Raw genomic sequence first — 72,089 nt, 5'->3', positions numbered from 1 at the left:
TACAATAATCTCTTCGTTTGTTCTCCGCTATTAGTGACTCTTTGTTGCATGTTGAGGGATAGTTATATGAGCCAATTATGTTATTATTGTTGAGATAACTTGCACTAGTGAAAGTATGAACCCTAGGCCTTGTTTCCTAGCATTGCAATACCGTTTTCGCTCACTTTTATCATTAGTTACCTTGCTGTTTTTATAATTTCAGATTACAAAAACCTATATCTACCATCCATATTGCACTTCTATCACCATCTCTTCACCGAACTAGTGGACCTATACAATTTACCATTGTATTGGGTGAGTTGGGGACACAAGAGACTCTTTGTTATTTGGTTGCAGTGTTGTTTGAGAGAGACCATCTTCATCCTACACCTCCTACGGATTGATAAACCTTAGGTCATCCACTTGAGGGAAATTTCTACTGTCCTACAAACCTCTGCACTTGGAGGCCCAACAACGTCTACAAGGAGAAGATTACGTAGTAGACGTCCAAGCTCTTTTCTAGTGCCGCTGCCGGGGAGGTGAGTGCTTGAAGGTATATCTTTAGATCTTGCAATCGAATCTTTTTGTTTCTTGTTTTATCACTAGTTTAGTCTATAAAAGAAAACTACAAAAAATGGAATTGAGTTTGCCTCATACACTTCACCTTTTTAATATCTTTCGTGAGAATGATGGAAAGGAAAATTATGCTCAAGCACTAGAAGAAGAAGTCTATAAAATGTTTGGCACTAAATCTTTGAATGAGGAGCATGATTGCAATGTCGTTAGTATGAACTCTTTGAATATCCATAGTACTAATGATGATTGCACTAGTCATGATGAAAATGTCTCTTACAAGGATGTCAACTTTTGTGGAGTGCATAGAGTTTGCAAGTACACACCAAATTGGGAAGATAGATTTTGCAAGAGGCATAAGTATTTAGAAACTAAATGGTTGCAAGAAAGGCTAGATGTGAGTGCTAAAAATTTAAAATATCTTCGCCGTACTTGTCAAATTTGCAATGAACGTGGTCATTTAAATCTCCGATGCAAATTGTTTCATGATCGAATTGTGTCCAAAAATTGTGACGACTTGATTTCCATTGCACATCATAATGAACTTAGTTTGCTTTTGGGTTATGAAGAAATGAAACATGCAACTAAGCATATTCCAGAATTTAACCTTAAGAAATTTCTTGATATTGATCTAGAGGAAATCTATATGTATTGTGCGGTGAATTGCATTGAAATCCTTATATTCCCAGTTACATAAAGAAAAGAAAGAAAATAGAAGATGAAGAGAATACTAATGAAAGGGGAGATACTTCCCAATATCCTCCTATTATTTCTTATGATGAATCAGGCAACGAGGAGGAGCTTTCTATTCAACCAATCTCATTAATAAGGAGATCAAAAAAGAGGGTTAAACCCACACATGATGTGAAGAAGAAAAATAAAATACGGAGAAGCAAAGGTAAAAAGGTATCCCTCCCAAATGATGTTTCTCCTATTACTCATTTGTGATGATGATAATTGCTATACTATTGGTGCTATCCATACTATTAATGATGAGAGTGATTATGCTTATGATATGAAAAGGCCCAAGCTTGGGGATGCTATGTTTGACGAGAATGACATATTTGAGAATATATTTGCTGCAATTAATGTTTGTCACAAGCTTGGGGATGCTACGTTTAATGAAGATGATATTTTTAGCCTCCCAAGTTTTGATATGCAAAGTTGTTATGATGATAGCATACCTCCTACTTATGATGGTTATATTGATGAAAGTGGGCTTGGAAGAGTGTCAACTTTAGAAAGTAATGATCCCACTATTTTGGAGGATGTTGAATCTTATAATATTTATGAAAGTGGATTTGGAGAGGTCATGACTTTATTTAGTGATGAATCCACTATCTTGGAAGAGGTTTCAATTGATTATGGTGAGAACAAATTTGCTAATTATGATGATTATTGTGATGAAACTTATGCCATAAAAAGTAGTGATGATTATATTTATAAAACTTGTCATGATTATGATTACCCTTTTTCTGAACATTACTCTTTTAATATGGAAACAATTTATAGTATTCGAGTCTCTTATGATACTCCCACTATTCCGAATAAGAAGAATTTTGCTTATGTGGAGAGTAATAAATTTTCTACGCTTGTAGATCATGAAAATAATGCTTTAGGTGCTGGTTATATTGTTGAATTAATTCATGATACTACTGAAAATTATTATGAGGGAGGAACATATGCTTGTAGGAACTGCAATAATATCAAGTTTCCTCTCTACGTGCTTAAAATCTTGAAGTTATGCTTGTTTTGCCTTCCTATGCTAGTTGATTATTGTTCCCATAAGTTGTTTGCTCACAAAATCCCTATGCATAGGAAGTGGGTTAGGCTTAAATGTGCTAGTCATATGCTTCATGATGCTCCCGTCATGTTTCAATTCTTATCTTTTATGTGAGCATCATTGTCATCATCATGCCTAGCTAGAAAGGCGTTAAAGAAAAGCGCTTGTTGGGAGACAACCCAATATTTACCCCTACTGTTTTTGTGTGTTCACATGATTATGCTACTTTAGTAATCATGTTTTATAGCTTTTGTTTCAATAAAGTGCCAAGTAAGACCTTCAGGATAGCTTACGGTGATAGTTGTGTTGATCCTGCTGAAAATCAGAAACTTTTGGACCCAGTAAATTAGTTTGTATAATTCACATAAATGTGCTTTTGATCTGATTCTTTCTTCTCTCGATTGGTACACAAATTTATCAGGTTTTCCTAATTTGGTAGGATTTTTAGAGTTACATAAGTATACATTTGATACATATTACTACAGACTGTTCTGTTTCTGACAGATTCTGTTTTCTATGTGTTGTTTGCTTATTTTGATGAATCTATGAGTAATATCGGAGGGTATGAACCATAGAGAAGTTGGAATACAGTATATATTACACCAATATGAATTTAGAATGAGTTCATAACAGTACCTAAGTGGTGATTTGTTTTCTTATACTAACGGAGCTTACGAGTTTTCTGTTAAGTTTTGTGTTGTGAAGTTTTCAAGTTTTGGGTAAAGATTCGATGCACTATGGAATAAGGAGTGGAAAGAGCCTAAGCTTGGGGATGCCCAAGGCACCCCAAGGTAATATTCAAGGGCAACCAAGAGCCTAATCTTGGGAATGCCCCGGATGGCATCCCATCTTTCGTCTTCGTCCATCGGTAACTTTACTTGGAGCTATATTTTTATTCACCACATGATATGTGTTTTGCTTGGAGCATCATTTAATTTTGTTTTGTTTTTCTTTATGTTTGAATAAAGTAATTAAGATCTGAAATACTTAAATGAGAGAGAGTATCACATAGCTAAATAATTATTTAACTACTCATTGATCTTCACTTATATCTTTTGGAGTAGTTTGTCATTTACTCGTGTGCTTCACTTATATCCTATGAGTAAATGGTTGAATGAGTTGAATGTCATAAATCTGAAATTATATATGTTTCATATGCTTACCCCATTGGGAGTAATGACTTCACATCTAAGAAGTAGAGGTGGTAAATTTATTGAAGGTTACCAAACATTGTATTGGTCATTTGAACAATTCATGAAAGAATATTGAAGGAAGAGAGATTTCACATATAAATATACTATCTTGGACATCTTCTATGATTGTGATCCCCATTAATTATTTTCAAACCTGAGTAAATTAGTTGAAGTTGGACAAGGAAGACAACATAATGAGTTATGATTGGGTATATTTGTATAGAAGTTATATTGTTATAGATCCTCCAACATGTGGTGCTTGCTATTTAGAATCCTTTGCTAGCCAAAATATCTGTACTGAGCAGGAATACTGCTTGTGCATCCAAATCCCTTGAACCAAGTTTCTTCCATGAGTGTCCACCATATTTCCAAGTAAATTTGCATGTGCCAAACTCTAAACCTTCAAATAATAATCTATTTTGTATGCCCGAATCGCTCATGTAGCGACTAGGAGTTGTCAGTATCTTCCATGCTAGGTGGGTTATTCTCACGATGAGTGGACTCCGCTCATCATGCACGAGAAAAATGGCTGGTAACTGGGATGCCCAGTCCTATGATCAAAAGATCAAAAATCAAATCAAAATAATTGCAAACAAAACTCCCCAAGGATTGTTGTTAGTTGGAGGCACCCGTTGTTTCGGGCAATCCATGGATTGATGGTTGTTGGTGGAGGGGGGGTAAAAACTTTACCATTCTATTTGGGAACCGCCTATAATGTATTTAGTATGGAAGAAACTGGGAACCCTCAGTTGTTATGTTGACAATGAAAGTATACCGCTCAAAATTTTATTTGTCTGTATTTCAAAATCGAGCTCTAGCACCTCTGCAAATCCCTGCTTCCCTCTGCGAAGGGCCTATCTTTTACTTTTATGCAAGAGTCAGTAGTATTCCTTCTCATTCCAACCTACTCTTTAGTTGGCAAGCATTATGTGATGGGGAAAGATCTAAGCATATATGGCCATTCAAATATATTTGATCATGAATTATTATTGTTGACAATTATCTATATGATAAGTAAGTTGGGAGGTGAAACATTAAGCCCCTATCTTTCTTTGTGTTCGATCGATGCTATTTGTTCTAAAAATATGCTTTGAGTGGTAGCAATCATGGAGGACTATATGATAGTTGAGTATGTGGGATTTTCTAAATCAAAGCTCTTACATAGACCCTTCCTGAAAATAAGATGAACTGCAATTGTTTGATGACTGAGAACATAGTTTGCTAGTTTTAAAGAAAGTTTATGATCTATGCTTTAACATTTGAATAGCTTGTTACTTGATCATGAGAAGTTTTATGAGATGAGCTACTGTTATGACATATAATGATGCTAGAAAAGGTGATTGAAATTATCATTGATCAAACTTATGCACCTGCTAGGATTCACACTTCATAAATTATTTCTTTTATCATTTACCTACTCGAGGACAAGCAGGAATTAAGCTTGGGGATGCTGATACGTCTCCAACGTATCTATAATTTATGAAGCATTCATGCTATTATATTACCTGTTTTGGATGTTTATGGGCTTTATTATACACTTTTATATTATTTTTGGGACTAACCTATTAACCGGAGGCCCAGCCCAAATTGTTGTTTTCTTGCCAATTTCTGTGTTTCGAAGATAAGGAATATCAAATGGAGTCCAAACGGAATGAAACCTCCGGGGGAGTTATTTTTGGAACGGAAGAAATCTAGGAGACTTGGAGTGCACGTAAGGGAAGCAACGAGGAAGCCACGAGGCAGGGAGGCGCACCCTACCCCCTGGGCACGCCCCCACCCTCATAGGCCCCTCGTGGCTTCCCTGACCGACTTCTTTCGCCTATATATGTCCATATACCCTAAAAACATCGGGGAGCACAATAGATCGGGAGTTCCGCTGCCGCAAGCCTCTGTAGCCGCCAAAAACCTCTCGGGACCCTATCCCGGCACCCTCCGGAGGGGGGGTTATTGGGGAATGTAGAAGAAATTCAAAATTTTCTATGCATCACCAAGATTAATCTATGGAGATTCTAGCAAAAAGAGAGGGAGAGGATGAGCATCTTCATACCCTTGAAGATCGCTAAGCGGAAGCGTTACAAGAACGCGGTTGATGGAGTCGTACTCGCGGCGATTCAAATCGCGGAAGATCTGATCTAGCGCTGAACGGACGGTGCCTCCGCGTTCAACACACGTACAGCCCGGGGACGTCTCCTCCTTCTTGATCCAGCAAGGGGAGAGGAGAAGTTGAGGGAGAGCTCCGGCAGCACGACGGCGTGGTGGTGGTGGAGCTCATGGTTCTCCAGCAGGGCTTCCCAAAGCACTACGGAGGAGGAGGAGGTGTTGGAGGAGGGAGAGGGCTGCGCCAGGGGAAGGGTGCGGCTGCCCTCTCTCTCCCTCACTATATATAGGGGAAGCAGGGAGGAGGAGGCGCCCTAGGGTTTCCCTAGGGGAGGGGCGGCGGCCAGGGGAAACCCCAGATGGGTTTGGGCGCCCCCACCCCCTAGGAAACTTTCCCCCCCAAGCTGGGAGGGGTGGATGCCCTAGGGGTGGCGCCCCCACCTCTCCAGGTTACGTGAGATGGGGTGGGAGGGGCGCTCAGCCCCTTAGTGGGCTGATGTGCCCCCTCCCCTTGGCCCATAAGGCCCCCAACGCTTGTCGGGGCCTCCGAAACCCCTTTCGGACACGCTGGTCATCACCTGGTACCCTCAGAACAATTTCGGACTCCAATACCCTTCGTCCAATATACCGATCTTCACCTTCGGACCATTCCGGAGCTCCTCGTCATGTCCGGGATCTCATCCGGGACTCTGAATAACCTTCGGTAACCACATACTATTTCCCGTAACAACTCTAGCGTCACCGAACCTTAAGTGTGTAGACCCTACGGGTTCGGGAACCATGCACACATGACCGAGACACCTCTCCGGCCAATAACCAATAGCGGGATCTGGATACCCATATTGGCTCCCATATGTTCCACGATGATCTCATCGGATGAACCACGATGTCGAGGATTCAGTCAATCCCGTATACAGTTCCCTTTGTCTATCGGTATGTTACTTGCCCGAGATTCGATCGTCGGTATCCCAATACCTCGTTCAATCTTGTTGCCGGCAAGTCACTTTACTCATTTCGTAATGCATGATCCCGTGATAACTACTTAGTCACATTGAGCTCATTATGATGATGCATTCTTGAGTGGGCCCAGAGATACCTCTCTGCCATACGGAGTGACAAATCCCAGTCTCAATTCGTGCCAACCCAACAGACACTTTCGGAGATACCTGTAGTGCACCTTTATAGCCACCCGGTTACGTTGTGACGTTTGGTACACCCAAAGCATTCCTACGGTATCCAGGAGTTACACAATCTCATGGTCTAAGGAAATGATACTTGACATTAGAAAAGCTTTAGCAAACGAACTACACGATCTTGTGCTATGCTTAGGATTGGGTCTTGTCCATCACATCATTCTCCTAATGATGTGATCCCGTTATCAATGACATCCAATGTCCATGGTTAGGAAACCATAACCATCTATTGATCAACGAGCTAGTCAACTAGAGGCTCACTAGGGACATGTTGTGGTCTATGTATTCACACATGTATTACGGTTTCCAGTTAATACAATTATAGCATGAACAATAGACAATTATCATGAACAAGGAAATATAATAATAACCATTTTATTATTGCCTCTAGGGCATATTTCCAACAGTCTCCCACTTGCACTAGAGTCAATAATCTAGTTCACATCATTATGTGATTGTAATGAATCCAACACCCATGGTGTTTGATCATATCTCGCTTCTGAGAGAGGTTTATTAGTCAACAGGTCTGAACCTTTCAGATCTGTGTGTGCTTTACAAATCTCTATGTCATCTTGTAGATGCAGCTTCCACGCGCTACTTGGAGATATTCCAAACAACTACTCTATTATACGAATCCGGTTTACTACTCAGAGTCATCCGGATTAGTGTCAAAGTTTGCATCGACGTAACCCTTTACGACGAACTCTTTTACCACCTCCATAATTGAGAAAAATCCTTAGTCCACTAGTTAATAAGGATAACTTTGACCGTTGTCTTGTGATCCATTCCTGGATCACTCTTGTACCCCTTGACTGACTCATGGCAAGTCACACTTCAGGTGCGGTACACAACATAGCATACTGTAGAGCCTACGTCTAAAGCATAGGGAACGACCTTCGTCCTTTGTCTCTCTTCTGCCGTGGTCAGGTCTTGAGTCTTACTCAATACTCACACCTTATGACTTAGCCAAGAACTCCTTCTTTGCCGATCTATTTTGAACTCCTTCAAAATCTTGTCACGGTATGTATTCATTTGAAAGTACTATTAAGCGTTTTTGATCTATCCTTATAGATCTTGATGCTCAATGTTCAAGTAGCTTAATCCAGGTTTTAATTGAAAAACACCTTTCAAATCAGGAATGGAAGAACTTTCAGAGGGGAAAATGCAACCTTTGCTGCTTGGAAATGTAATTTTGTACATGACATAACTCTTCTAGCTCATAGATTGAAAGTAGATATCAGGGCCAAGCTGTCTGCTTGGGTGAACTCTCTGACTTAAATTCAGGTAGGTAGCTCCTTCTATAACCTTTAGACTCTGTGATTTCTATTGCTTGTATAGTTGACACTTTGTCTTTTTAATAAAGGGTTGTGGAGCTTTGCTCCACAGTAAATATTTAAAAAAACACCTTTCAAACAACCCTATATGCTTCCAAGAAATTATACATCATTTCCAATCAACAATATGTCAACAACATATATTCATCAGAAATTCTATAGTGCTCCCACTCACTTCTTTGGAAATACAAGTTTCTCATAAACTTTGTATAAGCCCAAAATCTTTGATCATCTCATCAAAGCGTATATTCCAACTCCGAGATGCTTACTCCGGTCCTTAGAAGGATTGCTGGAGCTTTGCATACTTGTTAGCATCTTATAGGATTGACAAAACCTCCTGGTTGTATCATATACAACCTTTCCTCAAGAAAATTGTCGAGGAAACAATGTTTTGACATCCTATCTGCAAGATTTCATAAATAATGCAGTAACTGCTGATATAATTTCAACAAACTCTTAGCACCGCTACGAGTGAGAAAGTCTCATCGCAGTCAACTCCTTGAACTTGTCGGAAAACATCTTAGCGACAAGTTGAGCTTTCTTAATGGTAACACTTACCATCATTGTCCGTCTTCCTTTTAAAATCCATCTGTACCCAACAGCCTTACGACAATCAAGTAGTTCTTCCAAAGTCTATACTTTGTTTTCATACATGGATCCTTTCTCGGATTTTATGGCCTCGAGCCATTCGTCGGAATCTGAGCCCACCATCGCTTCTCCATAGATCGTAGGTTCATTGTTATCTAGTAACATGACCTCCAAGACAGGATTACGTACCACTCTGGAGTAGTACATATCCTTGTCGACCTACAAGTTTTGGTAGTGACATGATCCGAAGTTTAATGATCAATACCATCAGCTTCCACTTCAATTGGTGTAGGTGCCCCAGGAACAACTTCATGTGCCCTTCTACACACTAGTTGAAGTGACGGTTCAATAACCTTATCAAGTCTCCACCATCCTCCCACTCAATTCTATCGAGAGAAACTTTTCCTTGAGAAAAGGACCAGATTCTAGAAACAATCCCTTTTGCTTCCGGATCTGAGACAGGAGCTATACCCAACTGTTTTTGGGTGTCCTATGAAGATGCATTTATCCGCTTTAGGTTCGAGCTTATCAGCCTGAAACTTTTTCACATAAGCGTCGCAGCCCCAAACTTTTAAGAAATGACAAATTAGGTTTCTCTAAACCATAGTTCATACGGTGTCGTCTCAACGGAATTGCGTGGTTACCTATTTAAAGTGAATGTGGTTGTCTCTAATGCCTAACCCATAAACGATAGTGGTAATTCGATAAGAGAGATCATGGTATGCACCATATCCAATAGGGTGCAGTTATGATGTTCGGACACACCATCACACTATGGTGTTTCAGGCGGTATTAGTTGTGAAACAATTTCCACAATGTCTTAATTGTGTGCCAAACTCGTAACTCAGATATTCATCTCTATGATCATATCATAGACATTTTATCCTCTTGTCACGACGATCTTCAACTTCACTCTAAAATTACTTGAACCTTTCAATAATTCAGATATGTGTTTCATCAAGTAAATATACTAAGAATCTACTCAAATCATCTGTGAAGTAAGAGCATAATGATATTCACTGCGTGCCTCAACACTTATTGGATAGCACACATCAAATGAATTACTTCCAACAAGTTGCTCTCTTGTTCCATCTCACTAAAAACGAGGCCTTTTAGTTATCTTGCCCATGTGGTATGATTTGCATGTCTCAAGTGATTCAAAATCAAGTGAGTCCAAACGATCCATCTGTATGGAGTTTCTTCATGCATATACACCAATAGACATGGTTCGCATGTCTCAATCTTTTCAAAAACGAGTGAGTCCAAAGATCCATCAACATGGAGCTTCTTCATGCATTTTATACCAATATGACTCAAATGGCAGTGCCACAAGTATGTGGTACTATCATTACTATCTTATATATTTTGGCATGAACATATGTATCACTACGATCAAGATTCAATAAACCATTCATTTTAGGTGCAAGACCATTGAAGGTATTATTCAAATAAACAAAGTAACCATTATTCTCCTTAAATGAATAATCGTATTGTGATAAACATAATCCAATCATGTCTATGCTCAACGCAAACACCAAATAACAATTATTTAGATTTAACACCAATCTCGATGGTAGAGGGAGCATGCGATGCTTGATCACATCAACCTTGGAAACACTTCCAACACATATCATCATCTCACCTTTAGCTAGTACCCGTTTATTCCGTAGCCATTTATTTCGAGTTACTAACACTTAGCAACCGAACCGGTATCTATTACCCTGGTGCTACTAGGAGTACTAGTAAAGTACACATTAATATAATGTATACCCAATATACTTCTGTCGACCTTGTCAACCTTCTCATCTACCAAGTATCTAGGGTAGTTCTGCTTCAGTGACCGTTCCTCTCATTTCAGAAGCACTTAGTCTCGGGTTTGGGTTCAACCTTGGGTTTCTTCACTAGAGCAGCAACTGATTTGTCGTTTCATGAAGTATCCTTTATTGCCCTTGCCCTTCTTGAAACTAATGGTTTTACTAACCATCAACAATTGATGCTCCTACTTGACTTCTACATTCGCGGTGTCAAACATCACGAATAGCTCAAGGATCATCATATCTATCCCTGATATGTTATAGTTCATCACGAAGCTCTAGTAGCTTGGTGGCAGTGACTTTTGGAGAACCATCACTATCTCATCTGGAAGGTAACTCCCACTCAATTCAAGCGATTGTAGTACTCAGACAATCTGAGCACATGCTCAACGATTGAGATTTTCTCCCTTAGTTTGCAGGCTTAAGAAACTTGTCGAAGGTCTCACACCTCTTGACGTGGGCACGAGCCTGAAATCCCAATTTCAGCTCTTGGAACATCTCATATGTTCCGCGACGTTTTAAAATGTCTTTGGTGCCTCAATTCTAAACCGTTTAACATTATGCATTGAACTATCACTTACTCATCAAAACATGTATGCCAGATGTTTGCAACATCCACATACGACGCTCGAGGTTCAGCACACCGAGAGGTGCATTAAGGACATAAGCCTTCTGCGCAGCAATGAGGATAATCCTCAGTTTACGGACCCAGTCCGCATAATTGCTACTATCAACTTTCAACTAAAATTTTCTCTAGGAACATATCTTAAACAGTAGAACTAAAGTAAGCTACGACATAATTTTCAAAGACCATTTGACTATGTTCATGATAATTAAGTTCATCTGGTTATTAAATGAACTCCCACTTAGATAGACATCCCTCTAGTCATCTAAGTGATACATGATCCGAGTCAACTAGGCCATGTCCGATCATCACGTGAGACGGACTAGTCATCATCGGTGAACATCTTCATGTTGATCGTATCTACTATATGACTCATGTTCGACCTTTCGGTCTCTTGTGTTCCAAGGCCATGTCTCTACATGCTAGGCTCGTCAAGTCAACCTAAGTGTTTTGCGTCTTGAAATCTGGCTTACACCCGTTGTATGTGAACGTTAGAATCTATCACACCCGATCATCACGTGGTGCTTCGAAACAACGAACTTTTGCAACGGTGCATAGTTAGGGGGAACACTTTCTTGAAATTTTAATGAGGGATCATCTTATTTATGCTACCTTCGTTCTAAGCAAATAAGATGTAGACATGACAAACATCACATGCAAATCATAGAGTGACATGATATGGCCAATATCATCTCACTCCTTTGATCTTCATCTTTGAGGCGCGGCATGATCACCTTCGTTACCGGCATGACACCATGATCTCCATCATCATGATCTCCATCATCGTGTCTTCATGAAGTTGTCTCGCCAACTATTATTTCTACTACTATGGCTAACGGTTAGCAATAAAGTAAAGTAATTACATGGCGTTTTCAATGACACGCAGGTCATACAATAAATTAAGACAACTCCTATGGCTCCTGCTGGTTGTCATACTCATCGACATGCAAGTCGTGATTCCTATTACAAGAACACGACCAATCTCATACATCACATATATCATTCATCACATTCTTTTGGCCATATCACATCACATAGCATACCCTGCAAAAACAAGTTAGACGTCCTCTAATTGTTGTTGCATGTTTTACGTGGCTGCTATGGGTTTCTAGCAAGAACGTTTCTTACCTACGCAAAAGCCACAACGGTGATATGCCAATTGCTATTTACCCTTCATAAGGACCCTTTTCATCGAATCCGATCCGACTAAAGTGGGAGAGACTGTCACCCGCTAGCCACCTTATGCAACAAGTGCATGTCAGTCGGTGGAACCTGTCTCATGTAAGCGTACGTGTAAGGTCGGTCCGGGCCGCTTCATCCCACGATGCCGCCAAATCAAGATAAGACTAGTAACGGTAAGCATATTGAACGAACCAATGCCCACAACTACTTTTGTTCTACTCGTGCATAGAATCTACGCAATAGACCTAGCTCATGATGCCACTATTGGGGAACGTAGCAGAAATTCAAAATTTTCTACGCATCACCAAGATCAATCTATGGATATTCTAGCAACAAGAGAAGGAGAGGATGAGCATCTTCATACCCTTGAAGATCGCTAAGCGGAAGCGTTACAAGAACGCGGTTGATGGAGTCGTACTCGTGGCGATTCAAATCGCGGAAGATCTGATCTAGCGCCAAACGGACGGCGCCTCCGCGTTCAACACACGTACAGCCCGGTGAAGTCTCCTCCTTCTTGATCCAGCAAGGGGAGAGGAGAAGTTGAGGTAGAGCTCCGGGAGCACGACGGCGTGGTGGTGGTGGAGCTCATGGTTCTCCAGCAGGGCTTCGCCAAGCACTACGGAGGAGGAGGAGGTGTTGGAGGAGGGAGAGGGCTGCGCTAGGGGAAGGGTGCGGCTGCTCTCTCTCTCCCTCACTATATATAGGGGCAAGGGGGGAAGAGGAGGTGCCCTAGGGTTTCCCTAGGGGAGGGGCGGCGGCCAGGGGAAACCCTAGATGGGTTTGGGCGCCCCCACCCACTAGGAAACTTGCCCCCCAAGCCGGGAGGGGCGGCTGCCCTAGGGGTGGTGCCCCCACCTCTCCAGGTTACGTGAGATGGGGTGGGAGGGGCGCTCATCCCCTTAGTGGGCTGATGTGCCCCCTCCCCTTGGCCCATAAGGCCCGCCAACGCTTGCCGGGGCCTCCGAAACCCCTTTCGGACACGCTGGTCATCACCTGGTACCCTCGGAACAATTCCGGACTCCAATACCCTTCGTCCAATATACCGATCTTCACCTCCGAACCATTCCGGAGCTCCTCGTCATGTCTGGTACTCATCCGGGACTCCGAATAACCTTCGGTAACCACATACTATTTCCCATAACTACTCTAGTGTCACGGAACCTTAAGTGTGTAGACCCTACGGGTTCGGGAACCATGCAGACATGACCGAGACACCTCTCCGGCCAATAACCAATAGCGGGATCTGGATACCCATATTGGCTCCCACATGTTCCACGATGATCTCATCGGATGAACTACGATGTCGAGGATTCAGTCAATCCCATATACAATTCCCTTTGTCTATCGGTATGTTACTTGCCCGAGATTCGATCGTCGGTATCCCAATACCTCGTTCAATCTCGTTGTCGGCAAGTCACTTTACTCGTTCTGTAATGCATGATCCCGTGACTAAGTACTTAGTCACATTGAGCTCATTATGATGATGCGTTACCGAGTGGGCCCAGAGATACCTCTTCGTCATACGGAGTGACAAATCCCAGTCTCGATTCTTGCCAACCCAACAGACACTTTCGAAGATACCTATAGTGCACCTTTATAGCCACCCAGTTACGTTGTGACGTTTGGTACACCCAAAGCATTCCTACGGTATCCGGGAGTTGCACAATCTCATGGTCTAAGGAAATGATACTTGACATTAGAAAAGCTTTAGCAAACGAACTACACGATCTTGTGCTATGCTTAGGATTGGGTCTTGTCCATCACATCATTCTCCTAATGATGTGATCCCGTTATCAATGACATCCAATGTCCATGGTCAGGAAACCATAACCATCTATTGATCAACGAGCTAGTCAACTAGAGGCTCACTAGGGACATGTTGTGGTCTATGTATTCACACATGTATTACGGTTTCCAGTTAATACAATTATAGCATGAACAATAGACAATTATCATGAACAAGGAAATATAATAATAACCATTTTATTATTGCCTCTAGGGCATATTTCCAACAGGGATCCCTCACTGGTGGCCATCTTCATCATCCTGGCACTCTCCATGATGAGGAGGGAGTAGTTCACCCTCGGGGCTGAGGGTATGTACCAGTAGCTATGTGTTTGATCTCTCTCTCTCTCTCTCTCTCTCTCTCGTGTCCTTGAGGTTGTACGATCTTGTTGTATCGCGAGCTTTGCTATTATAGTTGGATCTTATGATGTTTCTCCCCCTCTACTCTCTTGTGATGAATTGAGTTTTCCCCTTGAAGTTGTATTGTCGGATTGAGGCTTTAAGGATTTGAGAACACTTGATGTGTGTCTTGTCGTGCTTATCTGTGGTGACAATGGGATATTCACGTGATCTACTTGATGTATGTTTTGGTGATCAAGTTGCGGGTTCAATGAACTTATGCATAGGGGTTGGCACAGGTTTTCGTTTTGACTCTCCGGTAGAAACTTTGGGGAACTCTTTGATGTACTTTGTTATGGTTTGAATAGATGAATCTGAGATTGTGTGATGCATATGATATAATCATACCCACGGATACTTGAGGTGACATTGGAGTATCTAGGTGACATTAGGGTTTTGGTCGATTTGTGTCTTAAGGTGTTATTCTAGTATGAACTCTATGATAGATCGAACGGAAAGAATAGCTTCCTGTTATTTTACTAAGGACTCTTGAATAGATCAATCAGAAAGGATAACTTTGAGGTGGTTTCGTACCCTACAATAATCTCTTCGTTTGTTCTCCGCTATTAGTGACTTTGGAGTGACTCTTTGTTGCATGTTGAGGGATATTTATATGATCTAATTATGTTATTATTGTTGAGAGAACTTGCACTAGTGAAAGTATGAACCCTAGGCCTTGTTTCCTAGCATTGCAATACCGTTTTCGCTCACTTTTATCATTAGTTACTTTGCTGTTTTTATAATTTCAGATTACAAAACCTATATCTACCATCCATATTGCACTTGTATCACCATCTCTTCGCCGAACTAGTGCACCTATATAATTTACCATTGTATTGGGTGTGTTGGGGACACAAAAGACTCTTTGTTATTTGGTTGCAAGGTTGTTTGAGAGAGACCATCTTCATCCTACACCTCCTACAGATTGATAAACCTTAGGTCATCCACTTGAGGGAAATTTGCTACTGTCCTACAAACCTCTACACTTGGAGGCCCAACAACGTCTACAAGGAGAAGGTTGCATAGTAGACATCAGTTACATACACTACGCTTTTTGATCGCAGTTCAGACATGCATGTTAATGCATGCGCACCCAGGGAAAGGAACCCTTAACGGAACTATTCTCTCTGGAGGATATTTCTTACTAACCATGTAATCTAACATATCTAGTTGGGTACTTGTCTGTTCAAGCAATTATGACCCCTACGCCTGGTTTCCACGCGTACCCTGGTTTATATTACCGAGCTGGTATTCAGAAACACTCCGGACTGTCAGGTCCAGAGGCTGAAGCAAAAAGGTCCGCCATGACAAATGTTTTACAATCCGGCTAGGGACAAATATGTAAATTAAAGTACAAAGTCATTTAGACTCAAATGCTTCTTCTTCTATGCCATCCAACAGGTTGTCTAGCCTACAATCCTGTTGGGAATATTTTGCGGCTAATCCTACCTGGTCATATACCAGACTAACGGGAATTTCTTTCCCATCTGACCCTACAGGTCCTACCCAGGCCATATGATTCGGATCGAGCTTGGTATATTGTGTTTTCACCATGCCCAAGCCTCTCTCGCTCCTTCTTGACAGGCAGATATCTTCCATAGTCGGAAACGCCGCCGCGCTGCCTTGAAAAGTTGTGCAAGCTCCCCCATACTTCCTGGCAGGGAGGCGGATGGCCATAAGGCCTTGGCGACACTCCGCATGACCTACCGAACTTGTTCGTGCGGTTGCAAAAGCTCTTGTAGCAGATCGCCTGAGGATCCGGGCATCTCCTCTTCGGGACGGCCAGTCAGCATACCTACAGACATAACTCTATTAGTTCCCATCTTTGCCGAACTACATAAATGTTCGTTTGAGAACATACTAAAAATGTCGCGCTTAAGCCTCTTGTTTTCCTTCACGGAGTCAGCCAGCTAGGCCCGAACATCTTTCAATTCTTCACCCAGCTGGGTATTAGCATCTTGGAGATTGTTTTTCTTCTGTATGATCCGTGTAAGTACACGCTCGCCAGTGGCTGCTTGCCTTTGTGCCTCTTGTTCACCCTCTTGTGGTATTCCCAGATTCTATTCCGGATTATCTAAGGATTTTGGTCATCAGATATTGTTAGCATTACTGGTTTATAAACACAATATTGTTTTTTCTCAATTCGGGAATACGTACCAGTCGATGCCTCTTCGGATCTTGACAGCTTGGCCATAGCGGCCGTTAGCTGGTTTCGACACTCTTCCAGCTCTTGAGACAACAGGTTGTTCTTCTCCGAGAGAACCTATTAGTACAATGATCCTTAAATCAGTTGTATCAACTGATATAAGTCTTAGGGGCTACTGATATACATAATTATCAGATTTTTATACTTACCCGTATATCTTTCAAATACTGGTCCGTGGCTCTAGCAAGATGTACGCATCACCCGAGTTGAAGGCACTAAAAGTCTCTTCTCAAAAACCAGGGTCGTGGAGTGCGGCCCGCCGGTGCCGATGATTCATGGCGCTCTCCACTTTAGAATTTGTAACGGACATTCTATCCGAATCCTCTGTATGAGGATAGCCCGGTGTCGCTTCCGTGTTAGCCTCCATCCTCGAGACCGGGTCTGGAATCCGGCTAGTAGATGTACGGTTGACAGGATCCTCGGACATAGTCCGACGGATGTTCTTTCTGCTAAAACACAACGGATAGTGTCATACTTTAAGATGACAACCACGGGGCATGTTTAAAGTCATACCTCCTTGATGACGGCTCCGCCATGTTTCTGTTTGCCTTTCTTTTTGAAGGCCTACCCGGCACGGGCGCCCCTTGTTAGCGAGTCGCCTCGGGTTCGGCTTGGTGCGCCGATCGTCTTCCCTTTAGAGCATAAGAATTGTGCAGTGGGTAAGACGGAATGAGTAAATCTTTCCCAGAAGACAAGTCTCTTGTTTACTTACATGCAATACAGGGGGGAGGACGGGATAGTCAGCAATCATGGCCACCTTTGTGCCATCACAGCTTGCCTGGTGAAACACCCCTTCCATGAGCTCCACGAAAATATCTGGATCCTCTCCGAATACGGGGTCAAGGGCCCGGTTACGGTCCTCTGGCTGTGGTGCCGGGCTATGGAACTCCCTGGTTATTTTTCCGCCATTCCTGTTATAAGTAGACGGAGTAAATATTTATGAAAACAAAGGCTCAGGGAATGAATAGAGTAGAGTAATGGATAGCAGCTTACCCAACTGGGAGGGTTGTACATGGAAAATCCATCATGTGGCTTAATGCAGACGAACTCCTCTCTTTCCCCCTTGTATAAATCGGACAGTATTTCCACCAGAGCGGTGGTGGAGTCCGGACCCTATCGACCGCAGCGGGTAGCGTCGTCTTCTCCATTGAAGTGCCACATGGGATGCCCTCGGTATTGGAGTGGCTGGACCCCCCGCATTATGGAAATCGCCATAACGTCGACTATTGATAATCTGGACTGAGCGAGTATTCTTATATTGCTCATCAATTGAAGGACATCCCTGCTATCTTCCTCTCTGGGCTCCAGTGACACCAGTTAAGGCATTTTCTCAGCGGAGCGTTTGTAAACTCAGGAAGGCCCATTCGGATTGGGTCGGGAAGGGATACGTCCTCAATATAAAACCACTCGGAGGGCCACTCTTCGGGTGCCTTCTTTGGTGTGCCGGATAAGTATCTGGTCCCGGCGATGCGCCATATCTCGGCTCCGCCCACTTTGAATATTAATCCCCTTTGATTATGGGGGACGAGGCAGAATAGCTTCTTCCATAGCTCAAAATGGGCTTCGCAGCCCAGAAATAGCTCACAAAGAGCGACGTAACCTGCGATGTGCACGATGGAGGCAGGTGTGAAGTTGTGCAGTTGGAGGCCGTAGAACTCCAGAAGCCCATGGAGGAATGGATGGATTGGAAATCCGACGCCCCTCAGTAAATAGGAAACAAGGCATACTCACTCCCCACTGGATGGGTTGGGAAAGTTCTCCGCTTTCTCCCCACCATCGAAGGAAGTCAATCCGGCTCGAACGGGGACTAGATATGCAGGAGGTAGAAACCCTTGGGTCTGCAACTTCACTAATCGGCCGTGGGATACAGTGCACTTCTCCCAATCACCCGTCTTGGTGTTGCGAGAGAGGGAGGAAGAGCTGCGGGCGCCGGCGATGTTGGAGTGGTTTTTTCGGGCATGCTTTGATGATTCCTCGCTTCGGGAAGATGGTGTGGATTGGATCTGAAGATCCCTGTCTCTTTAATAGACAATTTATTTACATGGTTAGGGTGGCAAATGTAAAAATGCCTCGACTTCTCGCATTCGCTCGACACGTGGAGGCTGAGACTCTTAAGGTGCAGAAGCCGATGAGCGTACCATTAAATGGGGAACCGGGCACTGCTATTTACAACATGTACTTTGAAGAATTCGGAAAAGGAACCCACCTTGCAATGCCAAAGACAATCTGTGCGCCGGACTCAGCGTCATTGAAGCCTGGTTCGGGGGCTACCGAGGGAGTCTCGGATTAAGGGATCCTCGGATAGACGGACTATATGCATATGCCGGACTGTTGGGCTATGAAGATACGAGATAGAAGACTTCATCTCGCGTCCAGATGGGACTCTCCTTTGCTTGGAAGGCAAGCTTGGCAGTAAGGATATGAAGATTCCTTTCTCTGTAACCAACTCTGTGTAACCATAGCCCCCTCCGGTGTCTATATAAACCGGCGGGTTTAGTCCGTAGGACGAGAACAATCACAATCATAGGCTAGCTTCTAGGGTTTAGCCTCTATGATCTTGTGGTAGATCAACTCTTGTAATACTCATATCATCAAGATCAATCAAGCAGGAAGTAGGGTATTACCTCCATCGAGAGGGCCCGAACCTGGGTAAACATTGTCTTCCCCGCCTCCTGTTACCATTAACCTTAGACGCACAATTCGGGACCCCCTACCCGAGATTCGCCGGTTTTGACACCGACAGTGGCCATCATCTCTGTCCATGATCAAAAGATTTCTCCGCAGACCTTACTGGATGGTTTGAGGATCTGGGATGAGGGCGGTTGGCATTGGCAAATACGCCAACTTTCTGAATCTGAGTTCAGGTGGTGTTCCCTTCAAAACATTGTCTTCGGATGATTGCGTCGTGCACGAGCTTTACTCTGCCTCTCAACCAGCTGGTTGTTTCTGTCAAGGCGGCCACTTGTGGGGTGAAGGTTGTTGATCCTCTGTCCAAGACATGGGTGTTAGTGGATGATGTGCCAGTGGATTTGTGGTCGGCTGAATTCATGATGGCTTTTGGGACTCTCATTGGCAAACCCGTGGAGGTGGACACTGACTCTTTGGGGAAAGTTGGCCCTGTGCGTCTCAATATTTGTGTGTCAATCCTATTTGTGTGCGCGGGTCTGTGGACGTGTTCTCGTCTGCTGAGGGTATTCGTCTGTGGGTTTGGGTTGAAGGTGCTGAAACTTTCCAAGCTCCACCTCCTCCTCCTCCTTCCAATTCAGTTGAGCCTGATGATGATAAGTAGGGAGATAAATCCGTTGGTGGGAAGGACCCAAGTGGTGGATCTGATCCACGCTTCACCTAGTCTGAGTGGGACGGGATGGAACCTGCGATGCAGGATATGTTCAAGGACAATGCCCCTGTTGGTAAAGCTCAGAAAGATGCGGGTTCCAAGCAGGTGGTGGATGAGGCCCCTCTCGAGAACCGTGCTAGTAAGGGTACCCCGATTCTCGCTGTCTGCTCCAACCTTCCTGCTCGTCCACAGTCTCCTTCGTTCTCTGGGATTCAAGATCTCCCTATGTCCCCTCCTCGGTCTGACGGGCCAGCATCTAAGAAGAATAAGAAAACATCGCTCAGAAAATTCTCAGTGAAGAGCAGGGCTTCTTCTGGTTCCAAGCAATCCATGACGGGCTTGGCTCACCGTCTGGATAAAGATTTGGGGGCGTCTTCGGGATCTGGCCAGGATTTGGCGTCGCCTGCTGCTTGCTCTCCGGTGGTGCGGTCGCCAGCATTCACGGCGCGCAAGGGGCATCGTGTTCGTGACTCTGGTGCATCGGCGGTGCTGCGGGCGGAGAAGCATGTGGCGGCCAGGGATCTTCCTGCCTCAGGTACGCCTACCCATTCCCCTCCTCCCCCATCCTCGATTCGTTTGGATGATCATTTGTTACACATCTTATCAGACGTTGGTGTTTCCGTTGATCCTGGGTTGGGTTCTCCGTCTCGTTTTCTTTCCGTCATTCGGGCGAATGAAGTCGCCCAAGCGGCTATTGCCAAGGCCAAGGAGGTTGTGGCCTTTGCTGGCGTTGTTGCTGCCCAGGGGCCGGTAGGGGGTCGTGGAAAGGCAGAAGGTTGTGGTCAGTCGCCTCTCCCCCCTACCCAAGCGAAGAGGGGTCCGGCCAAACATTCAAAATCCTGTTTAGCCCCTTGCAGGTCTAGCCTTCTTATTTCTTATAAATGAAGGCCTTGTTCTAGAACGTTAGAGGCTTCACCGCTAGGGGGCTGCAAGACCAGATTCATGATTTGGTTTGTGGGGACAATATTGACATTTTAGGTCTAGTGGAAACTTTTAAAGAATCCTTCTCTCCTTCTGAATTATCTGCGGTTGCAGGCATGGATATAGGTTCGACTGGCATTTTCTTCCTGCCTCGGGACACTTTGGGGGTATTCTGATCGGGTCTAAACGGGACATGTTCGACTTTATTACGTTTGACCATGGTATTTTTTGGGCGAGTGTGGTGGTGCATCACCGACAGCTAAATTCTTTATGGGAATGCTTAGTGGTTTATGGCCCCGCTGATCATTCTCTTTCGTCTATTTTCCTTGATGAGCTTTATCATAAGATTGAGTCTTGCAATATTCCGTTATTGATTGGTGGTGACTTTAATCTCTTGTGCTCTCCGGCTGACAAAAATAATCTTAATTTCTCCTGGCCCCTTGCCGATGCCTTTAATGATTTCATTAGCAATTGTGTGATCCGTCAACTCCCTAGGGTGGGGGCCCGTTCACCTGGTCCAACCATCAGACTAATCCTGTCCAGTCGGTGTTGGATAGGGTTTTTATCTACGACAGATGGGACTCCCTTTTGCCCCGTGCCTCGTTGAAAGCTAGACCTGCGGTTGGGTCTGATCATGTTCCTCTGGTGGTTGATGCGGGCCTTAACCCCTCTCTGGTTTCTTCCCGTTTTTAATCTGATGCCTCGTGGCTCCTGGTGGAAGGGTTTAGTGATATGATGGCCACTAAGATCTCTACTTTTCTTAATACTCCCTGCCGGTCCTTTGTCCCCATGGATGACTGGCACAAATGCGCTTATGAGTTGCGCAAGTTCTTAAGAGGTTGGTCTCGTAACAGGGCAGCTAAGCAGCGCAAAGAGAAAGATGCCCTTGAATCTCAACTCCGGGCCTTGGACCACTCTGCGAATCGATCTGGGCTCTCTGCTTCTCAATGGTCTGTTCGCTACTCATTGGAGGAGGCCTTGATGCAGTTGCATCAGCAGGCAGAAATCTGTTGGCGCCAGGGTGGCTCCCTCAATTGGACCTTGAAAGGTGATGCAATGATGGCCTATTTTTTGCGATTGCTAATGGCAGAAGACGGAGGTGCTTCATTGATAGCCTAATCATTGACGGTGTCAGGACTTTGGATCAATCCCTCATAATGAACCATATAGTTGGGTTCTTCTCTTCTCTTCTAGGGGCCAAACCTGACTCTGGTCTGTCTTTCTCTGTTGACTTTTGGGACAATGTTAGTAAGATTTCTGCTGCTGAAAATGTGGGCCTTATGACTCCTTTATCTGATGATGAAATTTGGAACGTGATTAGCTCCGGCAACATGAACGCTGCCTCGGGGTCTGATGGGTTTTCTATTCCCTTTTTCAAAAAATTCTGGCCACAGCTGCAGAGGCTCATTTGTAAGATCATCCAAGGGTTTTGTTTGGGGACGATGGACATCTCTCGACTTAACTATGATGTCATTACTATCATTCCTAAAGTCAAAGGGGCAGAATTAATCTCGCAATTTCCTCCTATTGCTCTTATTAATAACTTCGCTAAACTACCTGCTAAAGGGTTCCCCACTCGTCTTTCCCCCATTGCTCACCGTACCATCAGCCCTTTTCAATCCACCTTTATCAAAGGTCAAATCATCTTGGATGGGATGCTTTGTTTATATGAAATTGTGCATGACCTTAAAATTCGTAAGTCTAAGGCCATGATCCTAAAGCTTGATTTTGAGAAGGCCTATGACTCGGTGAGCTGGCCCTTTCTAAGAAAGGTTCTCCTGGCTAAAGGGTTTGATGGATCATGTGTCCACAGAATCATGCAGATGGTCTCGGGGGGCCACACTGCCATTTCTGTCAGTGGCCAAATTAGTAAGTTTTTTGTCAATGGTAGGGGCCTAAGACAAGGTGATCCTGCCTCTCCCATCTTGTTTAATTTCGTTGCAGACGCCTTATCTCGTATTCTTTTCAGAGCAGCTAATCATGGGCATATTTCTCCGGTCATCTCTCATCTTATTCCTGAAGGGGTTACTCATCTACAGTATGCGGACAACACAATCATAATGATCGATTTATATGATTCTTGCCTTGCTAACCTAAAAATTCATCCTCCTATGCTTTGAAGCCATGTCGGGCCTTAAAATCAATTTTGCAAAGAGTGAGGTTATTGTCACTGGTGTGGATGAGAATGAAGCCTTAAGGGTGGCTCATCTTCTTAACTGTAAACTAGGGTCCTTTCCTTTCAAATATTTGGGTGTTCCTAACTCCCCGGATGTTCTCCATACGAAGGACTTTGCCCCGGTGGTTACCAAGGTGGGCAACAGAGTCCTGCCCTAGCGTGGCAGGTACAATACCAACGCAAGCAAAGTAGCTTTGATCAATGCTTCTGCACGCCACCGCCGAGCCCGAGGAGGCCGTCGATCCTGGCGTCGACGTTATACGTGTGGCTGCAGCCGAACCGGAAGCCTATGATGGCCTCCGAGCCGGTCAGTGTCAGGGTGTCGAAAGAGTAGGTCCCTACGATGTAGGACCCGTCCTGGTAGTTGACCGTGTACTGGCACTGATCCGGGGAACACCCGTTCCACATGCCGCCTAGCTGTGCGCAAGCCGTAGCACTGCAGGAGAAGGGCGCGTAGGAGCTGGACGCCATAGGGTCTGTTGAATGTGACATATCTTGTATCTCTAGTCTTATCTTCTCTAGCCTTGTATAGCTAACTCCTAGAGATATGGTAGGATTAGTTACCTTGTCACGCAAGACATCCTGTGTATATAATGTAACCTACTCCATGGAATACAATGAGTTGCACCAAATATCCTCTCTACATGGTGTCAGTTTTACCGCGATCTTCTGTCGCTTTCGCACCCCTAAGCCGCCGCGCCTACCCCTAGTTGCCGCCGCGCCAACTCCTAAACCCTACTGCCGCCGCCGTCGCTACTCCGCCCGTAGCCACTGCCGCCGCCTCCTCCTTCCCACACCTCAAGCCGCCGCCGCCGCCACCTCTCCCGTAGCCGCCGCCGCCGATTCTCTTCTTCCCCCTGCCCCCACTACCCCTCTTCCGAAACCCCAAGGGCCGCCGCCGCTACTCTCTTCCCTCTGTACCCGCCGCCGCCTTCTTCCCCACACCCATCGCAGCCATCGCTCCCTCCTCCTCTCACCACCACCCAAAACCCTAACCACCCGCCGTCTCCATGGCCAAGGCTGACACATCCGACGCCGGTTCCTTTTCCGGTGCCATGTTCACCTCCGATCGCCTCAACGAGATTCACATCAAGGACAATGTACATGTCATCCTCGACCTCGACTCACCGTCCTACAATGCATGGCGTACGTACTTCACGCTGTTGTTCCGCTCTTACCGTCTCATCGAGCATGTTGACGGGAGCGTTGCCATCTGTGACATGAAGGATGACGATGAGTGGCTCGCTGTGGACGCCTGCATCGTCAAGCGGCTCTTCCTCACCATCTTCGGCAGCCTCTTCAACATGGTGAACGCCCGCGATCCGTCCGCATATGCTATGTGGACGCGCATGTGTGATCTCTTCCTCGACAATCAACTGCAGTGCCACATCTTTTTTCAAGGGGAGTTCTTCACTATGCAGCAAAACGATCTTTCGATCGACGAGTACTGCACGTGGCTGAAGGTTCTCGCCGATGAGCTATGCGACATCAGCATGACCATCGATGACTCGGTCCTCCTCACCAACCTCCTCCGCGGCCTCCAACCCGACCTTGGCTAGTCCGCCGCCAACCTCTCCCTCATCACGCCGACGTACGCGAAGGCGGTCACATACCTTCGCATGGAGGAAAAGTGTCTCCGTCACACCACTCGGCAGGCGACCCACGCCGCTCTCCACGTCGGCCTTGCCGCCGGCCACGGCTCTTCCCCAACCCAGTCGGGGCCGCGCGCTCCCGCTCCTGCCCCGCCACCCGCGCATGCGCCCTCCGGCGGCCGCAAGCAGAAGGGTCGCGGGGGACGGGGCCGCAACTCCAACACGACGCCGCGCCCTCCTGCGCCCGCGGCGGCTGCACCTCCCCCGCCTTGGCTCTCGGGGTATAACCCATGGATGGGAGTAGTGCATGCCTACTCCATGCCCGTCCCCCGCCCACCAGCTCCACGCATTCTCGGGCCACGGCCGAGCAACCCTCACGGCGCCGTCTTCACCATCGCGCCGTGGCACGAGCACGACCACGCCTCCTTCGACACGCTCAGCCTGCATGTCCGCGTCGTCATCGAGAAGGTCTCAATGCAGTACTGGTCCCTGGAGGGGGCCGAGGAGATCCTGGGGAAGAAGGTGCGTGTTGACCGCCTCGACAGCAGGACGCTGGAGCGCGGGCACACGAAAACTTTCGCCTGCTGGCTCTGGACTCGCGACGTCGCCCACATCCCCACCAAGCACACCTTGTGGGTGTTGCCGCGCGGCGCGGGGCGAGTGGAAGAGATGCAGGGCTTCTCGCCGCCGGACCGGCGTGTGGCTCCGCCGCCGGGCGCTGTGTCCTACACGATGCTGATCCACGTCGACCGGGTGGAAGATTGGACGCCTCTCTCCCCGCGCTCCTCCCACTCTGGCCAGAGTGGGCTGCTGTCATCTGACTCCGATGGCGACGACCGGCCGTTCCCTATGGTGGTCCCGGGCACTTGGACCATGGAGGTGGAGGATGGCCAGCGTGCTGAGCACCAGCAGCGCCTAGCTCGTGCCCCGGTGGCGGACCTGGGTTGCCGCGGCATGCCGCGGGGCGGCCCTGGCCGCGATCAAGATGGAGCGGATGGCAGCGGTGGCGGCGGGCGCCGCTCCTGGAAGGACACCTTGCTGCGCCGCGGACGCACCCCGGCCCCGCAGACACAGCCTCCTGCCCCTCGCCGGCGGAGCCGCTCCCCCCCTGCGAAACGCCGCTCGAAGGGCCCGAGAGGGCGGCGCCATGATGATAGGAGATCATCGATGGCACCGCAGCGTCGCGACGACTAGAGGCGCTCCACCCCACCACCTCCCCCTCCGCCCCCTCCACCGGCCGGCTCCGGCAACAATGGCAAGGACCCGGTGGAGGATTTCTTCAAGCAGGCAAAGAGGCCACTAGTCGCCTCTGTGGTGGTGGACTGCATGGCGGCTGACGTGCAGGCGGTGGCTGATGCTGCTGTCGTTGCACCGCTGGACTTCAACGACGGCCAGCAGGTAGAAGAGGGGGGGCCGGTGGCACAGCCAGATGCGTTCGGCCCCATGCTGTCTGGCCCTCCGCCGCCCATCGGCCAGTTCAACCGCCACGCCCCTGCTCCGGCGCGCACCATGGAGCTCCAGCTGGGCGTGGTGACAAGCCGCGTCTGTCAGCTGGAGATCACTGAAGCTGAAGCTGATGAAAGCACCGAGCCGCGCCGCCTCTTCCGCAAGACCCAGGCCCCGCTCGTTGCTTCACTGCCGGCACGCAGGCCATCTGCACCTCCAAAGTCCCGTGCTAAGTCGGTGCCTTCCCGCCAGAGCGCATGTCAGGCAGCCCTCGCGTCATCGGTGCCGGTGGTGCAGCGTGCTTCCCTGCGCATTGTCAAGGAGCTGGGGCTGCTGGGACCAAAGCAGAAGATGTCACCAGAGGTGGCTGAGGCACTGATCCGGCGTTTCAATGAGCCCCTGACAGACAACGACATTGCTGTCATTGCCAAGCTCATGCGTCTGGACGTGAGTGCTTTGCGTGTCGCAGCTGCCATGCCTGGACCTGAAGGAGCTGCCGAGGAGGCCGTAGTTTAGTTATGTTAGTTCTTCATATGTATTCTCTCCGGTGGCGACCGGCTTTACGCCGGTGTGAGTTAGGTCTGTCTTTGTCGAGTTGTAGCTTGTGGTTAGTTTGTCACCGGCGTATCTTGGGAGCTATTGGTGGTCGCCGGCGATCCCCTGTTATGTTGGCGGTGTTCTGCTTGGGCCCGAGGCCATTTAGTTTATTTAGTCATCGGAGATCATGTTTGTTTCCCCATGAGTAACATGCTTAGCCCGATCATGTGCTGGAACGTCCGCGGCCTAAACAACCCGGCAAAGCGAGCATCGGTTTGTGAGATGGCCACCACACACAAAGCGGCAATCCTCTGCCTACAAGAAACTAAAATTGAGGTCTGGACACCCAACCTAGTGCGTGAGATAGGAGGTGCCCTGCTGCAAGACTGCATAGCTCTGCCGGCGATCGACACCTGCGGCGGAGCGGCAATTCTCTGGAACAGAGATGTAGTTTCAGTAGACTCCCATGCGATTGGCATCTTTGCGATCATGGCTAAGGTCAAATGGCACGGGCAGCAGGAAGGTTTTTGGCTTTCCTCTGTCTACGGACCTGCTGACGATGCAAGAAAGGAGGCCTTCCTCCTCGAGCTCTCCCGTACTGCACCACCAACCCCAGAGCCATGGCTGATAAATGGGGATTTCAACCTCATCTATGAAGCCCGCGACAAGAACAATCTAAACCTCAACCGACGACTAATGGGTAGATTTAGATCGGCGATCGACCACGCGGGACTGAAGGAAATAAAATGCAAAAACAGACGCTACACTTGGAGCAATGAACGTGATGATCCAACTCTTGTTAGTATAGACAAGTTTTTCCGCAACCAAGCATGGGAGTCACTCTTCCCCTCCTTCTCGCTACTAGCTGCATCCACTGCAACTTCAGACCACTGCCCCCTGATTTTAGCCGACGCCAGTGCCCCGCCACGCCGAGCAAATTATAAATTTGAAAATTTCTGGCCCAAGTTCCCGCGGTTCATGGAGACAGTGGAGAGGGCCTGGAACAGGCCGGTTCAGACCTCCTGTGCATTCCTGCGCCTGCACGCTAAGCTTGCGCGCACGGCTCGGGCACTGAAGACCTGGAGCAAGACTCTCTTCAGCGACGCCAAGCTCCAGTTCCACATCGCGGCAGAGATCGTCCTTCGTTTAGAGGTGGCCCAGGAAACACGTCGACTGACAATGGCTGAAGCTAATCTTCGCAAATCGCTGAAGCTCCGTATGCTAGGACTGGCGGTGATCGACCGTGCAAGGAAACGACAGGCATCGCGCCTAACTTGGCTCTGGTTGGGCGACGCGGGCACAAAATTCTTCCATGCAAAGATGAGATCGCGACGCCGAAGAAACTTCATCCACAGCATCCAGGTGGCTGGTGAGATCGCCACAGCGCACGAAGACAAGCAGAGGATGATTCATCAGCATTTCCAGGCGAGTCTTGGCTCCAAGGCTGCTCGCCCGATCGACATCAACTGGGAATCGCTGAACATGCCGACGATCCAGGGAGGGGGCCTGGATAACCCATTCTCTGAAGAAGAAATCTGGGCGGCAATCAAGGCCTCCCCTGCTGAAAAAGCACCCGGCCCGGACGGCTTCACCGGGACGTTTTTCAGAGCGTGCTGGCCGGTGATCAAAGAGGACATCAAGCAGGTGTTTGAGCAGTTCTACCGCATTGCTGGGAACGATTTCAGCAAGCTAAACACAGCAGCAGTAGCACTCATCCCCAAGAAGGATGGAGCTGAACAAATTCAGGATTACAGACCCATTAGTCTGATCCACTCCATTGCAAAGCTCATAGCAAAGGTGCTCTCCACTAGATTAGCCACAGTCATCCACTCCATCATCTCGCCGGCTCAGTCAGCGTTCCTGCGCTCCAGATGCACTCACGACAGTTTTCTGTACGTGCAAAATGCTGTCCGCTCGCTCCACCGAAAGAAGACGCCGGCGCTCCTGTTCAAACTCGACATTGCGCGCGCTTTTGACAATGTATCCTGGGAGTACTTGCTGCAACTTCTTCAGGTGCTCGGTTTCTCGGTGCGCTGGAGAGATTGGATCGCCGTGCTCCTCTCCACAGCCTCATCCTGCTTCCTCCTCAACGGCACAGTAGGACAACAAATAGCTCACCGCAAGGGACTCCGGCAGGGCGACCCGCTCTCCCCGCTCCTTTTCATCCTTGCTATAGATCCCCTGCATCGGCTGCTGCAGCGCGCCACTGAGCTGGACCTCATCGCCCCTCTGCCTGGTAGGGATCTATCGCTAAGAGTCAGCCTATACGCCGATGATGTCGTCATCTTCGCAAACCCTGACAAAGAGGAGATAGATGCTCTGCTTCAGATTCTTCATGATTTCGGCAATGCAACTGGGTTGCGGGTAAACCTTGCCAAGTCAACAGCGTCTGCTATACGTTGTGATGAGGCCACCCTGGGGGATGTTCTGCAAAACTTCGGTGGCCAAACTGTGGATTTCCCCCTGAAATACCTTGGCCTCCCGATCACTCTCTCCCGTCTACGGCTGGTTCACATTCAGTTCATCCTGGATCGCATCAAGGCCAGGCTTGCGGGATGGAAGGGCAAGCTAATGTCTATAGCTGGACGCCGAGTACTGGTGCGGAGTGTGCTCAGTGCACTGCCCACCTTCGCCCTGACGGTGCTGCGCGCGCCAAAGAAGTTAATGAATGAGGTCGACAGGGTGCGGCGGCGCTTCCTGTGGGCACAAGATGAAGAGCTCAGCGGAGGTAAATGCAAGGTCAGCTGGCCCGTGGTGTGCACTCCGATCGATCATGGAGGTCTCGGAATCCTGGACATGTCACGCTTCAGCAGAGCGCTCAGACTGCGCTGGCTTTGGCTGTCCTGGACATGCCCGAACAGGCCATGGATTGGCATGCAGCTGCCATGCGACGACGGAGACAGGGCCCTCTTCTCGGCCTCGACAACGGTGACTCTCGGCGACGGAGCAACGGCCACCTTTTGGCATTGCTCCTGGACAGGATCGGGCAACCTCAAGACTGCCTTTCCATCACTGTTTAAGCACTCAAGAAGGAAGAACAGATCGGTCAGGGAGGCGCTAAATAACAGCACCTGGCTCCAGGACCTTGCCCATGGAAACACACAGCCTATATGGGAAGAAGCAATCAGATTGCAGAGATGGATTCAGTCCAGGAGCATTCAACTTGATGATCAACAACCTGACACAATCAGATGGAAGCATGAGGCATCAGGCAAATACTCAGCTAGCTCGGCATATAGAGCGCAGTTCCAGGGCCTGATCAAGTCTGAACTCAGAGACATCGTTTGGAACTCTTGGGCACCGGCACGTCTGAAGATGTTCATCTGGCTGCTGCTCAAGAACAGGCTCTGGTGCAATGATCGTTTACAGCGAAGGGGATGGCCAAATGGATATTTTTGCCAGATGTGCTTTAGAAACCTTGAGACCTCGCATCACCTCTTCTGGCACTGCCCGATATCTAGAGCGGTCTGGACAAAGGCTGCGGAGGGTCGTGGTTGCTTCTCTCTGCACCCATCAACATGGCAAAACCAGAGCAAGCCAATGGAGATCATTAGACTGATGACAAACGGAGAATCAGCACAGCACAAGAAGGCCCTCAAGACGATGCTCATACTGATCCTCTCTGAGCTGTGGAAAGAGAGAAACGATTGCACTTTCAGAATGAAGGTGGCCAAGCCAGATGACATACTAGGAGCTGTCAGAAGAACTTTTGAGCTTTGGCGACAAGCAGGAGCAACCTTTCTGGAGCACCCTTTCTGGGAACCTCCATGAGATAGCTAGTTTTCTTTTGAATGCTGATCACAGGTTTTGTGACCTGTCGACAGCCCTTTTCTCTTTCTTTTCATTATATCCTTGATCTTATGATCACCTCATCTTTTGTATTCCCACATGCTCCCTGCTATCAATCAATACAAGCCAGCCAGCAGCTGGATCTTTCAAAAAAAAATGGTTCAGTTAGACACTGTGCTTCTTCTTGGTGATATCCACTAATTTTTGTTAGGGATATATAAAGTTCTTGATAAGCTGTTGAGAGAATTCATATGCCTCTCAGTCCTATTTCTTATATTATGATACTTTTTTTAACTGACTCAATGTAACTCACACAATATAACTTCAAGCAAATAGGCTCAATGTTCAGCTCCAAGGAATAAGCAGGCCAGCGGACATGCATCCGCTGACATCCTTATTTCTTGTGCAAGCTTGATGGATGTGACAATGCACATCAGAAATGGTTCATTCCGTGTAACCATATGTGATGCAAGTCACCTCACACTCCAGCGGCTCGAGCGTATCACATCGCACACGATCATGTTTTGGCAATTATCGCACACACTTACCAGCTAACCTTGTGTGATGAGGGGTGGTAATAGTCTTGCTCTGTAGTAGTGTGAAGATCTGGAGGACGCAGGCCATGGCCTCCAGTCTGCTGGTCCAAGATCTGTCTCCTTTTTTTCATGTGTCTGCCTTTTTTTATTTTGAAAGCCATGTGTGTTTTAATCTGAAAGTTGTGAGAATTTTTCTGTAATTTGCAAGGAATTTTTTGGAAGTTGTGAGAATTTTCTAAAAGGTTTGCAAAGATTTCTGAATGTTGTGTCCAAATTGATGGAAGTTGTGAGAATTTTCTGAATGTTTCATCATACACATTACAGTCAATTATCCATTTCGTTCAGCATGGTGGCCAAGATGCGGCAGCCCCATGCTCTGTTCCGATGGGCCTCCTCTGCTCGATGGTTGACGCTGGTTGAGGTTCGTACTTCTATGGTTCGCATGTTCTTAGCCGCTGCTTTGGATTAATTTGTCATGCTAATTTCGCATGTTTGCCTTTTCGTTCATGCGCAGTTTGGTACGGTTTCCTGTTGTTGCTTGTGTCGAGCCATGGGTCCGTCTCTCCTTCGCACTGAGGTTAGTCCACTCCTCTTGTGCTTGCCTATAAAATGTTTGATGAAATGCGTGTGTGCTGCTCGATAAAATGCGTGTGTGCTGACGCCTGTTCTACGGTTCAGCGTAATTCTCCTGTCGCTGGCGCTTCTTCTTCTCGTCCGTCCTGCTGCTTACCAAAGTGCTTCTGCTTGCTGCCTCAGGTAAATAGGCCGTTCTGTTGCTTCTATGACCGTCGAGTGTTCATTGCATGCATGTGTGTCGTTGTGCTCTGACCGGTTGTTTTTTGTGTATTTCGCAGGTTGTACGATCTCTTCTGTCACTGTCATTCGACTCATTAAGGTTTCTTCTTTTCTTTCTACTACATGTGTGCGTGTTTTACTTTCAGTATCTTCTATGTCATGCTGTCTGCCTTGGTGATCTTTTAAATATCTGTATTTTGTGCTGATCGTTTAAATGTTCCGGATATGGTTGGGCGTTGTGTGTTGTTCGTTCTCGGTGCTACTTATATTTCGTGTATGCGTGTGAACAGGGTGTGTATGCTTGTTTCCGTTGTTATACCTGTTTTGGAGGCTGTGGGTAGCTCGATGCGCTTTGCCGTCCCTTTCATATCTGTGTGTAGTCGGAGGATGGCTCTGTTCTTGCTGGTGTAGAACTCGAGCTCCCATGGGACAGATCTGGTCCTATGGAGAAGCTTGATGAACAAGCCGAGGTGCAGCTACTTTCAACCCCTCATGCTATATACCCATATATACACATGTCTCCCACTTGATTGGTTTTGTCTCACGCACGAGGCAAGCTCTGGTGGTAAAGCTGAAACTTCATCACCTACTGTTGAAGAAAAGGATGATGACAATGACCAGGCTCAAGTGACCAGAAACAAAAGGTGCTACTTTTTATGTTGTCCATCTACCTACGCAGCCACCTAAGCTACTTCCCGTGCCAACAAGACCAAATAAACACGAAAATAAAAAGAGTTCTTTGGTGTACACTCATGCTACTCTGAATAATTGCTGCAGAATGAAGTGGCAAGCATAGAAGAAATGCAGAGCCAGTTTCCCTCGGATACAGTGTATTACACTGAGTCTGAGGATACACAACAGTCTATTGAGGTTGGTTATTGCAATTAAAAGGTTTTTACTATAGATCTTACTTCTTTAGGCTTGTCTTCTCTTACTGCATGCTCTTAGTTACAAGTTATGTTGGTTAATATTGATCATTTCGTGAATTAGATCAGTTCTTGTTGCTATGACCTGGGCAATGAACAGCAGATGCAGTTTGCCTCATTTCTAATGTTCCCTGTAAACACTGTTGTGAATGGAACATCTTGAATTGATCACTGCTTAATATGCACTGGAATTCCTTTTTTTAGATATAATTTCCTACAATGCATTTGTTGCTTCACGGAATTTCGATGGTTGCCTTCAGTAATGTCAGACTATTTATTGTGGGCGTCTTTCCTATGCCAATTTTCTTTTCTATAGCAGCCTAGCAGGCATGGTTTACCCATAGGTTTCTGTTATTCTTATGTTTTGGGTGTCAAATAAATTGATGTCATTTTAGGCTATGCCTTACATTCTTTTCATACTCTGCAAATTAATAGCATCCATTTAAAACCACAGGCTACTCTACCATCGGTGAAAATCCCCAACAGAATGATGTTGGATGTCCTTTTAGAATCTTTGGGCCTGCCATTGGCAGCACAAGAGGATTGAAAGGTTTTTATATGAATGTTAAATCTGCTTTCCTCAATAATGGTCCAATAAAACAAGTGTACGGGGAACAACTTCTTGGCTACTAGAAAAAAAGGCAAAGAGAAAATTTGCAAGCTCAACGAGGCACTATATATAAGGGCTAGCGACCAAGAGCTTCGAACAAAGTTAGACCAAAGTTAGACCTGTCTCAGTTTCAAGAGATATTCCTTTGAGAAGAAAATCCAAAAGTTCAACCTGCTAGTTGAAGTGTATGTCGACGATCTGGTTATAGCTGAAAATAGCATGTTTGTCTATCCCTAGCCGCATAGTCGGTAACGCTTTGAGCATGGTAAGTCGGTTATGTACTGACTACTGTCAAAGAAAATATATCCAAGAAGGTGCAAATTGCATGCATCATCAAAAAATTCTCCGCTCAGTTTCTTTTTTTATTGGTGGGGATCCGTTCGGTTTTCTGATCGCAGTTACGACAAGTTCTGTCCAGGGCAAACCACCGAGATAATTTGATCCGATTGTTGTTGTGCAGTGGAAGACGCAGTTAGACGTGCATGTGCTAGACAGCACATCAATCAAGCTACCTGCTTGTGTGCTTCCTAGCTTTGCATATATGTGCGTTGTGCTTGGCAGCACATCAATTAAGCTGCGTGCTTGTGTACTTCCAATCTGAGTTTGCATATACTGCCTTGCGCTTGGCTAAGGGTCTAACAAACAATATATGCACAGGTATAAAAACATTTTGGCACAGAATCAAGGTGTGGCGACTGCCACACCTTGCCCACTGGAGTCCTCCGCCAGTGCTCCCCACCCACCCATCATAGTCGGGCAAGCCTACATGACGATAGGGGACGGCGGGGCTAACCATCACACCCGCTATGGCTTGAAGGGGTACTCATCGCGCCTCGGACGGCGGTGTCGGTCCTTCGCGGTTCTCCCAATTCATTGACGACGGGTGTCCCTTTGTGCGTGCTTTCCTTGATGCAGATGAATCTGGGTGGTGGTCGTCGTCGACTTGTGCCAGACTTGGGCAGGGGCCCTCCTTCACCCGATATTGTGAAAGAGTCATCCTCGACGGCTCTTGTGACTAGCTTTGGCCGGCATGGGCCGGGGTTGTGGCCTTGTGCCCTCGCGTGCACCCATAGCTGTCCCAAATCGCCAAATCTGACGATATTGGTTGGGGGGAGGGGGACACCGGTCCCGTCTGGATCTCACTGGTGTGGCCCTCTTAGTTGTCATGGTGGCCTCGGTTGTTCTTCTTGGTGGATGTGAGCGTGACGCCTTGTTTTCAGGTGGGATGTGCGTGGTAGGCGGATTCCAGGTCAAGATGGCAATGGGCCTCGAAACGCGCGCCCCCATGGGTTTTTACCCTATTAGGGGACGGGGATGGGCACCTTTTCATCCCCGTGCGCGGGGCTGTTGTTGGGCACATTATACAACCCGACACGTTTCGTGGGTTTACACCCGTTTCCGTAGTCCCCGAACCTGAAACCTTGCAATACCCGTGAAATTACATTTTTTACCAAGCACTGATCTGGCCCAACCCAATGCGACCGAGCGGAGCCTGAGCGACCCCCAGCGTCGAGGCCAAACCAACCCTTCCCTGGATGGCCAGTATCACTCGCTCTTTCCCCTCGCTCGAGCCCTCAACTCTCTATCTCCCTCAGAATACCTAAACCTAAACCTAGGACCCCAGCCGCCGCCTGACTCGATCCCATCTTGCAAGAGCCGCCGACCATGATCTGCGTCGGCTAGCCTCCTCCCTCCACGTCTTCTCCACCGCCGCCGGTCTGATCTGGAGAAGGGGAACCGCTGCCGGTGACGAACCCCATGGTGGCCTCTTCACGTCTCAAGTCGGGTGAAAGGGCGCCGCCGCCTGTGCCGCCGGCGTAGTCTGCATCCACCAGCCGCCTTCCTCTCTCTACTACAACTACGCGCGGCGATGGTGGAAGGGTAGCAGGTCGTGGCCTTCGTGGAAGAGGAGGCAGAGGGCTTTCAAATCTGATTCTCGAACTTCCATCCAACTTCAATGTCCGCAAGAAGTTAAAAGACAAGGTGAGCAACCCCGATCTCTCACAATCTGAGATGGATGGTGCTAGGGTTTGTGATGGATGATGTTAATTTTCTGTGAATTCGTGGATTAGATTTGCTAGGGTTTGGTTTAGACTGTAGTATAGGGTCTTTTTTCATGAAAGTTTCAGAAGTTAAGTTGAAGCTAGTACACTCCTGTAGGAAAGAAACAAAATAGATTCGGAATCCTTGTACAAACAATATGCAGTGTGTTTTTTCTGGTCATCATATTGCAGGCTACATGTACAAATTGCTACTGTTTTAGTAGACTTGCAAGAAATACATATAGTAGAGTCCAAATTGCTACCGCCACTATGTACACCAAATCTAATAATTCTATTTTTATTCTTTTTGATAGGTTAATTGATTCATTGACGACACCGTCAACCGAAACTGCAATTGTGCATTCAGTTACAAGTAGTGTGCTTGAATTTGAGGATGTGGACGAAGAATTTGATGAATCCGTCGATTATGACGCAATGTTTGTTGAAGAACATGTTGAAATTACGGATGAAGAGGAAGCTGCGGATGAAGGAGATGAAGAGGAAGATGAGGATGAGGATGAGGATGGAGAGGAAGACGGGGATGAGGATGAAGAGGAAGATGGAGCTGAGGAAGGACATGCAGTTGGTTCTAAGAGAAAGCTCACATCAATTGTCTGGGTTGATTTCAAGAAAGTGAAGGTCCGTGGGAGATGGAAGGCACAATGTCTTCATTGTAAGAAGAAACTTGGAGGGGAATCAAAGAATGGGACAAAGCATCTTCATGTTCATTTGGTGGCTTGTACTATTTGAGCCAATCTTCTTTGAGGTTCAGTTCTAGTAGCCATGGAAAAGTTTCGGTGGAGAACTATACTTTTAACCAAGTTTTTGTTAGAAAGATGCTTGCTTCCATGATTGTGCTGCATGAGTACTCCTTATCCATAGTTGATCATACGGGGTTTTAAAGATTTGTTAGTGCATTGCAAACCTTGTTTACTATGGTGACAAGAAACACTATTAGGTATGTCTTATGCATCTATGAATTATTCTACTAATATGTTATGTTTTGTTTAATATATTCAATGTCTGATTTTCACCTCTTTATTCATAGGAGGGATATTTTGGACGCTTACAAAGTTGAAAGGAAGAAGGCTATCGAGTAGATGGCTGCAAATCGATCAAGGGTGGCTATCACTACTGATTTATGGACGGCTGGCAATCAAAAGAAAGGATGCATGGAAATCACGGGCCATTTCATTGATGACTCTTGGAAAATTAGGAGTGTTATCATGAGGTATATGATGTTATTTTATCGATAGTTGTTTTTGTAGTACGTTCTTTGCTGTTGTTTTTATTGATATTTGATGTTGTAGTACATTGTTTGGTGTTGTTTTATCGATATTTGCTGTTGTAGTACATTGTTTGGTGTTGTTTTTATTAATATTTGCTGGTGTAGTACATTGTTGGTGTTGTTTGTATCTATAGTTGTTGTTGTAGTACATTCTTTGGTGTTGTTCTTATTGATATTTGCTGCTGTAGTACATTGTTTGGTGTTGTTTTTAGGGTTAATTATCCTTTTGCCCTCAGTGGTGTCCATGTGCTCAGTTTTGCCCTCAGATGCAAATTGTCCTCAGTTTTGCCCCTAGTCTGAGCACAGCAACTACGACGAGGCCAAACGGCCATATTTGAGTCCATTCCGTCCGCCGGCGTTAGTACTTGTGGGTCCGGAGCTTACACGTGGGACCGCGTGGACGTGGGTCCGGAGCTAACATGTAGGCCCATGCAACTAAATCCCCAAATCATTCTAGCTCACACCCATCCGCCCGGCCGGCTGTCCTGTGCCACCGCCGCCGCCGCCTGCGCCGCGGCCAGCACCTGCCCCGCCACCAGCTGCACGGCCTGCCCCGCCGCTACCTCCCTGTGCCTACGCTCCACGGCTCATTGTGACGCCCACCACCTTCCTGCGACGCCACGAGTGGGGCGCCCGCCACCTGCTCGATTCGTGGCGCGGCCTCCTTCCGTGCGCCCGGCCAGAGCGCTCAAAGGTGGGGGGCTGCTGGAGCTATTTGAACTAGGAGGAAGAACCCTAGGGCGAAATGGTGAGCAGCGGCGACCCCGGAGTATTTGGCGAGGCAGGCATCGGGCCGGAGATCTGCCGCGTCCACGACTGGGTTTCCGAGGGGTAAGTCTCGCCTCTTGTTTAGATTGAGCTTAGTTGTGCATTTGAACACTCGATTCGAGTAGGTTTGCCCAATTAGTGTGCTGATTGCGTCTCTGTTTTTCGCCGGTTAGGATGGAGTTGCGGTTTGCTTTCATGGTGCACATTAGAAGGGACCGATACATGTTCGATGCAAAGGATAAGAAGAAATACCAAGGAGGTTTTGATTATCGGTTGCCAATGGCTAGTAATTGGAGTTTCAGACAATTTGGGGAGGTAATTTGTAGCCAATATCCTTGGGGTTTGCTTGATGAAGTGGTATACAAATACTATGATGGGGAAAAGAATTGGGTGACAGTTAGTAATGATGAAGAGCTAGCTACCATGTTTGTTAGGCATAAAGAGAAAGATAATTTTCATGTGAGGCTGCAAGTTGATGTGCTTGAGCAGGCATTTGGACCTAGGATGGCGGGTGCAACATCTCGGGGAGAATCAAGTCGTCGTAATGGCATCTCTAGCCAGAACAGTTCAGTTGGTGCACGGCGACATGGTGGCTCGACAAGTGTGGGCAACAGCAGTAGGGTCCCCCTTGAAGTGGAGCCTGATGGCTACAATTCTGGGGTTGATGAAGAGAAGTTATATTCTGATGTTATTCAAAATTTATGACGGGCACCTCGGGCTGAAAACCAAGATGAGGCTCACAATGCAGTCCGTGTGGATGATGACGCGATGGGTGAGGACGAAGACCTTGCAGCTGTTGAATGGGACCCTTTGAACCCTCAAATGGAAGAAGGTACAGTTTTTGCATCCATGAATGAGTGTAGAAATGCACTTGTGACATACTGCATCAAGGTAGAACGTACTTTCAAAGTTGACAAGAGCGATCAAGTACGATACAGAGTGCACTGTCCGACTGAGGGTTGTCCATGGAGGCTACTTGCATCTAAAATGCGGAATAGCACTAATGTTCAGGTCAAAGTGAACCCTTTTAAGCACACATGCCAAGAATCAACCCTTAGGAAGGATATAATCAGTAGAGCCAAGTCAAGATGGGTGGCAGAAGAAGTAAAAAAGTGGGTGAAAGAAAACCAGCAAGTGGGTCCAAAGGAATTGCAGAAGAACATCAAAGATAAGTTCAAGATAGATTTACCATACATGAGGTTGTTCAATGGTAAACAACATGCTATGGATTCTATTTATAGTAACTGGCAGGAAAGTTTTCAATTGTTGTATTCATTCAAAGGTGAAGTGGAGAGGACAAGCCCAGGTAGTATTGTAGATATTGATCACCACACCATGGAGTACACATTCAGGGGAGTGACAAAGACCAAGGAATGTTTTAGAAGGGTTTTTGTCTGCTTTGAGGCTTGTTGCCGGGGTTTTTTGGCAGGCTGCAGGCCTTATTTGGCTATTGATGCCACTTTTCTCACAGGGAGGTTTAAAGGACAGTTAGTAGCAGCTTGTGCAGTTGATGCACATAGTTTTGTATTTCCAGTTGCCTATGGTGTGCTGGAGACAGAGTCTGAGGAGAGCTGGACTTGGTTTTTGCATAATCTCCGCTGGGCTATTGCACATCCCAATGGGTTGGTCATTCATACAGATGCCTGCAAAGGTTTAGAAGTGGCCGTGGACAATGTGTTCCCTGGAGTAGAGCATAGGGAATGCATGCGTCACCTTGCTGCAAATTTCATGAAGAAATTCAAAGGAAAGGTGTATACCGACAATTTATGGCCAGCATCTTTGACATGCAGTGTGAAGAAGCACAACTACCACTTGAGGCAGTTATACATGAATCCCAAAGTGAAAGAATACTTGGAAACACACCACTCCAAGTTATGGGCCAGAAGCCAATTTAGTGAAGTGAGCAAAGTTGACTATGTGCATAATAATCTAGCAGAGTCTTTCAACTCAACGATCCGGAAACTAAAGGGTCATTATGTGGTGGATTTGCTTGACAGGATAAGGATAGAATACATGCAGAAATTTTATTATCGTGCAAGAATAGCCGAGGCAAAATTCATGGGCCACATTATCATCCCTGCCGTGATGAATGAACTGAAGCAGAAGACAACAGGCTTGGAAATGAACATGACGCTTTGCTCGGGTACCACAGCAGAGATATCATATTCGGATAAAGAGAAGAGGGAATGGAGATATCCAGTGGATTTAGAAGCTAGAACTTGCAGTTGTAGGCAATGGCAGATAACTGGGTTGCCATGCATTCATGCCTTGTTTTTCATCACTTCTCTCCCAGGTCCAGCAGGGAACATACAGCAGTATGTGCATGATTACTACTCTGTTGCAAGGTTCAAAGCCACATATGCTTATGCCTTGTCTGCTATGGAGGGAAAACAACAATGGGACATGGTGGACCCTGGATTCAAGCTTTGCGCTCCAGTTCTGAAGAGAGCAGCAGGTAGACCAAGGAAGAGTCGAATCAGACCTCGCAGCGAAGGAGCTAGACTTGGAGCGAGGAAGCGTAAGTGCACAAGATGTGGTGGGTCTGGTCATTTCGGTAAGTATTGTGATGACACAGTAGATCCAGCGTTCGAAGAGAGTTTCGATGAAGGCTTCGATAAAAATGTTGGTCAGCAGCCGGTTGCCTCAACAGATGATGAAAATGATGGTCAACAGCCGGTTGCATCAGATGAGGATTTTGACGAGGTTCCAAATGATGATGGTCAACAGCCGCATGATTTTGACGATGATCCAAAATATCCTCCAAATAATGATTCAAGTGAGGCTCCAAATGGTGATCCAAGTGAGGCTCTAAATGGTGATCATGGTGATCCAAGTGAGGCTCCAAATGATGATCCAAGTGAGGCTCCAAATGGTGATCCAAGTGAGGCTCTAAATGGTGATCATGGTGATCCAAGTGAGGCTCCAAATGATGATCCAAGTGAGGCTCCAAATGATGATCCAAGTGAGGCTCCAAATGGTGACCAACCTTCTGTTGTTGTGAGTTCTGCTAGGTATGTAAATCTTGCAAGGGTCAAATACTACTATACATCTATCACTTGACATGATCTCATTACCGTTTATGTTTGGACCCTTTATGTTTTGCACAGCTCTATGGTAGGTTTGAAGAAGACGCGCAAGGTACCGACAACCAAGAGAAGAAGAGAAGAAACAATGAGCACAAGGTGCGCGAGGAGCAAAGTGATGGCAAGAAGCTCAAGGAACAGACAGAAGCCCCAACGCTATCTATGAACAATTATGAAACATTATGAATAAGGAATGATGTTGTATTATGAAACATTTATCACTTGACATGTTGTATTTCTGTTGGATGATGTTGGACCTATGTTAGAAGTATGTTTGACATGATGTTTAAATATCTGTTGGATGATGTTTGAATGAGCACATGGTTTTTCCTTTTTTTTTTGATTTTTTTGAATTTTGTTTTACTCATTTAAATTCTGGTCAAACCTAACTTTGACCAAGATTTAAACAAGTCTAAAAAATCAAAAGGAAAATCTAAGCCTGGATACTTCTTAGTCAATCCAAAATGAAGTTGTGGTGAGGTTGTTGAAATTTTCATGAAAAATGTGCTAAAAAGAGGGGTCCAAAGGTAGGGTAAACGGCCTCATTTCTAAGCAAGGTTTTTTTTGACCTTATCTAAATCAGCCAAATAACTTTCCTACACATATATTCTATATGTACAGACTATGTGCGCTGGTTTTTCCATTTTTTGATTTTTTTTTTAATTTGTTTTGCTCATTTGAATTCTGGTTAAACTTAACTTTGACCAAGATTTAAACAAGTGTAAAACATCAAAATGAAAAACTAAGCCTGGATCCTTCTTAGTCACTCCAAAATGAAGTTGTGGTGAGTTTTTTGAAATTTTCATGTTCATTTCTCCAAAACACTTCTCTTCACTTCATACAAGAGAGTTTGAGATAATCGAGATATCATACAATACACATGAACTTATCAATTAAATGTATGTAAAGCTTGTTTATCAACTTAAATCGTTAGAATATGACATAAGAGGACTATGTGCGCAGGTTTTTCATTTTTCTGATTTTTATATAATTTATTATGCTCATTTGAAATCTGGTCAAACATAGCTTTGACTGCTCCAAACCCCTCCCAAACCCCGCTAACCCTAGCGCTGAATAAGGACAGTTCATCTAACCCTAGCGGCGATCAAGGGCCGTCGATCTAACCCTTCTAGAAGGAATCTGCGGGGAGGAGGGGGGCGATCCGCGAGATGCAATCTGATTGGCTGGGAGATTGTTTTTTTAACAAATATCGGGCGCGCTCGATGGACCGTTGGGCCGTCTCGTTGTCTGGGCCTGAAACCGCGGTAAATAGCCCGTCTCGGCCTTTTCAGGCCTTGCATGCATGGAGGTGGCTACGTGGGTTTGCGCATGCGCGGGAGGCGGCGACGTGCATGCATGCGAGTGAGGCGAGCGAGGTGCGCTAGGCAAGCTAGGCTAGCGAGGCGAGCTAGGTGGTTCAGGGCAGTGGTTCGGGGAAGCGATTCACATGCACTGCCCGGTCAAAGATGCATCGTTTTCGTGCAAAAATTTAAGTGTGCAAAACATAACGGATACACACACGTGTTCGGATTCACACACGCACCATTCTCATTCTTTCTCTCTTCCTCTCCCACCCACAGGCCTATAAATGGGGTGCCTCTCTTCCTCTCCCACCCACAAGCCAGATCCGATCCTCTCCAACTTCAAACACCCAAGCGACCGAGCCCTCCCCAAGCGAGACCAAGTGAAGAAGATGCAGTTCAACGGGCCGACCTTCAGCCGTCCTCCTGTGGTGCCGGAGCTGCGCTACCCACCGGGCGTGCTCGTGGAGAGGGAGCTCCGTGTGTGGGCTATTTCAAGGTGGAGGGGTTCCGTCGAACTCACCCGCGCCTTCCTCAGAGCCGGCTATGCCCACCTCCCACGGGGCTCGCCGAGGATGTTCACCCTCAACGAGGTTCGTGACCGCGGCGGCATCCTCCTACTGCTCACGGTCACCTTCACCAACCCATTTGACGCGCGCGAGCTCCTCGGCCAAGTCTTTTGGTGCGGCTGCGAGGCCATCTTCTTCACCATCTACAACATCTACACCAACTACGAGCGCATCTTCCCCGCTCCAGGCCAGATGCACTCCCTTCCCTACGACGAGGAGGAGGAGGTGTGAAGATGAAGACGGTGTTGAAGGGGCGCGCGCGGCCAAGGTGGAAGAAGGAGGTCAAGATGAAGATGTTCAAGCCCGGAGTCAAGCTCGTCATGTTTGGTTTTTTATTTTGTTGCTTTTCTATGTCGTGTCGTGTCGTGTCATGTTTCGTCATGTGTCCGTGAACTGTCCTGAACTTATCTAAGTTATTGTAATGGTAAGGTGTGTTCCATCTTATTATGTGTGTTAAAAAATATTCGTGCCCAAACTTATCATTTCTTCCCTAAACAATTCATGAAGTTCGAGAACTTGTGGTTTTCGGAGGGGGTGAGAAGCCCTCTGTTTCATTCAAACAAAAAGTCATGAACTAACATGCAAATTTATTCCCTTTAAATCCTAAACCAAGTGCCACTCTAACCCTAAACCAAGTGCCACTCTGACCAAAATCATGTGGTAGTGCAACATACATTTTCAACCTTCCAACCCTCCAAAATTTAAGTGCAAAACAAAAGAAAACCACTCTCACGCGTGTGCAAACATTCACGATCTCACTATTTTTTTAAAAAAAAAATCACAGTCTCACTATGTATACCTTCCTTCCCTACCCATGTCGAAGTCTTGCCATCTGTCCTAGCGGTTACCAGCGCAGCCCTAAACACCACAAAACCACGCGGTCCTGGGTTCGAGTCCCCAGCCGCACCAATTTTTTGTGCATTTTCCACCCTTCATTTTTTTAGACATATTATGTTTTTCTCAATGTAATGCCCTTAAAAAACGTTCATTTATTTTGGCACCTGGCGTAAACCTCTACCAGAGCTGAGGCACATTTTCCATGACATTTTGGTCTTTGATTTAAATCACGGTGTATTTGAATTGGATTAATTAACAGCTCCAAAAAATTTCTAACCTTAATTGTTTGGCTCCGGAATAATTCAATTAGCTTCCACAAAAAGTTTCAGCATTATGATTTACTGCCTAAATTAAATCAGAATAGAAAACAGAAAAATACGCAAGAAAACCCCTGAATGGGCCTAATTGGATGCAGTTGGCCCATTAGTCTAGCCTGCACTTGGCTCTACGCTCTGAATTTGGCCCAAGAGCAACCTTTTTTTGGACAGAAAGGCAGAGCAGAGAGCTGCATTTCATTGATCAAAAGTTTCTGAATTCCTAATTTCTTCTCTTTTTTTCCAACATATTTAAATGTTGGTCACTTCTTCTCTTTTTGTTTCAACATTTAAACAACTTTAACCAACATTTAAACTAGGTGAATTTCTCAAACAATTTCAAGATTACAAATTCCTTCACAATTCATGCCTTTCCATACATTTTCAACATTACAACCAGTGCGATTACCATACCTACAAATGCCCAAAAGTATTTGCAAATGGGTATTGGTAGTGCTTGATCTTCAAGCTTCCTAACCTTCTTCTTCAACATCCTAAGCTCAATAGCTAGCTCTCTGTCAGTGCGTGCTTCGGCATCCATCTCTTCTTCCGAAGCTCGTGGTGTGGCCACTGCCGTTCGTGGCAGCATGCGCAACCATTCTTCATGATCTTCTTGCAGTTCATTCATCAGAGTCTTGGCCAGAGCATCGACCCAAAGAAAGAAGCATGTCACCTACATGAACACCAAACAGATCAACCCATTGCTCAAACATCCCGACGACAAAAATGGTGCAATTGCCCCGATTCTTACCCTATTCTCGCTGCACACGTAGAACGGATGATTCTGGTTCCTCAGGGTCTGAGAAACCCTTCGATCAACGCCCGCCCGGCACCACGGACAGACGAAGACAGGCATGTCCACACGCGCCCGGCTCTGCATCCGCGAGGTGGCGCGGGAGCTTGAGGAAGACATGGAGCTCGGAGCCGAAGGGGATCTCAACACCGACGCGCCCTCCACTGCTAGCTTCCCACCGCCCCGCCCTCCACAGCTAGCTTCCCGCCGCCGTGCTCTCTCTCTCTCGCCGTGGTCACCGCCGTGCTCTCTGTCGCCGTGGTCACCGCCGCTGTCGCCCGCTTATATAGCACACCCGCCAACTGCTCTCTGCTCAACGGCTCTTTGCTGGGTCCCACAAGCCACGCGTGCAACGGTCTGAATAAAATTGGCCGTTTCTGCCGCCTGGTCCCACCTGTAAGGGCCGAGTCAAAAGGTTGACCTGACGGAGACGGCAGAGTTCACGGAACGAGTCGGTGCGCACGGACTAGGGGCAAAACTGAGCACAATTCGCATCTGAGGGCAAAACTGAGCACATGGACACCACTGAGGGCAAAAGGATAATTAACCCTTGTTTTTATCAACATTTGCTGCTATAGTAAATTGTTTGGTGTTGTTTTCATCAATATTTGTTGTTGTATAACATATGTTCATTGCATTTGTAGGTTTATTTATGTGCTAGCTCCTCACACCGCTGAAGGTATAGCTGAAGAACTTCATGAATCATTGATATCTTGGAATCTTGATGAGAAGCTATCAACGGTGAATGTTGACAATTGTTCTTCAAATGACAAGACAATTGACTTGTTGGTGAAGAGGATAGGGACGGACAAACTCATGTTGCAAGGTACCTTGACTCACATGCGTTGTTGTGCCCACATTCTGAATTTAATTGTCAAAGATGGCTTAGATGCTATGCAACCAGCAATTGAAAAGATTAGAGATAGTATAGCTTTTTGGATTGCCTCACCAAAACGAATAGAGAAATTTGAGGAAATTGCTAAGTTTCAAAAGGTCAAAATAACAAGAAGATTAATACCTGATTGTAAGACTAGGTGGAACTCAACTTACACAATGCTTAGTGTGGCTCTACCATATAAGGTCGTTTTTGAGCAATTAAAGAAGGTTGAGTAGCAATAAGAGAGTCTCCCTTCTAAGGAAGAATGGACATTTCTATCGATGTTGTAGAAAGGTTGCGGCTGTTCTTTGAAATCACTGAAATGTTTTCCGGGACTGATTATGTAACTGTCAACATCTATTTTCCCAAGATTTGTGAAATTAAAATGAACTAGTCGTCAACCCGTGCATTCGCACGGGCTAGTTTATAACACACTAAATATATAAGTATTGCAACTATATCCTATGTTGAACATATGCTATCAAAAATTATACTAAATATTGCAAATATTGTTCTTGGTCACTGGTAGGACGAAATAGGTTATGGTTTACCGTTGTAAAAAACATTGTTGTTTTAGTTTTGGATATGGATGTAGTGCTGAAGGTGCAGCTTGGGCCACTATTTTTCATGTAAATATTAGTAATACTTTAGAAACTAAATGTAGTTTGAAGTTCTATCTTGACCTGGCAAATGAAAACAACTTTTGTTAATTATTGAGATAACTAAAGTTTGAATACACACTTTAGGATGTCATTTGGTTGCAGCTAACCGGTATAAGATTTGATATAATTTTTTCTAATGATCTGTGCACGAACAGATGCAAATAACACAATATTTAGTGCATATGATTTTTTTTCACCACTTAGATGTCTTCAATAATATTTTATATCAAAAAATATCTTTATTATTGTAATTTAATTCCATATAAATGAAATAAGTAGACGGATGTTGAAGAAGCTTTTAAGTTCCAGTACTCAATATCAAGTAAAACTGGACATCCTTGGTCACATCGGTAGTACATCTCAGAATCTATCACTCGTGAATTATAAGCATTACAAAGTATAATAGTAAGACCGTCTCAAAAAAAGTATATGATAATAAGAAAATATGACACATAGTTGAGACGCAAAATTCTAGGTTGTTCTACATCTTTACTAATTTTTTATATCATGTAACTTAGGTGAGATAGACTAAGATCGCCACTTCCAATCATGCGTAAGCTGCGACCCTTGACAATTTCTTCCGACCAAGTAACTTGATCTGTTGTTGCTTTGGTTCCCGACAGCAAGTAGATTTTTTTCCTTGCGACCAATGTACTGGTTTGTAAACAAAAATAGAACTTTGTTACTGAATATTGGCGGAATGTGGAAGAATATAAATTCAGGTACTTTTATTTAAATCACCCTATTAATGTGGTAGCACATGAAGTACGTATCACAAGTATATCAGCATCATGGTTACAAAAGCTTTTGTCTAAAACGATAAAGTAGTAGAAGCTAGAGACATGAACTGTTAGTTCCACATAGGAAATAGAAATATATAATATTGGATGAAAGGCAGGAAGCATGCTCCTCTTTCTCAAACAAACTTCTCGTCTGTGTACAAAACAGTAGCATTGGGTGGGAACTGCTACTGCATGGTTAGAAGGCGTTGTACTAAGCATGTTTTCTACTACCGGCGTAAAGAAATATAAGAGCGTTTAGATCACTACTTATATTTATTTGCAGAGGGAGTACTAAGCTAGATATTTATGCATACCACATGCTAAGCTTGTGGTTAGTTGATCCATTGGTTTGCTGTACAAAAAGTAGTGAAAGAAAAGGCATACAGGATGATGGTTTCTAATAGAAATTGTATGGCTAAATATTGTACCATAAGCACGATGAACTTCACAAAAAGAAACCTTACATTGCTCCGAACATATATATAGTAACAGAAAGAAGAAAACGGCACAAGCTCCATGTGGTTTCTACATTCAGTAATAATCAATGACTAAGATAGCAAAGCAACCGTCAGCGAAAATGAGATTAAGATGTATGGACATAGATGATGGCCCTACATGTCGCCTTATACCTGATGTGAACTGTAGTTGCAATAATTTTGCTAGCCAGCTTGTAGATGTTGAAGAAAAATCTTTACAGTAAGGAAACTTCAAACCATACTTCCATGGCATGACAAATGATAGAACTCATTTCTTTATAATGAATGACTTAACTACACAAATTGTACTGTTTAAATAAGAAAATTAATGCAACATCCATGTTATGCTAATTACCACATGTGTCGCCCTGGTACTTAAGCTATTCCTCTGAATTTGCTGAAAATTATCTCACCCTCAAGATCTCTTGTAAAAAAATCAACATTTTTCGTGATTTAAAGTTCATTTTCCATAAGTGTGAAAATACAATGTTTTTCCTGCAAACAAATGAAATCAATAGTCTGTGATTTATTTTTATTAACAACAATTGTTTGCTCGTTTGGAGCAAAGGCATTACTGAACTGATTTTTTTCTACTTCGCTATAGACTAAAAAATGTAAAGAGGATGCATACAGTAGCCAATAATCTTTGTGCAAAAAAAAATACATGGTATTTAAGCTTACTTTCATTGAACCTGATGAATCATATATCTGTCTAAGATAGTTTCTTTTACATGTACAAATGAAATCCACAGTTGTAAAGTAGGTAGTTTTTATTTTCAAATGACAACATATTAGGTCTTGCCTGCATCTCCCTATAGTACTATTTTTAGGCTCATTGCAGAGTACTAATTAACATAAATAGTAAAATGTGGGAAGTACATTAGAATGACATGTGCTTTCTATATTACTACTAAGATATTTTTTGCATACTTGTATCCAATTTAATTGCACCATGGAACACATTAAGCAAATTATCTCTAGAGAAGGGAGGTAATCCTGCAGGACCATAACTTGTATTTTATAATGTGCAGGCACAATCAAATTTCAATGAAGTAGCACTCGCCACTCAGACCTTTCTAGTATTTTATATTTAGGGAAAGCTAATTCAAATATGGAACATCTAACACTCGGTACTGCCTAAACAGAAATACTATATCATTATAAATGAACCTAAAAATACTTATTCCATTCAATATTTACAAAAAAAATAAAAAACTTTATGCAGTTCATGATTATCCTCATAAGAATCTATGCAAATCATTGTAGAATTCAGTCTCTCAAAATATGGCAGTTGCTTATGTATACGAACCTAAGAGGGTGTTTTAATGGCTTGAACATTTGCACGTTTAAGAACTGCCCCGTATATATCGGAATGTTGGTATAGGAATGAGCCACTTAGGTTCTCCTGGTCCTTTAAATCTATATCAAATATCAGAACTGCTTCCGCCATCCGAATACCATGGCTTTCCCTGTTCAGAAATATGAACTAATGATTATCTACCTAAAACAAAATACGATGGCTGAGTCAATAAGATTCTCATCATAGCTTAACATCTATATTTAAAATCTGAACCTTTTGGACTATCAAGGAAAGTGTGGGTATCCATGTTCTTAAGTACCAACTAATCATATGAATCAATGTTCATATACCTCTAAAAGAAAATGAACAAATCGTATATTGGCTTATAATCCCCATGCGTTCTGATTGCAAGAACACATGATAACTCCAGCAAAGTCCACCTCCCCATTCGTCTCTGGAGCTCAACTGCTAGAAAAAGGCACACAAAACTATAAGCATAAATAGATTTTCTCAGCTCTATCCAATGTCAATAAAATGCTTCAGGAAGTTTTCATGCAACTAAACAACACAAAATAGGTCTTCATCCAATGGAGGGAACCAAATAAATTACCTCCAGATAATTTGTCAAGGCAGATGTCATGACCGTAAAGAAGTGGACTCCCAGGGTGAGATCGTTGGCCTGATGCTGTTCAGTCCTCATATGCCACATAAAAAAAATATTTAGCAACAACAGTAAGGAAAGGGAAGCATCGTTCTGCTAGAGCATACTGCTTAGAAGAATCTGAACAAACATCAGTATTGCAAAGTTAATATAAACATACAACATGCATGTGTGTACACATACAGACTATCTGCAAGCGATTTTTTTGCATCATCTTGGAAATTTACTCATACACATAGTTAGCAAAAAAATCAAGTAATAGGATAGGCAACACAAAGTAATTTAGATTTACTTTGAATCTTCATGAACCACTACTTAGAAGCATCTGAACAAATGTCAATTTGCAAAATTGATATAAACATACAACATGCATGTCTGTACACATACATACAGACTATCTGCAAGCAATTTTTTGCATCATCTTGCAGATTGACCAGCTCAAGCCATATAACTGAAGCAACATACAGGACATTGGCATCTCGATCTGATTTCGATCCCCAGAATTCCAGAAACTTGATGTGATGATGGATTACTTTTAGTCGCCCTTCACGACCACCTATGAGTACACACTGCAATGCATCTCGAACACATCCAGGCATGTATGTAAACTGTTTTCTACAGCAGGGCCAGACTATTAAAATCATCTAGAACATTATACCAACTAAAGAGTAATACACACTGCAATGCATCTCGAACACATCCAGGCATGTATGTAAGCTTCTTTCTACAGCAGGGTCAGACTATATTAAATCATCAAGAACGTTGTACCAAGTAAAGAGTAATCATCAAATACCAAGTAAAGAGTATTGCCGAGAATCATGCCGCTTTCTACCCAACTTGCAGCCTATCTCCCCTGCTTGGGTATCTAGGCAGACCAAAATAGTACAACTTCAAATTTAGTGAGCTGCATTGCATCCTTCAACCAAGGAACCGCCATTGCCATCCCATCTACCTAGTGGAAACGGGCCACAAAAATGAACCTTCTTCCTGAAAATCAGAACAGAGAGGAGATATAACGGGAGATACACATGAAGGCCAGAGGAACACGAAGTGGTTAAGATTTGGCGGCGGAGGATGCCGGCCGGTGTGAGCTGAAGTGGAGGTGCCGGCTGTAGGAGTCCAAGTCGAGGCGCCGACCAGTGGGAGAGGAGAGCCCCTTCGCATGTCAGAGGAACGACGCCGCTATGGCTGGCTGGTTGGAGGAGGAGCGGCATTCCTTGCCTCTGCATGCTGGTGCCCTACGCGTGGAACTCCGGATCGGAGAGGATCTATGGGAGAGCTGAAATATTGGGGTGGGGAGAGACCGCGAGTTCGGGGCGGTGGCAAGATCCGACCTTCCAAGGAGGCGAAGAGCAACGGGGAGCCGGCGGCCGGGACTCCGTTGTGGGCTGGCGGCGGCGGCGTATGATGGCTGCTGCAAGGGGATTTTTTTAGAGTCGCTGCAAGTAGATGAGGGAGATAGGACAGATTGAAAAATAAAACAAATCAGTTTTTTCACTTGCCCGTGGCATAGTGGGCAATTTGTGTCAAACTCTGAGGGTAAATTTACATGTCCATTGCTTTGTATTTTGTACGCGGAGTAAACACCTTAATAACTTGGTCCCACCAGATGTACGGTTCTTAATTACTGATTACGTGGTAATTTTTACGGAGTCTCAAATTAATATAGGTATAGATAGATATGAGGCAATGGTCAACTTGTGGTAAGGAGGTGATAGAAGCCATGACATTTAGCAAGGATGAGAAATTTAACAAGTATTGGACTGATATTCAAGGTCTAATGGGAATGGCTACACTTCTTGATCCTCGGTACAAAAATGAAATGTTGCTTGTTTGCTTTGCTATGTTGCATGGTATTAGTCCTTCTAGTCCAGAATGTGAGGGTCATGTTAATGGAATAATTGCCAATATATGCACATTGTTGGACGAGTGCAGTCTTGAGAGTAATGATGATCATGGACAACCATCTTCCTCATTTTCTTCTTTGGAAGCTCCAGCCCTTATGTCACTCTTCAATGAATGTGTTCCTCAAAAAAGGTCAACATCTTTCAGGATGAAATATGAGCTAGATTGTTACTTGGAAGATGAGCTATTTCCATTGTCCAAAGATAAATTTGGCGTGTTAGATTGGTGGAAAGTTAGTGGAACACGCTATCCAGCTTTGAGGCTGCTAGCACGTGATACTTTTGCAACTCCGGTCAGCACGGTTGCCTCGGAATCAGTATTCAGCACAAGTGGTAGAGTTCTAAGTGACCACGTAGTCGTCTTACCCCCAAAATCTTAGAGACCTTGATGTGTTCACAAGATTCCATAAGAAACAAATATAAAGGTGTGTCTTTCTTTACATATCATCATAAAGTTTATCATTATCTTGCTGCAATGTGTTTCATAAGATGTTCATTACTACTTATTTGATTCTCATAGATGCTGACAATGAACAAGGACAAAGCTTTTGGAGTTGTGTTCAATACATTCAAGAGGGGATGCAGGTGAAGTACAAGTACTTGCAAATTTCATATACCAACCTGCATCTCGGGGCCTTTTTCGGCACTCCGCCGGAGGGGGATTCGATCACGGAGGACTTCTACATCAACCTTGCTGTACATCCGATGATGTGTGAGTAGTTTACCATTGACATGCAGGTCCATAGCTAGTAGCTAGATGGCTTCTTCTCTCTCTTTTTGATCTTCAATACAATGTTCTCCTCGATGTTCTTGGAGATCTGTTCGATGTAATCTTCTTTTGCGGTGCGTTTGTTGAGATATGAATTATGGATTTATGATCAGATTATCTATGAATATTATTTGAGTCTTTTCTGAACTCTTTTACGCATGATTAATATGGATTTGTATTTCTCTCCGATCTTGATGAGTGCACGACCTTGATCGTGCCGCTGATTTGGCCTGATCTTTTATGATGCAATAACTTTCTAGATCCACCGATAAAAAATACTCCCAATTACACGAGCAGTTCGTGTAACCTGAAGCAGGGGTGACGACGACCAACGGACAATCCCTCGTCACACGAAGAACCTCCCACGGAAGTAAACGTAACCAACGCGCAACCCGTCAAGAACGACAGACCTCGAACCAAGTGCAATTTTCACGCAGAAAATTCACACAAAATAAATATCACGGACACCCAAAGAGGGCCGCTTAATAGTCGATACACGACATTGTCTAACTCTGAAAAAATAACCTAAACTCCTCCTTATACAGCAACCGTAGCTAGCCTTTTATATAGGCGATGCAAATATTCAGCGAAGAAACTCACAACTAACTTAAGTTGATATGGACTCTCTCTCTCTTATCTCAACTAACGGATTAACTAATTTAATTATCCGGCACCGTTGATTACCTTGAAACCTCCCTGGACCCAAATTCCTCACGTATCTAGTATTGACCAAAATTAGTTCGCCTTGCGTTGTACCCCTTTGACGACGCAGCGTACGTAACAGTTTCAAACTCCAAACTTGCTTGTTTCTTCACGGCTGACCCGAACAAGACTTTCTCTGGTGGAGTCCTAAAATTTGGCATGACTTTTTCATGCGGTGGAGGAACTTGGAGCAGCATCGAACCGATTAAAATGTCGGTCGGCCACTCCATTTGGACATGTGTGGCCTGAATTATATTTTAATGCAGAATAATTGATTTGGCACTAATGACTACATCATTCCCTCCCTCTTGAAACGAAGCCGTCTTCGGGTTCGTGGTAGATTGACGGAACTTTTCCTTTACTGAAAGAATACCATCATCCTCCACTTGAAGAGAAATTGTTTTCGGTTTCATGTTGTTTTGGGGAGCCTTTTCCTTTCGCACCATCAATACCACATCTGAGCGGATTAATTTCTCATCCATCGATTTAAACATCATTTGCTTCCCTTCATGAATAAAAGTGTATGTGTTGGATCTTCCAGCATGCTGCACACTACGATCATACTGCTAAGGTCGTCCTAGTAACAAACCGCAAACCTTCAATGGCATAACGTCGCACTCTACATCATCAATATATTGTCCAACTGAAAACGGCACACGCACCTTATGTGTAATTTTGATCTGTCCACAATTGTTCAACCACTCCAAATGACGTGGTTTGTCGTATCGCCATATGGACAAACCAAGCTTCGCCACCAACGCCCTGTTAATGACATTTGTGCAGCTACCTCCATCAATAATCAATTTGCATGACGCTCCCTTAATTTTGCACTGAGCCTGAAACAAACTCTGGCGTTGTCCTTTGTTCCCCTTATTGTTGCTATCTTGTACCATCTTTAGTTGTATGTTCAACGCACTTGCTCTTGTTGCCTCTCCCTCCTTTATTTTAGTGGAAACCATTGCCGCTGACTTACTAAGCTCCGCATCCAGAGAGCTATTTTTAACTACAATGGCATCACCCTCATAACCTTTCTGATCTACCAGTATAGTCTCTTGTTTCTTTGCACTAATGGAAGAGTGTGCATGGTCTCGCCTCTTGCGATCTGCCAAATATCTCCTAGATGTATATGCTTCAAAAGAAACCCGCCGTCCATTATAGAGAAGCTGAAATTTCCTTCAAGAAAAATTGCCAGATTTATCAATCCGTACCTCCCTCTTTTTTGTCCAAGATTTACGAAGTATCAAGCTACAGACATACATATGACATGGAAGAACATCACACAAAACTGAATCGGTAAATCCACAAAATCCAAAAGGCACCTCTACTTGATGTTTTATTGTCACGAACTTTCCCTGCCATGTGAGCTTATATGGGTCTGGATGCTCTATTAACGCTAGCTTCAATGCATTAACCAAGGTGTGACTCACCAAATTTATTTCCGAAGAACGATCAAACATTGCAGCACAAGTAGTTGGTCCCACCTCCAACCTTGTGTAGATCTGAAACCATGAAAGTGCACGCGATGGATCCTTCTCACTTTGCGGCATCTCACCGTCAAAGTAGTGTTCCGTCCTCATCGCAGTTTTAGAATCTGTACCAAACATTTATAGGGAAAAATTGCACTGTAATAAACCCAGTAATCTGATGCCAACTGATGAGTGCACGACCTCGACCATGCCGCTGATTTGGCCCGATCTTTTACGATGCAATAACTTTTTAGATCCATCGATAAAAAATACTCCTAATTACACGAGCAGTACACGTAACCTGAAGCAGGGGTGACGACGACCAATGGACAATCCCTCGTCACACGAAGAACCTCCCGCGGAAGTAAACGTAACCAGCGTGCAACCCGTCAAGAACGACAGACCTCGAGCCAAGTGCAACTTTCACGCAGAAAATTCACACAAAATAAATACCACGGACATCAAAAAGGGCCGCTTAATAGTCGATACATAACATTGTCTAACTCTGAAAAAATAACCTAAAACTCCCCCTTATACAGCAACCGTAGCTAGCCTTTTATATAGGCGATGCAAATATTCAGCGAAGAAACTCACAACTAACTTAAGTTGACAAGGACTCTCTCTCTCTCTTATCTCAACTAACAAATTAACTAATTTAATTATCCGGCACCGTTGATTACCTTGAAACCTCCCTGGACTCAAATTCCTCATGTACCTAGTATTGACCAAAATAAGTTCGCCTTGCCTTGTACCCTTTTGACGACGCAGCGTACGTAACAGTTTCAAACTCCAAACTTGCTTGTTTCTTCACGGTTGTCCCGATCAAGACTTTCTCTGGTGGAGTCCTAAAATTTGGCATGACATTTTCATGCGGTGGAGGAACTTGGAGCAACATGGAACCGATTAAAATGTCGGTCGGCAACTCCATTTGGACATGTGTGGCTTGAATTATATTTTGATGCAGAATAATTGATTTGGCACTGATGACCACGTCAGATCTATTGATTTGGTTTGGCCAACTAGATTAATTTTTGTGCAATGGGAGAGGTGCTTTGTAATGGGTTCAATCTTGCGGTGTCCTTACCCAGTGACAAAAAGGATGGTGAGGCACATATTTGTATTGGTTCCACTAAGGATAAAAAGGTGGGGTTTATTCATATTGATTGTATATATCCGTCTACATCATGTCATCTTGCTTAAGGTGTTACTCCATTCTTGTTAACTTAATACACTAGATGCATGCTGGATAGCGGTCGATGTATGGAGTGATAGTAGTAGATGCACGCAGGAGTCGGTCTATTTGTCACGAATATGATGCCTATATTCATGATAATTGCCTTGGATATTGTCATAACTATGCGCTTTTCTATCAATTGCTCAACATTAATTTGTTTACCCACCGTATGCTTTCTTTCAAGAGAGAAGTCTCTAGTGAAACGGGTTTATTTTTGTCATATTATGTTCATATCTATAAAACCAAAAACACAAAAATACCTTGCTGAAATTTATTTACCTTTACTTTATTTTGCAGTTTTACTTATCTTTTATATCAATCTCTACCAGATCTCATCCTTGCAAGTGACCATGAAGGGATTGACAACCCCTTTTTCGCATTGCGTGCAAGTATTTGTTTGTTTGTGTAGGTGCAATTATTGGAGGCTTGTGTGTTCCTCCTACTGGATTGATACCTTGGTTCTTAACTGAGTGAAATACTTATCTCTACTTTGTTGCATCACCCTTTCCTCTTCAAGGGAAAAATTAACGCAAGCTCGAGAATTAGCAGGAAGAAATTCTGGCGCCGTTGGCGGGGAGGATCTACATCAAGCCTACCAAGTACTTATCATAAACTCTCATATCTTGCACTTAGATTATTCGCCATTTGCCTCACGTTTTCATCTCCCCCACTTCTAAAACGTTGTCACAAAAATACAAAAATACTTGCCTTTTCATTTGCCTTTATGTTTTACTTTGTTGATTTGCTTGTTTGTTTGGTACAATTGCATGTCTATTGGAAATTAAAAAAAACTTATGGATCATCATCCACTTGCTAATCTTTATAAAAGATCCAATTATGATGAACCAATTGCTAGTGAGTTGAGTACACTAGATTATGGTTATGAAGTTTTGCTTGAAATTTGTGAATCTGAAAATTGTGATGACGTGCTAAAAGAGGAAATTTATGAACTTGATTCAGGATAACTCCTTGAATGAAAAGCATGATTGCAATGTTATTATAAATCTTATTAATGTCAATTGAGCTAATAATATGCAAAACCCCAAGCTTGGGGATGCTAATTTTTATATGTCCACTACCTATTGCAATGATCATGATTGGGGTGATTCTTCTTATGATCTTGAAATTTTAATTAAGCCTCCTGTCGGTGTCAAAACCGGCGGATCTCGGGTAGGGGGTCCCGAACTGTGCGTCTAGGCGGATGGTAACAGGAGACAAGGGACACGATGTTTTTACCCAGGTTCGGGCCCTCTCGATGGAGGTAAAACCCTACTCCTGCTTGATTAATATTGATGATATGGGTAGTACAAGAGTAGATCTACCACGAGATCAAAGAGGCTAAACCCTAGAAGCTAGCCTATGGTATGATTGTTGTTCGTCCTACGGACTAAAACCCTCCGGTTTATATAGACACCGGAGAAGGTTAGGGTTACACAGAGTCGGTTACAATGGTAGGAGATCTACATATCCGTATCGCCAAGCTTGCCTTCCACGCCAAGGAAAGTCCCATCCGGACACGGGACGAAGTCTTCAATCTTGTATCTTCACAGTCCAGGAGTCCGGCCAATGGTGATAGTTCGGCTATCCGGACACCCCCTAATCCAGGACTCCCTCAGTAGCCCCTAAACCAGGCTTCAATGACGACGAGTCCGGCGCGCATATTGTCTTCGGCATTGCAAGGCGGGTTCCTCCTCCGAATACTTCATAGAAGATTTTGAACACAAGGATAGTGTCCGGCTCTGCAAAATAAGTTCCACATACCATCGTAGAGAGAATAATCTTTACACAAATTCAATCTGCTGACGTATTCCACGGCGTGACGTCACACCACGGCCAAGCCTTTATTGGAATCGTTTTTACTGTCCCACCTCAGCGTGTTTAGCGAGGCGATTTCTTTGGCACGTCTTGTCAAAGCAGAGATCGTGTCCCCTTATTCCGGGATTCTCATTAATACGGGTGTGGGTAACCCAGTCGTGCCCGTTGGCGCGCCTCCTCTATCGAAGGCGAGTCCCAAACGGTCACGGGGAGGGCTCTTGGTATTCAGCCTCTTTATAACGAGACCAAGGCCCGCTCCTTTCTTTCAATCTCAATCGAATCCGCCCTCGCCTCGAGTTCCAACACCCAAAGCTCTAGATTCAGGCGCTTTGGACCTCCGAGGATGTCTGGCTCCGACCTGCAAGGCCGGTGGATGCCTTCCTCCATCACGGAAGAAGAATTGCTCAAGCTGAGAGACGCCCGGTATCTAACCGGCGAAATTTCGCACAGGTTGCCTGCCCAAGGGCAGGTTATTCCCACTCACAAGCCTGGTGAGAGCGTGGTGTTCATGTCTCACTTCCTTCGGGGGTTAGGCTCCCCGACGGACCCCTTCATGAGGGGGCTCATGTTTTATTATGGGCTGGAATTTCATGACTTGGATTCGGAGTCCATCCTCCACATCTCATCGTTCATTGTCGTATGTGAAGCCTTCCTCCGCATTACCCCTCACTTTGGGTTGTGGCTCAAAACCTTCAAAGTGGAACCGAAGATGATCAGGGGGCAGCAGGCAGAGTGCGGTGGGGCTGTTATAAGCAAGAATGTCGATGCTCCATGGCCTGAGGGCTCTTTTCAAGAGGAGCTCGGTCTGTGGCAACAAGAGTGGTTTTATATCACAGCTCCCAGGGGCACCAAATGGGTGGTGCCACCTGCCTTTCGCTCGGGTCCTCCATCGCGGCTGGCGTCATGGGTCAATAAAGGGCTCGAATGGGGGCCGTCCAAGGACGTGCCCTTGTTGCAGGGCCGTATTCGAGACCTCCTAGAGAGAGAGATCAATTTGGTCGTAGTAGCACAGGTCATGCTGATTCGTCGCACCCTGCCCTACAAACGTCGCCCCCTCCGCCTGTGGGAGTTCAATCCGGAGGGACCACGAGCTCTCCAATATCTTATGGGCGTAACGCCCGTGGAGATGTACCAACTGTTCTTCGGATCACAAGCAATGTGTCCGGACTTGACCGAGGATGCAGGTCTGAGCTGCAATCGTCCGGATACTCAAGTAAGTAGCCCTATACCCGGACATGCTATCCGTATATCTATCATAAACTTGCCTTTAAAAGAGATGTCCCTTGAACAGGAGTGGATAGCGAAAGCAAAACTAATCCAGTGTCCGGCCCCCCTCCCTGAGACCACGCCGGATCCTGTGTTAACCAGGATGCTAGAGGCTGCGCCTTTTGAAGAAGGCGAAGGGGGGAATAAGGGAGCTAATGCCTCCGCGAAGGAGTTTATCAAGAAAGGAGCGATCGAGAATCCCTCCCTCCAAGGGGAGAAGAGGACCGCTTCTGAAGATCCGGAGACCAAGGCCTCGAAGCAGGGGAAGAAATCCTCGCCAGAGGGTCCTGCGCTGGGAGATGCCCCGGCCGCACTATTTCCCCAAGGAGATCAGCCCTCCAGCGAGCCGTAAGTAAAGAGGGGCATTTTCTTAAAATGAGAGACATCCCTGTTTTATTTCTAAAGATAACCGAAATTTTTCCTTGTAGTTCGGACCTCAGCCCTTCTCAGTAGAGCTCATCTTCAGGGGATCTTGATTCGGAGATGATGGAGAGCGAAACGCCTCCGCCTGTCGTACCGTCATGCGAGGCGGACGACCCTGAGGTGTCGTCACGGAGGGTTTCTATGAATCCGGCAGGGCCCGAAGGCAGTCGTATGACCCCTCAAAGCCCTCCGCGTCCGGCCTTCGAAAAAGGCCATCGGACGAGTCCGGCACCGACTGGTGTACGGTCGGAGGAGCTGAAAGATCTACTCGGGCGAGCATCTATCTCGAAAGATCACCGTGCGCTAATGGGTACGGTGATTGAAAGGATTTCATCCACTGAAAGCGGATTGCATGACGCCGTCATAAGTTTACTGACGGGTTTTGAGGTACACAAAATGATGTACCTTCTGACAGTTTTGCATATAGAATGCGCCCTGTATAGATAGTAGCCCCTGAGACTCGGTGCGTTGTCAAAAATGACAGCGCGCCGAGGATCATAATCCCAGGGATAATATGTGCTCTTCCTATGTAGGTGGCGAAGCGTCCGGTGGCAAGCCGGACTGATGAATTTGCCGAATTAAAGCGGCAACTTGACGTGGCGGATTCTGACATCGCGCTTGTCAATAAGCGGCTTGACGAGTCACAAGGTATGCAGCTTCTCCGTGGACACCCGATAAGGTAGCTTAATGTCTGTGCCTTACAACATGTATGCTTGACGCAGATGGTGTCGCTGCCATGGAGAACCTTCGGGCGGAACTCGCCCGAGCCAAGGAGCAAGCCCGAAAAAGTGATGTGGCTGCCTTAAAAGCGGCCGAAGAGTTGAGAGCCGAACAGGCTGCTCACTGCCGAAGCAAGAAAGAAATGGCCGAGATGGCCGTAAAGTTGAAGAATGCTACGACCGTTGCGAGCTTCTTGAAAAAGAAGGTCGAGCGGAACAAGAGGACCTGAAAAAGGCCGCTACTGAGGCCAAGGATGCTCGCTCTACGATGAGAGCTATGAAAGAGGAGCTACGTCAGGCCGAAGATATTGCGGCTGGAAAGCCTTTTCTGTTGCGGAGGAAATTCACGGATCCCAAGTATGCTCAGTTGGGCCAGCTGTGGGGTGCGGAGGATACTTATCTGGACTTGGCGGCGAGTGCCGCAGACGCGGCCGAACACCTCCAAGGCCAAAAGGATCACGGAATGGAAGAGCTTTTTTGGTTGCAGTTCCATAGTCCAGAGCATCCGCTTCCATTGACCGATCGTTTGGCCGAATGGGCTGAGCTGAATAGGTTGTCCGGACTTGCCATGAAGGATGTCGTGACTCATTTGTGGCCGAACAGGCCCGAGCCGAAGAGTTATTTTGGCTTGGTGCAGCAGTTCCTTGGTGCGGTGCCGCATATTGGTGCAATGAAGCGGTCAGTATGCATAGAGGGTGCGCGGATGGCTCTTGCCCGTGTCAAGACATACTGGGCGGAGATGAAGGCCACCAACGTTGCATCCTAGGATCCGGACAGAAGCCGAGTGCCTGCCGAGCACTATTTTGAGGAAGTCCTGTCGGGCGCTTGTTTAATAGAGACGCAGTGCTCGAAGGATATTATGTTCTAATGACATGTATGATTTGTGAAACAATGTTTCAATATAATATAAGGGCTTTTTATACTTGTGCATTCAAGTATTAAAATACCTCCTGTGCGGTCGTTAATGTATATGTGTATATAACCTGAAAGATGGTAGTCTTCGGCTTCAGCTCCCACGCACATAGTGTGGGGGTGTTTGCAAAAAAAGCGCATTTTAACACTTAATCCAACGTCTTGGTCCTGTAAAGGAGGTGATAGCATAGCAAACTAGGCAACCTGACTATAATGCTTTATCACTTTCACTTAGCCATAGGAGTTCGATGGTGGGGCTACTATATAGCCCCTAGGGGCACCGCGCTCTCCCGAATTCGGGGCGCGTATGTGCCTGACCGGGAAACGGTACTTCGTTAATGCGGAGGAATTCTAAACATTCTGGTGGGTCATCGAGTGGTTGACCAGTCTCACGCTATATCATGACAGTCAGTTTTCGGCTTTCTCTACTGAGGTGCTCACCAGGCCGAACCGGGGCACAATCGCAGTAGTTCTCCTGGTGCCGCGTTAGCTGATAGAACGGAACGTAAGGCATCAAAACACAGGAGCCGGGCAAACCCAACATTTGACCAAAGACATGATTCGGAGCTGATGCATATAAGGCCTAACTCGAGACGCCGGACACTCCCTAAGGTATTCGGTCTTTATGAAAACGGGCAGAACAATGCCCTAAGCCCTTGGTGTCCAGGTACGCGCAAAAAATTCTGACGCGGCCGATGCCAAAACGCCAGCCTCCTCCTCGGTTATAGCAAGAAATCGGGGGATGTGTATCAACAAGAGACAGTAAAAAAGGTTTACGCAGGGTCTTAATCTGAAAAGAATCCTTGCAACGGGTCCCTACTGCACGTTCGCGCCTGTGTCTCCATTATGCCGTATCCTGGACGGGTGTAGCACGGTGTTCATCTATAAAAGAGAAGAACTTAGTTGAAGAAAGGTCGTGCGAAAAATGTACTTTATATTAAATAAACGGAGTACGATTCGAAAAGCGAATAAAATTGAGCCTTATTGTCTCTTGTTGTTCATGCATGCAGCCCCTTGTATGGGGGTGTGCGGCTAGTAGGCCTTTATATGTTTACGCCGGACTCGTCTAGCCATGTCCGGGGTCCAAATGACCTGTTCGGGTGCTTGGTTTAGCGGAGCCAGATTAGTGTGTGACTGTCCAGGCAGTCTCACGTTCTTCCGTGCTCGAATAACACTTGATACTTCCCTTTATTGAGATGATGCCGCGTGGACCGGGCATTTTAAGTGTAAGAGATGCATAATGCGGTATTGCGATAAAGCGGGCGAAAGCTTCACGTCCCAATAGTGCTTGATAGCTACTTTTGAGTGGGGCGATATGGAAGGTTAACTTTTCGCGGCGGAAGTTGTCGGATGAGCCGAACACAACTTCTAGCAGTAGGGAGCCCGTACAATGGGCATATAGGCCTGGCATTACCCCCTTGAAGGAGGTGTCACTGTGGCGAATTTTGGTTGGGTCTATCCCCATTTTGCGGATTGTGTCCTGATATAGCAGGTTTAGATCACTACCGCCGTCCATTAGGACTTCTGTGAATTGGAGTCCGTCGATTATAGGATCTAATATCAGGGCAGTCCATCCTGTATTCCGGATACTTCCGGAGTAATCCTGATGATCAAAGGTGATTGGTTTTGACAACCAATGTCGGGACTCCGCTGGGATAGGCCGTGTGGCGCGTATTTCTATGGGCATTGTTCTGATTTTCCCTTTTGTCACTTGAAGTGAGTTTACTATTTTGACTTCTTGTGGGAAATTCTTTTGTTTTCCGGTGCTCTGCTTGTGGGGTTCGTCATTATCCTCGCTTGGTGTGTCGAGCCCCTTGTGTTCGGCATTGAGTTGGCCGGACTGCTTGAAGACCCAACAATCTCTGTGGGTATGGTTTGCAGGCTTCCCGGGGGTACTGTGGATTTGGCATATATTGTCCAAGATTTTGTTTAAGTTGGATAGCTCGTGGCTGTTATCCTTGAGGGGCAGTTTTTTATGATTCTGCCGAGAGCTTTTGAATCCGGCGTTGACTGTCGTGCTCTTCGGGTTGTTTCCCCTTGTTCGGCGCTGGTCCTTGCTGCGTCGTGGTTTACCGTTTCCATCTCTGACTTCGGATGTACTTGTGTCGCTGGTACTACATCTTGCCAGCCAACTATCCTCTCCCGCGCAAAAGCGGGTCATGAGGCTTGTTAGTGCGGCCATTGTTCTTGGCTTTTCCTGGCCAAGGTGCCTGGCGAGCCATTCGTCTCAGACGTTGTGTTTGAAAGCTGCTAAGGCTTCGGCTCTGGATAGTCGACTATTTTGTTCTTTTTGGTGAGGAACCTGTTCCAGAATTTGCGGGCTGATTCTCCGGGTTGTTGAGTTATGTGACTTAAATCGTCTGCATCCGGAGGGCGGACATAAGTCCCTTGAAAATTTGCCCGAAAAGCATCCTCGAGCTCCTCCCAACTTCCAATGCTATTTTCAGGGAGGCTTTTAAGCCAGTGCCGTGCTGGCCCTTTGAGCTTGAGGGGTAAGTATTTTATTTCGTGGAGATCATCTCCTCTAGCCATGTGTATGTGGAGGATGTAATCCTCAATCCAGACTCCAGGGTCTGTTGTTTCGTCGTATGCCTCTATGTTTACGGGTTTAAATCCCGCTGGGAATTCGTGATCCAGCACCTCATTGGTGAAACATAGGGGGTGTGCGGCACCCCTATATTTGGGTGTGCCGTGATGTCCGGATATTTGGCGTGTTGCATTGCTTAGAAGAGCTTGCTTTCTTGGCCCGTAGATGGACCTAACCGGGCCATCCTTTTGATGTGAATCCTTATGCGGATCGCGTGCCGGCTTGTGTGCAGCGCCGCTTGCCGCTCTATGCTTGTCATGTGGTCGTCTATCCGACCGGGCAGCCTCTTTGTTCTTTGATTGCGGGGGCTCTAAGGCCTCCTCATCGAATTCGGGCAGTAGTTTGCGCTTCGCGTAGCTCTTTGTTTGGCGACTTTCACCGTATTTGTCTGTGGTGTTGAGTACTTTGCTCCATCTGATTCTGAGTGCATCTTCCGCTGTTTTGAGCTTCCGCTTCTGCTTTTTCAGGCTACGCGCAGTGGCGACGAGCCTTTTGTGGAGGTTCTTCTGCTCCAACAACTTGTCTGATGTGAGATCGTCCGGACTGTTATCTTCGCCGGGGACGGATTGTTTATCCAAGTTGTCCTGATCGGACGGTTGTTCAATGGCATGTTCGCCGTCCACCGGTTCGACCTGCTCTATGGTTGGGTCTGTATGGCCACCGTCTTTGTCGAGGCAGGACTTTGTGCGGCGCTTTCGTCGCTGTCTTGACTGCTTTTCGAGGGATTTATCCTTCGTAGCGTCCCGTCGTTCCTCGTCGTCACTTCCTTTAGGTGTATCCATCATGTATACGTCGTGAGATGGGATGGCTGTCCAATACCCTATAGGTGCTGGTTCGTGGTTATCTCCTACATCGTCGTCCATACCGTCGACGTCTTTGGAGTCAAAATTGAGCACGTCGTTTAAACTTTCGACAGTGGCTATGAAGTGGGTGGTGGGTGGGTGTTGAATTTCTTCGTCGTCCGCATCCCGACCTTCCTGACCATAGTCCGGCCAGGGCTCTCCTGATAAAGAGAGAGACTTTAGTGAATTCAGGATGTCGCCAAGGGGCGAGTGCTGAAAGATGTTCGCGGCAGTGAACTCCATAATCGGCGCCCAATCAGATTTGATTGGCAGGGGCGCGGGAGGTTCGGAGTCCGGAGAGGAGTCCGGCACCTCGGAGTCACGGGCTTTGCAAGGGACAGGGATGGTGTTCGTCTCAATCACCATAGAGATCGTAGCCCCCCCCCCCCCCGAGGCGGTGTCCAGCCACTCGTCCTCGATCGGCAAAGTCGGCTTCGAGCTAAGGGTCAGAGCGGACGCTGGTGCGGCCTCCAGGGCACTGTTCGGCGACAGAGCTAGATCATACCCATCGAGACAGTGCGGCGCGCTTGGCTGTGGCTCGAATCTGTCGAAGATTAAGTCTCCGCGGATATCAATCGTGTAGTTCAAACTCCCAAATCTGACCTAATGGCCAGGGGCGTAGCTTTCGATCTGCTCCAGATGACCAAGTGAATTGGCCCGCAGTGAAAGCCGCCGAATACGAAGATTTGTCCGGGGAGAAAAGTCTCACCCTGGACCGCATCGTTGTTGATGATCGAAGGAGCCATCGGGCCTAAAGGTGACGACACAGAGGAACTCTCAATGAAAGCACCAATGTCGGTGTCAAAACCGGCGGATCTTGGGTAGGGGGTCCCGAACTATGCGTCTAGGCGGATGGTAACAGGAGACAAGGGACGCGATGTTTTTACCCAGGTTCGGGCCCTCTCGATGGAGGTAAAACCCTACTCCTGCTTGATTAATATTGATGATATGGGTAGTACAAGAGTAGATCTACCACGAGATCAAAAAGGCTAAACCCTAGAAGCTAGCCTATGGTATGATTGTTGTTCGTCCTACGGACTAAAACCCTCCGGTTTATATAGACATCGGAGAAGGTTAGGGTTACACAGAGTTGGTTACAATGGTAGGAGATCTACATATCCGTATCGCCAAGCTTGCCTTCCACGCCAAGAAAAGTCCCATCCGGACACGGGACGAAGTCTTCAATCTTGTATCTTCACAGTCCAGGAGTCCGGCCAATGGTGATAGTTCGGCTATCCGGACACCCCCTAATCCAGGACTTCCTCACCTCCTGATGAATAGGTTTGCGATAATATAGAAACTGGGTTTGGAAGAGTATCAACTCTAGGTAATAATGATCCCACTACTTTGGAGAATGATCAATCTTATGAAATTTTTGATAAAAGTGGGCTTGGAGAGGTCATGACTTTATTTGATGATAATCCCACTATTTTGGAAGAGTGTCAACTTTGCATGCATGTGGATCATGTAGAGAATGTGTTATATGATAGCTATATTGTTGAATTAAATTATGATACTACATGTAATTATTATGAGAGAGAAAAATATGGTTGTAGAAATTTTCATGTTACTAAATTACCTCTCGCTATGTTGAGATTGTCAATGTTTTATTCTCCTCCCTTGCATATGCTAGTTTTTTCTTGCCATGATAATTTGTTTGCTTATAAAATTCCTATGCGTAGGAAGAATTTTAGACTTCAATTTTTTTGTCACATGTTTTATGATGCTCTCTTTGTGTTTTAATTATTACATTTCATGTGAGCATCATCGAAATCACAATGCCTAGCTAAAAGGCTTTTAAAAAAGCGCTTCTTGGGAGACAACCCAATATTTTTCCTTTCTATTTTTATGAGAATACGCAATTATAAATCTGTTATGATTGTGTTTAAGAGTTTTAATTAGTGTTTGTACCAAGTAGAACCTTTGGTATGATCTATGGTGATAGTTGATTTAATTTTGCTGAAAAGCAAAAACTTTTGTGCCCAGTTATGGAAGTTTATAAATTCACAGAAACGAGTTCTGGTTCTGGATTTTTTACACAAGTTTTATATACAAATTCCCTACGTTTTCCTAATTTTTTTCAGAATTTTTAGAGTCACAGAAGTATGATAAATATTCAGTCTTCAGAGACTCTTCTGTTTTTGACAGATTCTGTTTTCTATGCATTGTTCTCTTATTTTGATGAATCTATGGGTACTATCGGGGGGTATGAACCATGGAGAAGTTGTACTACATTATATATAATGCTAATATGAAATTGGAATTAGTTTAGAACAGTACCTAAAGTGGTGATTTTCTTTTATTATACGAATGGATCTCATGAGTTTTCAGTTGAGTTTTGTGTTGTAAAGTTTTCAAGTTTTGGGTGAAGTTTTGATGGACTAAGGAATAAGGAGTGGCAAGAGCCTGAGCTTGGTGATTCCCAAGGCACCCCAAGATAATATTCAAGGACAACAAAACATCTAAGCTTGGGGATGCCCCGGATGGCATCCCCTCTTTTGTCTACAATCCATCGGTAAATTACTTGAGGCTATATTTTTATTCACTACATGATATGTGTTTTGCTTGGAGCATATTGTATTATATGAGACTTTGATTTACTTGCTTTTTAGTTTGACACAATCATCCTTGTTGTACACACCTTTTGAGAGGGACACACATTAATCGTGAATTTATTAGAATACTCTATGTGCTTCACATATATCTTTTGAGCTAGGCAGTTGCTCTAGTGCTTCACTTATATCTTTTTAGAGCACAGAGGCGGTTTTATTTTGAACAAATTGATGAACTCTCATCCTTCACTTATATTATTTTGATAGTCTTATAAATAGTATGGCAATTTGCTTGGGTTATGAATTTGGTCCTAATATGATGGGTATTCAAGAGGGATATAATAAAAACTTTCATGAAGATCATTGAATATATGAGAAGTTTGATTACTTGCATTTGTTTTGAGATATAAAGATGGTGATATTAGAGTCATGCTAGTTAGTAATTGTGGTTTAGTAAGAATACTTGTGTTAAGGTTTGTGACTCCCAAAGCATGCACGTATGGTCTCTTGTTATGCGATGAAATTGGAGCATGATTTATTATTGGTTGTCTTCCTTATGAGTGGTGGTAGGGGACGAGCGATGGTCTTTTCCTACCAATCTATACCCCTAGGAGCATGTTGGAAATATGCCCTAGAGGCAATAATAAAAGTATTATTATTATATTTCCTTGTTCATGATAATTGTCTTTTATTCATGCTATAACTGTATTATCCGGAAATCGTAATACACGTGTGAATACATAGACCACAATATGTCCCTAGTGAGCCTCTAGTTGACTAGCTCGTTGTGATCAACAGATAGTCATGGTTTCCTGGCTATGGACATTGGATGTCGTTGATAACGGGATCACATCATTAGGAGAATGATGTGATGGACAAGACCCAATCCTAAGCATAGCACAAAGATCGTGTAGTTCGTTTGCTAGAACTTTGCCAATGTCAAGTATCTCTTCCTTTGACCATGAGATCGTGTAACTCCTGGATACCGTAGGAGTGCTTTGGGTGTATCAAACGTCACAACGTAACTGGGTGACTATAAAGGTGCACTACAGGTATCTCCGAAAGTATCTATTGTTTTATGCGGATCGAGACTGGGATTTGTCACTCCGTGTAAACGGAGAGGTATCTCTGGGCCCACTCGGTAGGACATCATCATATGCGCAATGTGACCAAGGAGTTGATCACGGGATGATGTGTTACGGAACGAGTAAAGTGACTTGCCGGTAACGAGATTGAACAAGGTATTGGATACCGACGATCGAATCTCGGGCAAGTAACATACCGATAGACAAAGGGAATTGAATACGGGATCGATTGAGTCCTTGACATCGTGGTTCATCCGATGAGATCATCGTGGAACATGTGGGAGCCAACATGGGTATCCAGATCCCGCTGTTGGTTATTGACCGGAGAACGTCTCGGTCATGTCTGCATGTCTCCCGAACCCGTAGGGTCTACACACTTAAGGTTCGATGACGCTAGGGTTATAAAGGAAGCTTGTATGTGGTAACCGAATGTTGTTCGGAGTCCCGGATGAGATCCCGGACATCACGAGGAGTTCCGGAATGGTCCGGAGGTAAAGATTTATATATGGGAAGTCCTGTTTTGGACACCGGAAGAGTTTCGGGGTTTATCGGTATTGTACCGGGACCACCGAAAGGGTCCCGGGGGCCCACCGGGTGGGGCCACCTGCCCCGGGGGGCCACATGGGCTGTAGGGGGTGCGCCTTGGCCTACATGGGCCAAGGGCACCAGCCCCAAGAGGCCCATGCGCCTAGGGAACCCTAGAGGGAAGAGTCCTCAAGGGGTAAGGCACCTCCGAGGTGCCTTGGGGAGGATGGACTCCTCCCCCCTCTTGGCCGCCGCACCAGATGCCATCTGGAGGCTGGCCGCCGCCCCTTTGGGGTGGGAAACCCTAAAGGGGGCGCAGCCCTCCCCTTCCCCTATATATATGAGGCCTAGGGGCTGCCCATAATACGCGATTTGATCTCTCGTTGGTGCAGCCCTGCCCCTCTCCCTCCTCCTCTTCTCCCATGGTGCTTGGCGAAGCCCTGCGGGATTGTCACGCTCCTCCATCACCACCACGCTGTTGTGCTGCTGTTGGATGGAGTCTTCCTCAACCTCTCCCTCTCTCCTTGCTGGATCAAGGCGTGGGAGACGCCACCGGGCTGTACGTGTGTTGAACGCGGAGGTGCCGTCCGTTCGGCACTTGATCATCGGTGATCTGAATCACGACGAGTACGACACCATCAACCCCGTTCACTTGAACGCTTCCGCTTAGCGATCTACAAGGGTATGTAGATGCACTCTCCTTCTACTCGTAGCTGGTTTCTCCATAGATAGATCTTGGTGACACGTAGGAAAATTTTGAATTTCTGCTACGTTCCCCAACAGTGGCATCATGAGCTAGGTCTTTGCGTAGATTCTTTGCACGAGTAGAACACAAAGTAGTTGTGGGCGTTGATGTTGTTCAATATGCTTACCGTTACTAGTCCAATCTTGTTTCGACGGTATTGTGGGATGAAGCGGCCCGGACCGACCTTACACGTACTCTTACGTGAGACAGGTTCCACCGATTGACATGCACTTGGTGCATAAGGTGGCTAGCGGGTGCCAGTCTCTCCCACTTTAGTTGGAACGGATTAGATGAAAAGGGTCCTTATGAAGGGTAAATAGCAATTGGCATATCACGTTGTGGTTTTGCGTAGGTAAGAAACGTTCTTGCTAGAAACCCATAGCAGCCACGTAAAACATGCAAACAACAATTAGAGGACGTCTAACTTGTTTTTGCAGGGTATGCTATGTGATGTGATATGGCCAGAAGAATGTGATGAATGATATGTAATGTATGAGATTGATCATGTTCTTGTAATAGGATTCACGACTTGCATGTCGATGAGTATGACAACCGACAGGAGCCATAGGAGTTGTCTTTATTTTTTGTATGACCTGCGTGTCATTGAAGAACGCCATGTAACTTACTTTACTTTATTGCTAAACGCGTTAGCCATAGAAGTAGAAGTAGTCGTTGGCGTGACAACTTCATGAAGACACGATGATGGAGATCATGATGATGGAGATCATGGTGTCATGCCGGTGACGATGATGATCATGGAGCCCCGAAGATGAAGATCAAAAGGAGCAAAATGATATTGGCCATATCATGTCACTATTTGATTGCATGTGATGTTTATCATGTTTATGCATCTTGTTTGCTTAGAACGACGGTAGTAAATAAGATGATCCCTTACAAAATTTCAAGAAGTGTTCTCCCCTAACTGTGCACCGTTGCTACAGTTCGTCGCTTCTAAGCACCACGTGATGATCGGGTGTGATGGATTCTTACGTTCACATACAACGGGTGTAAGACAGTTTTACACAGTGAAAACACTTAGGGTTAACTTGACGAGCCTAGCATGTGCAGACATGGCCTCGGAACACGGAGACCGAAAGGTCGAGCATGAGTCGTATAGTAGATACGATCAACATGAAGATGTTCACCGATGATGACTAGTCCGTCTCACGTGATGATCGGACACGGCCTAGTTGACTCGGATCATGTGATCACTTAGATGACCAGAGGGATGTCTATCTGAGTGGGAGTTCATAAGATGAACTTAATTATCCTGAACATAGTCAAAAGACCTTTTGCAAATTATGTCGTAGCTCACGCTATAGTTCTACTGTTTAGATATGTTCCTAGAGAAAATATAGTTGAAAGTTGATAGTAGCAATTATGCGGACAGTAGAAAGCTTATGTCCTCAATGCACCGCTCAGTGTGCTGAACCCCAATCGTCGTCTGTGGATGTTGCGAACATCGGACATGCACGTTTTGATAACTACGTGATAGTTCAGTTAGACGGTTTAGAGTAGAGGCACCAAAGACGTTTTTCGAAACGTCGCGGAACATATGAGATGTTTCGAGGGCTGAAATTGGGATTTCAGGCTCGTGCCCACGTCAAGAGGTATGAGACCTCCGACAATTTTCTTAGCCTGCAAACTAAGGAGAGAAGCTCAATTGTTGAGCTTGTGCTCCGATTGTCTGAGTACAACAATCACTTGAATCAAGTGGGAGTTGATCTTCCAGATGAAATAGTGATAGTTTCTCCGAAGTCATTACCACCAAGCTGCTAGAGCTTCGTGATGAACTATAACATATCAGGGATAGATATGATGATCCTTGAAATATTCGCGTTGTTTGACACCGCGAAAGTAGAAATCAAGAAGGAGCATCAATTGTTGATGGTTGATGAAACCACTAGTTTCAAGAAGGGAAAGGGAAAGAAGGGATACTTCATGAAACGGCAAATCAACTGCTGCACCAATGAAGAAACCCGAGGTTGAACCCAAACCCGAGACTAAGTGCTTCTGTAATAAGGGGAACAACCACTGGAGCAGAATTACCCTAGATACTTGGTAGATGAGAAGGCTGGCAAGGTCGATAGAAGTATATTGGATATACATCGTGTTAATGTGTACTTTACTAGTACTCCTAGTAGCACCAGGGTATTAGATACCGGTTCGGTTGCTAAGTGTTAGTAACTCGAAATAAAAGCTACGGAATAAACGAAGACTAGCTAAAGGTGAGCTGACGATATATGTTGGAAGTGTTTCCAAGTTTGATGTGATCAAACATCGCACGCTCCCTCTACCATCAAGATTAGTATTAAACCTGAATGGTTTATTGAATCTCGATCGTAGTGATACACATTTTCATGCCAAAAGATACAAGATAGTAATGATAGTACCACTTACTTGTGGCGCTGCCATGTAAGTCATAATGGTATAAAACGCATGAAGAAGCTCCATGTTGATGGATCTTTGGACTCACTCATTTTTGAAAAGTTTGAGACATGCGAACGATGTCTATTGGTATATATGCATGAAGAAACTCCATGCAAATGGATCGTTTGGACTCACTTGATTTTGAATCACTTGAGATATGCAAATCATACCACATGGACAAGATGACTGAAAAGCCTCACTTTCAGTAAAATGGAACAAGATAGCAACTTGTTGGAAGCAACACATTTTAATGTGTGCAGTCCAATGAGTGCTGAGGCATGCAGTGAATATCGTTATGTTCTTACTTCACAGATGATTCGAGTAGATGTTGAGAATATTTACTTGATGAAACACAAGTCTGAATTATTGAATGGTTCAAGTAATTTCAGAGTGAAGTAGGAGATCATTGTGACAAGAGGATAAAATGTCTATGATACGATCATAGAGATGAATATCTGAGTTACGAGTTTTGGCACACAATTAAGACAATGTGGAAATTGTTTCATAATTAATACCGCCTGGAACACCATAGTGTGATGGTGTGTTCGAACATCATAGTTGCACCCTATTGGATATGGTGCGTACCATGATGTCTCTTATCGAATTACCACTATTGTTCATGGGTTAGGCATTAGAGACAACCACATTCACTTTAAATAGGGCACCACGTAATTCCGATGAGATGACACCGTATGAATTATGGTTTAGAGAAACCTAAGTTGTCGTTTCTTAAAGGTTTGGGGCTGCGACGCTTATGTGAAAAAGTTTCAGGATTAAGCTCAAACCCAAAGCGGATAAAATGCATCTTCATAGGACACCCAAAACAGTTGGGTATACCTCCTAATTCAGATCCGAAAGCAATATGGATTGTTTCTTGAATCGGGTCCTTTCTCGAGGAAAGGTTTCTCTCGAAAGAGTTGAGTGGGAGGATGGTGGAGACTTGA

At 45.4% G+C, this 72,089-nt stretch overlaps 2 long non-coding RNA genes across 7 annotated transcripts; one reads left to right on the top strand and one right to left on the bottom strand.

Moving 5' to 3' along the window:
* The first annotated feature begins 31,093 nt into the window (after positions 1-31,093).
* LOC123066038 (uncharacterized) lies at positions 31,094-36,768 on the top strand. Of its 5 annotated transcripts, none has more exons than XR_006431207.1 (8): positions 31,094-31,506; positions 31,600-31,662; positions 31,764-31,841; positions 31,940-32,350; positions 32,433-32,524; positions 32,658-32,750; positions 35,773-36,416; positions 36,507-36,768. It is a non-coding gene; the product is annotated as an uncharacterized lncRNA (long non-coding RNA). The 5 variants fall into 5 exon arrangements; XR_006431208.1 differs by lacking the exons at positions 35,773-36,416; positions 36,507-36,768 and adding an exon at positions 33,261-34,566 and having other exon boundaries at positions 31,940-31,980; positions 32,171-32,350; XR_006431209.1 differs by having other exon boundaries at positions 31,940-31,980; positions 32,171-32,750.
* A 9,478-nt stretch (positions 36,769-46,246) lies between these two features.
* Positions 46,247-50,619, bottom strand: LOC123071656 (uncharacterized). 2 transcript variants are annotated; one of them, XR_006434483.1, is made up of 5 exons: positions 49,119-50,619; positions 48,859-48,973; positions 48,518-48,677; positions 47,564-47,703; positions 46,247-46,604 (listed from the first exon to the last, which is right to left on the bottom strand). It is a non-coding gene; the product is annotated as an uncharacterized lncRNA (long non-coding RNA). The 2 variants fall into 2 exon arrangements; XR_006434482.1 differs by having other exon boundaries at positions 46,247-47,703.
* Positions 50,620-72,089: the final 21,470 nt, after the last annotated feature.

The sequence above is a fragment of the Triticum aestivum genome, chromosome 3B, assembly GCF_018294505.1.
Source record: "Triticum aestivum cultivar Chinese Spring chromosome 3B, IWGSC CS RefSeq v2.1, whole genome shotgun sequence".
In the NCBI taxonomy this organism is placed as follows: domain Eukaryota; kingdom Viridiplantae; phylum Streptophyta; class Magnoliopsida; order Poales; family Poaceae; genus Triticum; species Triticum aestivum.
The sequence above is the reverse complement of the archived record's forward strand: the minus strand, read 5'-3'. Positions and strand labels throughout refer to the sequence as shown.